This window comes from Spinacia oleracea, chromosome 1 (genome assembly GCF_020520425.1).
Source record: "Spinacia oleracea cultivar Varoflay chromosome 1, BTI_SOV_V1, whole genome shotgun sequence".
Lineage (NCBI taxonomy): Eukaryota > Viridiplantae > Streptophyta > Magnoliopsida > Caryophyllales > Amaranthaceae > Spinacia > Spinacia oleracea.
The window spans coordinates 106,527,338-106,588,285 of NC_079487.1; the positions used below are offsets into that span (position 1 = coordinate 106,527,338).

Below are 60,948 nucleotides of genomic sequence, written 5' to 3' on the forward strand. Positions count from 1 at the left end.
TTCATTAGTCATTGGTCGTCCACCTTTCAATGACCTGGATTAGGGATCCTTTGTGACTTCAATATTCAAGTTCACTTATGGGTGTTTCTTTGTCGAAGAATCCATCTTGACATCCCATTTGAATGATTAGAATCACATGGACTTATCATTTAATTCTAAACCACAATTAGATGAATATGAAATAAATAAATTTCATAAATATGATATGGTTAAACCAATTGTTTTAAGCATAGATCTAACAGATGTTCTAAAACAATACTTAGAAAATCAAAGCCATCCTCCAACATGCTTGATTCCCATGGTTGCTACATGTGCGTTGTGTTTCACTTGTGGCAACGGTTTAGTCAATGGATCCGCGACGTTGTCGTCAGTTCCAACCTTGCAAATCTCGATTTCCTTTCTTTCAACGATCTCTCGAAGTATGTGAAATCGCCGCAGTACGTGCTTGGACTTCTGGTGGCTCCTAGGCTCCTTTGCCTGGGCAATGGCTCCGCTATTGTCGCAATACAAAGCCAGTGGTCCTTTAATGGAGGGGACAACACCAAGTTCTTCGATGAACTTCCGAATCCAAACAGCTTCCTTTGATGCTTCTGAGGCAGCAATGTACTCGGCTTCAGTTGTAGAATCCGCAATAGTGCTTTGCTTAGCACTTTTCCAGCTTACTGCTCCGCCGTTGAGGCAGAACACAAACCCAGACTGTGATCTGAAATCATCTCTATCGGTTTGAAAGCTTGCGTCCGTATAGCCCTTAACAATCAACTCATCTGTACCACCATAAACCAGAAACTGATCCTTAGTCCTTTTCAGGTACTTTAGGATGTTCTTGGCAGCAGTCCAATGCGCCTCACCTGGTTCTGATTGGTACCTGCTCGTTGCACTGAGTGCGAACGAAACATCCGGCCTTGTACAAATCATAGCATACATGATGGATCCAATAGCCGAAGAGTATGGAATTCCACTCAGATTCTTGATGAAGCCAAACTTATTGACTGCTTCATCAAATCGTTTATTCCAACTCCTTGATGCCTGTTTTAGTCCGTAGATGGACTTCTTAAGCTTGCATACCTTTCCTTGGTTCTTTTGATCGACAAAACCCTCCGGCTGTGTCATGAACACAGTCTCTTCAAGAATACCGTTCAAGAAGGCAGTTTTGACATCCATTTGCCATATTTCATAGTCATGAAAAGCGGCAATCGCAAGGATTATCCGAATAGACTTAAGCATCACGAGTGGAGAAAAGGTTTCATCGTAGTCAACGCCGTGAACTTGCCTGTAACCTTTTGCTACCAATCTAGCCTTGTATATGTATACAATTCCATCTTTGTCTTTCTTCAACTTGAAGACCCATTTGCATCCGATAGGTGTGAACCCATCCGGCAAATCAACCAAATCCCAGACTTGATTTTCAGACATGGAGTCTATTTCAGATTGCATGGCCTCTAACCATTTAATGGAGCTTGGGCTCGTCATAGCTTGCTTGTAATTCAAAGGTTCATCACTATCCAATATGAGAACGTCTAAGTTTTCAGTCAAGAGGACGCCTGTCCATCTGTCCGGCTGAAAAATAGTTCTATTTGACCTACGAGGGGCAACAACGTTTTGAGGAACTACTCCCACTGGCTCTTCTAAAGACCTTGGAGGTTCATCAACTTGAACTTCTTCTAAAGAGTTCTGAGTTCGTTGTTCGTCTCGAATCTCTTCAAGGTCTATTATTCTCCCACTTGTCAATTTGGAAATATGATTTCTTTCCAAAAAGACACCGTCACGAGCAACGAATACCTTGTTGTCTGACTTGTTGTAGAAATAATACCCCATAGTTTCTTTTGGATACCCAACGAAGAAACATTTGTCAGATTTAGGTTGTAGCTTGTCCGAAATTAATCGCTTGACATATGCTTCGCAACCCCAAATCTTCAGAAAAGACAACTTTGGAACTTTCCCAGTCCATAATTCGTATGGAGTCTTTTCAACAGCTTTTGACGGAGCACGATTCAGTGTGAGTGCTGCAGTTTGCAACGCATGTCCCCAGAACTGTAAAGGAAGTTCGGCCTGACCCATCATTGACCTGACCATATCGAGTAAGGTCCTGTTTCTCCGTTCCAACACTCCATTCCATTGAGGTGTCCCCGGAGTAGTCAATTCAGAAAGAATACCGCATTCTTTTAGATGGTCATCAAACTCGTGGCTAAGATATTCACCTCCTCGATCCGATCTTAGAGCTTTGATTTTCTTGCCATGTTGATTCTCTACTTCATTTTGAAATTCTCTGAATTTCTCAAACGATTCATACTTGTGCTTCATTAAGTAAATATAGCCATATCTACTGAAGTCGTCCGTAAACGTTATGAAATAGCTGAACTCACCTCTAGCTTTCGTACTCATAGGCCCACATACGTCCGTATGTATTAGCCCTAGTAGTTCGCTTGCTCTTTCTCCCACCTTTGAGAAAGGTTGCTTTGTCATTTTTCCAAGTAAACAAGATTCGCATTGATCAATCTTCTCCAAGTCGAATGATTATAGAATTCCTTTCCGTTGAAGTAATTCCATGCGCTTTATGTTTATATGGCCTAATCGACAATGCCACAGAAATGTGAGATCCGAATCACCAGTTTTAGCCTTTTTGGTATTTATGTTATAAATGTGTTTGCTCGTATCTAGCACATAAAGACCGTTTTCTTGTTGTGCTGAACCATAAAACATTCCATTCAAAGAAAAAGAACAACTATTGTCTTTAAATTGAAAACTAAAACCTTTAGAATCCAAACTTGAAACGGAAATGATGTTTCTGGTGATACTAGGAACATAGTAACAGTTTTCTAGTTCCAAAACAAACCCACTAGGCAAAGAAATAAAATAAGATCCTACGGCTACTGCAGCAATCCGTGCTCCATTTCCCACGCGTAGATCCATCTCGCCTTTATCAAGCTTTCTACTTCTCCTTAGTCCCTGTGAATTGGAACATAAGTGTGAGCCACAACCAGTATCTAATACCCAAGAAGTAGAATTAGCAAGATTACAATGTATAACATACATACCTGAAGTAGAAGCAACATTTTCGTCCTTCTTCTCTTCCTTTCGTTTGGGGCAATCTCGCTTGTAATGACCAATTTGATTACAATTGAAGCATTGCGATGTAGAAAGAGAAGCATTCCTCTTCATCTTGCTCTTGGAAGGCGCCAGATGCCCTCCGGGAGTGGACGAAGATGCAACTTTGCTTTTCTTCCCCTTGCCTACTTTCTTGAATTTAGTGCACCTCACATTCGAAGGGTTTTGATTGAACTTAAGGATTTTCTCGCATTTCATGAGTAATTCCACAAGTTCACAGAATGTGCTCTCTTTCTGATGAAAGAGATAGTGCATCTTAAAACCTTCATAATCCTTATGAAGAGAATTCAGCACTAGTGCAATAGTTACGGACTCTTTGATGGAACCACCAAGTCTCTCAATTGTGAAAAATAATCCAGACATCATATCCACATGAGACCGAATTGATGTGTTTTTGTCCATCTTGACAGAGTAGATGCGCCTTTGTGCCTCCAGAAGTTCGATTTCTAGGCACGACTTGCGTGGGGTTATGAGCTTGAGATCGCTCATCGAATTAGTCAATTCGTCAACCCCATTGCCACCAGTTTGGCACAAGGGTCGAAAACCCGCACACTTATCCTCGAGGCTACTTAGGTGAGCTTGAGGTTCAAAAGTAATGAACCTCCCTCTCCAACTCTCAAGGATAGACTTAAGGATGAACTCTGTGACAAGGTACTTGTGAAGTGCCCAACTTCTGTACCTTTCAGGAGTCATGCCTCGCGCATCATAGGTAGGGAAAGGTTGTTCAATGACATAGTGTATGCCATTAACTTTCAAAACTTCGACAAGTTTCTCTTTCCATTCAAGAAAATTAGTCAAGTCTAACTCGACATCCAGAATTTCTGCTGATATGATTGTTGTTATGTTTGCGACCATTTTGATTACTACAATCGAAAAGAATTTGCAATAAATAACCATTCATACAATTCAATAACTTTGAAATAAAAGCAAAACATGCAATCATTAAAGCTATTAAAACATTTCATTCATGCAAAAAGCAAAAACATGGTCCAAAATGAATGAAACGATTCCAATACCCCCAAAGTCCTAAATCCTTAAGCAGCTTTAGCATGTCTTAAGTAGTTTAAGATTTTAGGTAAGCAAAATCTATTGCTAGTAATCTCCAAATTACTCTTGGTTAATAAATTAATGCCATAATTTATCCCATTGCCACAACTTAATGCCATTGTTTTTTGAGTTACGTTGTAACCACAATCAACGTGCTCCTTTAGGACGCCTTACCACCTATGTCAACTAAAATAGCACCTCGCTTTAGCGTAAACCTACTATCTTAGATCCCTAGATTTTTGTAAGTGTTGATTTGGAAGGCAATTTTTAAACTCAATATTACTTGGACCTAGTTGTTTCTATGTTGGTTCGATTACTAAGTGAACTTAAAACTAATCGATTCATAGGAAATAACCTGTTCATGCAAAGCATACATACATTCATACATTCACGCATAATATATATATATATATATATATATATATATATATATATATATATATATATATATATATATATATATATATATATATATATATATATATATATATATATATATATATATATTAAATTGCATAAATAAATGGTGATCTAGTATGACCCAAAACTTCTTGTCTTGAAGCATCCAATCTTCATCACCTCCTTGTTAGCTTGGCATCGTCTTGAATCTTCGTTCAAATGCTAACTTAAAGTTCTAAACTTAGAAATACTTGAAAATAATAAATTACATCAAAATTTCCATGGTACGTACGCAGACCATATATAAAACTTTACATTCAAAGATAGAACGGTACGCAGACCGTATTTAACTATCCTAAATTGGCCATACTAGTCACTTGGAGTACCTGCATTACATATATATATTCTATGCATTCACCCATTCGTATGCTAAAACGAATGACCCATATTAATATGCAAGTATTTACGTGAATTAATTAAAATTCACGTTCACATAAACGCGTCCTAAAAGACTAATCATTTTCCAAATTATTAATCCTTAGACTTTATTCTAATTAAAATTGAATTTAATTAAAATAATGCGACCTACGAAAATAATTAAAAATAATTATTTCATTTTAATTTCATTTAGTGGCTCCCACTCAAACCAATAATTATTCCGGATAATTAATTATGAAATATTAAATTAAAACTCGCGGCCCGGCCCAAGCAAATAAAATATTAAAATTAAATATCCCGTTAGCCCAAATTAATGCAAATATACGAAGCCCCAACGAATTAAACGATTTTTAACAAAAAATTCCAATTACTTAGTCGGGCTAGGCTTGCGCCCAGCCCTTGCCTTGCGTGAGGCCCAAGAGCGCACGAACAAGGCTCGCACACCCCCAGCCCCATCGCGCGCGTGCACCGCGTCCCCGCAGCTAGGCTGCCCCTGCGCTGCGTGTTGTGCATCGTGTGTGTGCTGCACGATGCAAGGCTTACGCCTCGCTACGTCCCAGCCCCGCCAGCTCACCCGCCTGCCCCTTCCTCGCCCAGCGCGCACGAGGCACGCAGCGTAGCTGCTGCTGCCCGTGTCGCATGCGGCTCGGTCCAAGCATAATGGCCTCGTATGACTCGACGAGCCATACGTCCACCATGCTCATGTTCGTGCCTTTGGTTCGTAATACGGACCAACTTAATTAAAATTAAATTTAATTCACGAACTTGCATTAATTTTATTTTTCAAAAAAAGTTACGATTTTTAGTTTCGAAAAACAACGATTTTTAACGATTTAATAAACTTTAACGACAATCCAATTTCGTAAAATTAATAAATCAAGGGCTAACAATATTCAAACTTTTAAGAACGATTGAATCAACATTAAAGTTTGAACTTTTAATTAATAAAATCCGAAGCTTTAAATTGTTCATAAACAATTAAATTTCAGATTTTTAATAATTTGGTTTAAGTGCGATTAAAATTAACGAAACCATTCAAAATTTTAATCCAATAATTTTTAAAATTATCCACTGACCCATGCAATTATATCCCCTTTACCAATTAACCGAATTATTAAACCAAAATTAATTAAAATTCAATTAGGGTTTCAAATTTTACGAATTGGGGAAAGGCAAAATTAGGGTTTATATTTATCGGAAAAATATGAAATTTTTACCATAGATCAAGAAGGTACCCAGAAACATTGTGTCAAAATTTCAAGCAATTCCGAGTACTTTAGGTTGACCTTTTAATTGAATTACTGTCCGACACTTTTAATTTTTAATGAAAAATTAACAAAAACGCCCAAAAAACGATACTTCGAGGCCTGTTTTCGCAATTCTATTCTCATGAGTTGATCTTAGAAAATCGTTTTCCATCAGATTAGGGTTTTAAAAATCGAAAAAGCGAAGATTTTTTATTTCGGACCTGATTATTACGCAATTCATCCAATAATTCGTAAAAATTCCGAAAAATCAACAAAAATTCCAAATTTTCGACAGATGCAAAAACAATAATTATCATGCTAATTCATGCTTTGAATACATAAGGCTCATGATACCACTTTAGGGGAATACAGTTAAACATAATAACATGTGCGGAACAATCCCCAAAGTCAGGAAACATGTATAAAGCACATATTAAGCAAACTTACATTCGAATCGTGTTTTCCACAATAATCTGTCAACGAACACGAACAAAGAACTCCACTTGTCGTTCCTCTACTTGGTTCACCGACACGATCAGATCCGTCTTGATTATTGTAGCTTAGACAATTGATCAAGATACTTTGCTTTTGGGAAGAACTCACTTTGGAGGCACAGAGAGAATTAGGGTTCTCTGTGTCTCTAGGGTTTGAGTAATATGAATTGTGCTAAGTTGGAAATTAGGTTGTAAGGTTATTTACATAACCTTACTAACCGACCAAGCCAAGAGGAAAGGCCGGCTAGCAAGCCTTGCACGCCAAGTCACACGGACCACACGCCCGCGCCCAGCGACACACTGCAGGCCGAAGCCCACAGCGCGCGCCGAGCAGCTGGGCCGTGGGCCTTGCTCGCTCGTCGCTGCTGTGCGCTGTTGCGTGCTGTTGCGTGCTCGCGCCCTATGGGCTAGCCTTGCTCGCCTTTGCTCGCGAGCTTGCTGGCTCGTTGGGCCTTGCACACTTACGTGCTTGGCTCGACGGGCCGACAACTCCGATGCCCTTCGTATTCGCGATTTAATATATTTCCGATATATTATTTATCGTTTCGTATACGACGAATCACCGTCGTACGATACGATTTATTCGTGTCGCCCAGCTTACGAATATTCGCGATACGATATACGATTCCGACAAAGGTCGTATCGTATAATACGTTTCCAACTAATTCCCGAAAAGCTATTAAATGAATTTCCGATTCATTTAATCTGGTGATCTGTTACGTGTCATTGGTGTGACCTTGTAGGTTCAGTCAAGAGTAAGTTGTGAGTTCAATATCCATTAGAACTCACTGATCGGAAGCATTGCTCCAGCTAGCTGTTCCGATCACTTGATCTCACTGAATTAATTGTTCGCAATTAATCTGAACCTTGGTATTAGACTTAATGCACCTTGGGTGAATGACATATTTCCTTCACATTAATGTATTCTCTTCCTCTCTTCCATGGATCTTCAGTCTCCCCTGCTTACTCATTCCCCATCCACTTAAGCTTGCGTCCTTCGACCTCCATCAAAAAATTGTTGATCTCATAAATTGACCTACATCAACAAATAACTTTTTTCATATAAACCAGATTTTGTATCCCAGATTTAGTAAAAGTATTGGGGTTCAAAGTACATTAGTGGGTTGGAGATGGTCGGATTTACGATTTTTTGGGAATTTGAAGTGGGTACTTTATTTTGTTGAAGAGGTATTAGGATATGATTGGATTAGTCATCTTCGTTGATTTCAACTTTTCAATTTAAAGGTTTGGACATTGAATTTGAATTGCATACTCACACACGGTTGATAATTTGAATTTGTTTTTGGAACAATGAACAAATTTTGGGTCTATGCTTCACTTTTCAGTAATATGTGGGTATTTACAATTTTTTCACTAGGAAACATCGATGTCAGTACGTGTCATCAGCTAGTATCAATTTTTTTTAAAACTTTATTTTTAGATATAAAAAATTAATTTTTATAGTTCCTTCAATTAATTGAGTGGGTTTGCAGTCAACGGTAATCCAGCAGCTCTATTTTATTAATGTGGACAAACAAAGCTAAAATTATTTCTTTTTCTCATAATTACTTCTAATTATTATAGGCCAAACATATCTATTTCTGAGAAGCGTTTTTGTAGAAACTGTTTCTGGAAAAGTAGTTCTAGGGAACAAAAGTTGTTTTCTAGAAGTTTGGCCAAACAGTGCCTTAGTCAATGTACAAGATTACATACAGTGTGTTCCGAGCTTGTTCCTCTACATCTTGTACGTTTCCAGCCACCTTCCTTTTTCTTTTCGCACATTATCATGCCGTGCACTGCTGAAGAGCAGTCAATTTCCATATATTCGCAACGGCCACTACGTATATATGTCCATGTGATCATGGTACCATGGTGGTGATAATGGACATATTGGAGGGGGAAGGGGGTGTATGAAGGAGGTGTCAAGCTGCCAACAACTTCAATTATTTTGATGGATGTGGAAGGACCAGTGATCGATGGTCCATGAAATGAATTGAATGGGGTGAGGTGGGGTGTGGAGCTTAAGGTAGATCTAGGTGGTAGTAAGGTGGAAAAAGGAAGGGTTAACAGTTAACTTCTATGTAGTGTAGATTATTGTTGATTTTATTTTGTCAACACCCATTTTCTTGTTAGGCTAATGAGGATCAATATTATTCGTCCTTGACTCCTTGGTGATAAACAATTTTTCTCATTTTGTGTGCAGGATTTTGAGAAACAGAATTTCAAGGTCGTTAGTATTTCCTGCAACTAATGCTTACATTCAACTAGAGGAACCTTTTAGCTTGTTATTGAGCCATTGAATTATCAATATCACATGTATTGTAAACGTATTTGTGGTTTCGTATTTTTTATATTACACTCAAATTGATCTTTAGCATAATTTTTCTAGCAATTACCATGTTTCTTGCATTTACCCCACATTTGTAAATGTCTGTCTTTTCCATAATAATTTTACAAAATAAGGTTTTATATCTAGCGCACGGTCCAACAACTAGAAGTGTAACTTAGGTGAGAAGTAACAAGGACCATTGGATTTTATAATCGACGGCGAAGATAAATCCTAAACTAATACGGTACTTTTCCTTATTTCCATTCCTCTGATTTGGCATCTTCCTCCAATGATCGTCCCTAATTGATGAAATTAGTTCCTCCCCCCAGACCTGAAACTCCGGCCAGAATCTGACAATGGCGACGAATATCAGATTACACCAATGTTAAAAGAAATTATTTGATTTATCTTCCATCACCTCCTCTAACCAAACCCAAACAATGGTGATTTTAATTAGTAATTAAGATTATCTGTTGGAGAGATAAGAAAAGACATAGCTTAAATTAATGCCCATATCACATAAATATATTTACTGGATGTACATCTACTAGTTACTAGTTTCTTGATATACCTTCAATTGTAACTTGATGTACATGTGAAAATTACTTGATGTACTTATTCTCAACGTATCTTATATGTATTTTCAATGTACCTCGTATTGCTTTTCAAAGTATTTATACTGTATTGTTGATGTATATTGGACTAAGGTTTCTTTATCGGTTGTATTTTCAATGAATTTGCATATTTGATGATTGAGATGATAAGGATGAAGATGGAGGAAAGGGAAAGATGAGGATTGGGGAAGCTTGAGGTAGGAGATAGAAAAAGTTGGAGTGATCATGTGACTATGTGAGATTGTGCGTGGGAAGCTGCCAACTGTAGCTAATTAGGGGGGGTTTTGGGTTTGGTCGGTTACAAAGAGAGAGGAGAGAGATGATTGGTGTTGTGGGAACTTTTACGGTGCTGACGTGGCACGCGCTCCTCGGAGGTATCAAGTATGACCTGGCACGAACTTCTGGCAACCTCCAAAACAAGAATATTCCCGTAGGAATATTTCCTCCGATGCTTAAGTAAGTATAAGCTAGAGAGATAAGTAATTTGTAGAGAGAAGGCAGAGCAAAGATAGGCTTTCTGTTGCTGAGCCAGAATTGATTGCCCTTTTACTTAGGGATCTGCACTATTTATAGTGCTAGGGTTACTCGGGGACTGGTCCCGCATGATTGAGAGTTTACGCAAGATTGAGACATGTGTCCTGCATTGGTTCTGTAGGCTTGTTTAGGCCCAATGTGGACCTCTTTATCGTTTGGGCCTGGGCTCTGTGCAGTTTTGGAAAATGCCCGTAGGCAAGCTTTTGGGCTCTTTTTTCTGGGTTTTGATAGGGCAGTTAGGTGGCATTCTTTTAGGCCACATCATTTGCCCCTCAAGGAGGATGCCCCTTGTCACTGTGGGGTAGGCTGCTTGATAGGGAGGAACGCCACGTGTGAGGGCTTCTCCGAGCTTAGATTTTCCTTTAAAAGCTTCAATTCCTCTTTCATTTTTCTTTTGTTACTTCAGAGCGATTTTTTCTTTTAGAGAGAGAAAGTAAATTCCGTTCTGTCAAAGATCTGCTGGTGCGTGCGCTTGAGTGTTCTTGGATTTGCTGTCCAGTGTTCTTGAGGGTTTAGAGGATTTGCCAAGACTTCTCATCAGTTTGATCATTTTCTGGTAAGTTTTCTATCAACACCTTGTTGTTTGCATGCTTGTGGGACCTCTCTCATTTATTGTTTATAGTATTCTGTGGAGGCTTCTTGGGGGTTATGACACCTATCCCTTTCATTCATTGCTAAAGTTAGACGTCCTGTCCCTTATGCAGGACGGTATGGCTCGAATTAGACAGACAGCTAACGTGCGTGCATGGGCTGCACCGCGAGAGGGGGACGATAGGGTTCCTTTTTCGAACCCGTCCCAAGGAAGTAGGAGTGGAGTCTATTCTTCCCATGATACAGGAGACGGGGCCACTAGAACAGCACTTTCTCCTAGGAGAAGAAAGAATGTGGCTTCCCGTCCCCGCGTTCCACGCGAGGATTTTGAAGATGACTCCTCTAGCTCCTCAGACGAGGAGTTTGCAAAAAATCTTCCTCCTATGGTCCGGGGGAAGGAAGACGTCAATCTGTTCCCGTCGGATATCTTTCCCAGCATGAAATGGCCGCGGTACCTGAGGGAGCAGGGTCGCGACTTTGAGCGTTTTCTGCTCTTGCCTCCAGGTTTTAGCCTTAGGAGCCCCCGACCTCATGACTCCGTGGACCAACTCTCCCAATGGGAGGTAGCCGTTTATACTGCTGCCTTTAGGTTGGGCCTTAGATTTCCATTGCACCCTTTTGTGATGGACGTTTTAGAGGGGTATGACATTGGCCTTGCTCAATTGACGCCCAACTCCTGGGCAAATGTCTTTGGTTTTGTTGCCAAGTGTGCTTTGAGCGGCGTCTCCCCTTCCTTTCCTGCTTTCCTTCGTCTCGTAGTTATTGCCCCTTCTTCTCGTTCTCCCCAGGGATGGTTCACCCTTTACAGCCGTCGGGGATATAAGACGGTGGTGGGTAAGACCTCTAGTTGGGTTTGGTGGAGGAAGAAGTGGTATGTTGTCCGAATGGAAGACCCCTCTCTTTCCAGACGTCTTTCTCGTTGGAACCGCCGGCCCCGTTATTTGTCTAGAGCTGACGCCTACCCTCGCCTCTCGTCCAGGGAGTGGGGACTAGTGAAGCCCTTGTTCCAGGCTGAGATGTATCGGCTGTCGTCAAAAAGCCATGCCTGGGTGCCTAATGCTTGGCTTCCCCATGTCGGCCAGTTTACTAATATAGTCTTTCTTTCGGCCGTCGGTCTTTGTTCTTTTTTGAGTAGAGGTAGTTCCCCAGTAGATTTTCAGACATTTTTCTTCCATCTTTTTTTTTTTTTTTAAACTAACCCTTGGCTTTGTAGGTTCTGCCATGGATCGCTTATCTCCCGAAGACAAGGGTGTAGTGGAAGTACCCGCTTGGCTGTCCGAAGTATATACCGAGGACATTCTCAAGGCTGTGGAGGCCAAGAAGAAGGATTCCTCCAAGAAGTCTAGTGAGGGTGCCTCTGGCGACGTCGCCAAGGTAATATATATATATATATATATATATATATATATATATATATACTTTATATTATTATTTTTTTGTCATGATTTGGTCGCTGATTTCTTTTTCTTTTAGGAACCCATCTTGCCGGCTACTAAGAAGCGTCCGGCATCTTCGACGGAGGCTCCTAAGCCCAAACGATCCTTCTTTAAGAAGATGGGTCCGGCCGACGCTGTTACCAAGCCGTCGATACCAAAACCGTCCGCTCCCCCAGCTGAGGGGGAGGTTCCTCCTATCCAGACGCCCATTCCTCCTCCTGAGCAAAAGGAGATTCCATCCCATGTGGACACCGAAATGGATGGTTCTGCCGGAGCAGCAACTGACGAGGCAGCAGTCGATCAGACTGCGGCGGCTGACGCCCCCGCCTTGTCCAGAGAGGACAAGGGTAAAGGCAAGGAGACTGAGGCTCCTTCTACTGATAATGCCTCTACTCCTCTTGCAGCTTCGCCAATTGGTTAGCGTCTCTGTACTTTAAATTTGTGATAATCAGGTTGGGATTTGCACGATATTTATTAATCTTGGTGTTTGGTTCAGTTGAGATGTTCAAGCGGATGTGTCGGGCCGAGGTGGCGAGCATCCCTCCTTCTGTCGGTTTTAGCTCAGAGGCGAAGGATAAAATCCTTGCCGATGTGTATGCGGCCTTCCCTGAGGAATACGTGAGGTCACTCCCCGGGATTGACTTGGGATTCTTTGGGTCCATTCAGTCTCTCGTCCTTGATGTGAGACACTTACCCCTAGATTTCTGTGGTTATGATTATATGTGTACGCTATTTTTAATTCTATATTGTCTTTGGCAGCTCTTCATTCGCTGTGCCGAGAGTAGGAACTACCGCTTTGATATGCACAAAGAGATGCTCAAGCACAAGGACCAGATCGAGAATCATGAGCAATATGCTGAGAAGACGGCCAGGTTGATCAACTTGGACGCGGATAAGAAGATTGCCCTGAAGACGGAAGAGCTGAAGAAGGCCGAGGAGGACGCTGAGAAATATGAAGAGAAGCTGCGGGAACATGAGGGGCGGCTTGTCGAGCTGAGAAAGGAGTACTCTTCCGTCTTAGAACGGGTGACTGACTTCTCTTCCAAGGTGAATGTTCTGGAAGGTCAGCTCGAGGCCATGCAGGGGAAGATCGAGGCCGTGCGCAAGGAGGCTACAAGCTCTTTTAAGTTGGGCGAGGAGTCCATCTTGGAGAGTTCCCAAAAGGCGTGGGATCAGTCTATGGACGGGAAGGATTTTTCCTGGTTCAAACGCCGTATCTCCCACCAGATAGCTGTTTCGACGGCTAGGCGCTTGGGCTTAGATCCTCCCGAGTTTGTTAGTGACTGGGAGGAAGACGTCGAAGAAGACGAGGTGAACTGCCCTGAAGGCCAGGACGTCCAGGACGGGAGTTCCATTGCCCCTCTTCCTTGAGCAGGTTTTCTTGCAATTGGTTTAGATGACGCCGTGGGCGTTTGTAAAACTTTGGTGCCTTCGGGCATTTATTTGATTTGGTTTGTTTGCGCTTTGGGCGCTATGTATAAACAGTTTGTGCCGTTGTGCACTGTATTTTAATTCTATCAGTTCGGTACTGATTTCTTAAAATTGTTTCTTTGGGTCCAAATGTTGGACAGAAACCTCAGTGTTTTAGGTGATCAGCCTAATTTGAGGCGCTAATCTAGGCCACTTCTCAGGCCGTCAAACGATTAGTCTTTTTAGACGGCATCCCAGGAGGAGGTCTTATGTCTGAATGTTTCGCGAGCCTATTTTGAGGTGCTAATCTAGGTCACTTCTCAGGCCGTCAAACGATTAGTCTTTTTAGACGCCATCCAAGGAGGAGGTCTTAGGTCTGATTGTTTTGCTCTTTGTTTGAGTCTTTTTGGGCGCTTTTCAAAGAAAAGGCGTCATGCTGGGTGTCAAAACCCTTCGTGTTTATTAGCACTGGGTATTGTTTATTTAGCGGATAGGGACGCCAGTTTAGGAACTGTTTTCTGGTGAGTTTCTTTCAACAGAGACTTGTATTCGTCAGATAAGTGTTAATTTACTAAATTGCTTGCTACATTCACCGCGTCTTAGACGGGTATTTACGGGCCGTTTTGTGGGCTCTGAGTACAATAGCTAGGCCGTTTTGTAGGCTCTAAGTACAATGGTTACCCTAATGATGTTCTACTCTTAGCCACCTTCTTCAATTTTGACCGCTTCTACTTGGACGGGTCCAATTTCTTTGGCGACCTGGGATTCATTTTCATGCTTTCGTTTTCCTCTGACTTCAGCAGAATCTTGCTTCCATGCTGACGGGTTGAGGGTCGTCAGGTAACAATCCCTAGCCTGTTGTTGATCTCCATGTATGGTGCCTATGACTCCATCATCGCACACGAACTTCAGAAGCATCAGATGGGTGACGACTACAGCCTTGATCTTGTTTAAGGTGGGTCGTCCCAGGATGACATTGTATGTCGTCAGGTCTTTGACGATTAAGAAGTCTACTTCCATTTTCCGCCCATTCTGCCTATCTCCAATTCGAACTGGTAGAGTGATAACGGCAACAGGATGAATGATACTCCCTCCAAAACCAATGATGGGATAGTGAATTCTTTCGATGGCTTTGGGATCGTGTGCTAGGCGATTGAGGCATTCTAGACTCATTATGTCGGACGAGCTTCCCGTGTCTATTAGTATGCGCTTAACTCTCATGTTAGCTATCTTGAATTCAACCACGAGTGGATCATCGTGCGGCGTGGCTATCCGTCCACCGTCTGACTCACATATTTCAATCTTTGGGAATGGGTCCATGGGCGCTTTGGCTGACAGCAGCACCTGCCCTAAACGGCGAGCATAATCCTTCTGTCCTCTCATGGTAGGTCCTCCAGCGGCTGGTCCTCCAGATATAACGGCTACAAATCCTCCGTCGCTATGTTGTCCCTTAGTCGGCGAGGCAGGGGACTTGTTCCTTTTGTATTTGGTTTTTTCCAAAGCCTTGAGCATTTTTCCGTAAGTAGTTCTTGAGATGTACTTTGGAGGCTAGACCATCTAAAGCCCTCTTCAAGCTTCTACAATTCTTGGTTTCATGTCCTATATCTTCATGGAACTGGCAATATAACTTGGGATCTCGAGTCTCAGCAGGGGACTTCATGGGGAAGGGTCGATCGAGGTCGTACTTTGCCCCTACGTCTTTTAGTATGGTGAGAAGGTCTGTGTTGTATTCGAAATATTCCCGCTCTTGCGGCCGTTCTCTCTTGTGCCCCGGAAAGTTGGTATCATGCTCTTTAGAGAGAGCCCATGTGCCATTTACCCGTGGAGGTTTTCGGTCCACCTTATCCTTCTTCCCGGAGGAGTCTGTTGTTTCTCCAATCCTCCCTTCCTTTGACGCGCTGCATATTTCCGTTGCATGGATAAATGCTTCAGCCTCGTCTAGGCCCTCTGCCATAGTCCTTACACTCTTCTTAACTAGGTCAAACTTGAAGGAGCCCTTCTTCAATCCCCTGATAAAGTTATCAAAAGAGACACCATCGGGCAAGTCTGGGATCTGTCCCGCCTCCAGATTGAAACGCTTCACGTAGCTTCTTAGGGACTCGTCCTTCCCTTGCTGGATCCGTCCTAAATGCATGCTAGTTTTCCTTTTTTCCTTGTGTGCCATGAACCTTGTAGAGAACAAAGTCTGTAATTCGCTAAAAGAGGCAATTGATCCTGGAGGCAGCCGTTCAAACCATTTAGACGCTACTCCCTTAAGCGTGGCTGGGAAGTATTTGCACCAGGTGGCTTCATTGGTTCCCTGTACGTACATGTGGTGGCGGTATGCGACAAGATGCATGTCGGGATCAGTGGTCCCGTCATAAGCTTCAATGGTAGGGGTTTTTACATTGGGTTCCTTCGGGGTGTTCATAATCTCGTCAGAAAAAGGGGTACTCATGTGCCTTAACGTCAGGTTGTTGAATCCTTGCTGAATATGATAGGTTGGCTCACGGCGGCTTGATAGTAGGCGGGGGCGCATGCTTACCCTATGGGGCGTCATCTGGGTTGGTCCACGTGTAGTGGGATAAAATGGCGGGTCTTCCATCACAGGGGTGGACACGGTGTCTGACAGTTCAGATTCAGCCTCATAGTGCTCTTGACGCCTTGCAGCTGGTCGCAAGACGGCTGGGGGACTTCCCCTAGATGATGGTCGTAGGACCGGGTCCCTTCGAGGTAAGAAGGTGGGCGGGTCACGGCCATATTCTGAGTGCTCAGGCACAGGGCTAACTCCCCTGCTTGCTTGTGGACGAGAACCTTCTCCATCTCTCCAGACGTTGGACCTGAGCGGCATTCTGCTTATCCGATTGACGCCTAGATTGAGGGGCCTCTGCGGAGCCGTCCTCTCAGCGCAGTAGATCAACATGTTCTTCCGAATTTCATCTTGCAGTGTAGTGCTCATCTGGGAAGGTCTGATTCATTTGCTGTTGGAATCCTGTTAAAATCTCGCGTAGGGAGCCCACTGATACTGGCAAATCTAGATTTTCGTCCAACACGACGTCTCGGACGCTAGGGCTTAGATGGCCGCCTGGCGGAGACGCCTCGGTTATTGGTTCTTCTTCCACCACCACCTCAGCTTGCATTCGTCCTGGTGTGTTCCCTGCATTTGCAGTTCGATTCGTTTCTTCAATGTGCCGTCTCTCTTCTTCACTAGCATGATCTCTGTCAGGGTGTAGTTCGGCCATGACACTGTACCTCCCCACAGACGGCGCCAAATGTTGTGGGAACTTTTACGGTGCTGACGTGGCACGCGCTCCTCGGAGGTATCAAGTATGACCTGGCACGAACTTCTGGCAACCTGCAAAACAAGAATATTCCCGTAGGAATATTCCCTCCGATGCTTAAGTAAGTATAAGCTAGAGAGATAAGTAATTTGTAGAGAGAAAGCAGAGCAAAGATAGATTTTCTGTTGCTGAGCAAGAATTGATTGCCCTTTTACCTAGGGATCTGCACTATTTATAGTGCTAGGGTTACTCGGGGACTGGTCCCGCATGATTGAGGGTTTACGCAAGATTGGGACATGTGTCCTGCATTTGTTCTGTAGGCTTGTTTAGGCCCAATGTTGACCTCTTTATCGTTTGGGCCTGGGCTCTGTGCAGTTTTGGAAAATGCCCGTAGGCAAGCTTTTGGGCTCTTTCTTCTGGGTTTTGATAGGGCAGTTAGGTGGCATTCTTTTAGGCCACATCAATTGGGTTGTGATTTTTCAATGTACTTCCATTTCACTGAGTAGTTTTTAATCGCACGCGGAAGGAGGATCGTTAGATTAATTAGTTTGTACGGTTAAGATTGCTTCTCACACTTCTCACAATAAGAGTACTTCTCATCGGATCCCAATATATATATAGAGAGAGAGAGAGAGAGAGAGAGAGAGAGAACTAATCTTAGCCCTTGATCAATTCAATCCAACGACCTTTATCCCGCCCGACCAAATCAAAAAATAAGGGTAATACGGTAATCTCGTATCTCGGAATGACCTCCTCTCTTAACCCGATTTTCATATTTTTTTTCTCTGTCTTCCTTCCGTTTTCTCTCTCCTTTTGCAAATCCTCTCTATTGCGTCCCGATCTCCTCGAGTCCTTGGAACGCTATTGAAATTTTTCTCTCCCCTCAATCCTCACATATCTTCAATCGAAGCTTCAGGATATAATTCAATTCATCAATGTCGTTTGAAGATAATATGTAAGTTATCTCCCTCCTTCTACATTTTCTCTTCACAAATCTCAAATTAGGGTTTCAAAATCATTAATTTTTTCCCCTAAATCAACAATGATGTTTTATGTTGAAGAATAAATACGATTTACTGTATAAATTGAATTGTATGATATGTTCCTATTTTTTACTTTTCAATTATTTAATTAGATCTTCGTATCTGTATTAGGTTTCCTCTTCCAGTTTGTTGCAGACAAGGTTGAGTAATGCACTAACCCAAAGCCTGGTACTGATTGCTTGCGTAGGTGAGACTTTAGAGCGGTGTGAAGGAGGGACTACAATGGAGGTAGTTCTTTTTTTTTTTTTTTTGACAAAGGCTAACTAAACAGAATTACGGAAAATTAGAAAAGCAAATTAAATCTCGTGAAGCTCCAGTTGCGAGATCATGTGCTCGATTCACCTGTTCCCACTCCACCTTCAGTACACTACACCAAGAAAAGGTCTTTCCTAGTGTCCTGATTTCTTCAAGGGTCCAACTAATCTGCATTTCCTGGAACTCCTCCTCCACAAGCATTTGCACCAGCTGCTGGGAATCAGTAAGAACTGTAACATTCTCCATACTTGCATGACGAGCCCACTTCATACCGTAGAGACATGCCAAAGCTTCCGCTTGTAAAGGAGTTCCAGTGGATCCTGAGAAAGCCCCACCCATGATTAACCCATTCGTCCTTAGGCTATTCTCCCAAACCCAACCCATACCTGCATTGTGAGTAGTCTTATGCCAAGAACCATCCACCTGTATCTTTGCTGTTGAACCCTCAATGCCACTAGTATTTAAGATTGCTTTGAAAAACCCTGGTGGAAAGTGTGGGTCAATTCCTGGAGGATTAAGAAACTGCAAAGAATTACCGTGATTACTAATAAAAACCTCATGCTTATCCAAACCATCCATGATATAGGCAAACACGGACGCCACTGAGGTAACTTCATTCCTGAAAACTCTATTGTTCCTAGACAACCAAAGTGCCCATAAAGTACTAATGAAATAGATACTTCTGGCACTGTTTTTCCCGTCCTGGCGTTGAAATAGTCGGATATAGAACAGAAACCAATCCGTAAAGGACATAGTTTCATTGATTTCTGAATGGATTGCAAGTAGTCCATCCCTCCAAACATGTTGCGCTATCGAACAAAAACGAAAAATGTGATGAATGTTCTCCTCTCCATTTGCACAGAAATCACAGTCAACCTCCATCTGTATTCCTCTAGAAAGTAGGTTGCATTTTGACGCAATTCCATTATGGAGAAGTTTCCAGAGAAATAACTTCCATTTTGGAGGAATCTTAAGAGACCAGAGATTCTTATAGAAATCTGAGGGAGCTCTATTATAGGCAACGTTTAAATCTTCCTTTGCTAGCATCCCATAAGCGGACTTAACAGTAAACTTACTAGACTTCTGGTAGCTCCAGTACATGAAATCATCATGATCCAGAGAAGGAGGCTCCATACCCACAATTCGACGGGCATCCTCAAATTCAAAATTGGCTTTAACCCTGGCATGATTCCAACCTGAACCTGAAGGTAAAATAAAATGGCTAACCTTCCAGTTCCTGGCATTCCGAAGACAAACTTCTGATTTGTACACTGGAACCTTCCCTAGCATCCATTTATCCTTTCCTGCCACAACCCTACAACCATTACCAATTTTCCATTCACACCCTTTAAGAAGTAAATTACTGGCCCTGCATAGTCCTCGCATACCCCAAGAGAAACTCTTCCCTTCCACCTTGGCAGGTACCCCTGTTCGTAAAGGAATTGGGAATTTCCTCCCACAAATCCCTGCTAATATACATTGAGGATTGTTAAACACACGCCAAGCTTGTTTCATTAGAAGAACCTTGTTCAACGAAGCCATTCCCCGTATTCCTAAACCTCCCAGACCTTTAGGAAGTTGAATTGTATCTTTGTTTACCCAATGCATCCCTGAATTCCCCTTATTGGCCTAGAAGAATTTTGCTAACATAGAATCTACTTTATTCATAATCGAACCAGGAACCTCCATACAGGAAAGAACATGAGAAGCCATAGCAATGAGCACTGAATTTATTAAGATTAGCTTCTGCGATTGAGAAAGAGGAACAAAATTCCAGGAATTTATCTTAGTGGCAATCTTGTCAATAATGAAATGAAAATTTGAATGCTTGGGACCTACCAAATCAATTGGAACTCCCAAATGAGTTGACAAAGCAGGTACTAAATCCATCTGAAACGTGGCTTTGAAATTTTGCCTCATCTCTAGAGGTTTATTCGGACTGACTTTGAAGTGAGATTTCTGCAAATTTAGTTGTTGGCCTGAAATTGCGCAAAATCTCCCAATGATATTTTTAACCTGAATACAACTTTCCTCTGTTGCTTTGAAAAACAAAAGAGCATCGTCAGCAAAGAACAGGTGGGACATCTGCGGGCAACCCCTTGTGATTTTAATCCCTTGGAAAAGCCTAAGATCATTTCCCATTTGTAGCATACGAGACAGAATATCCATGCAGAAAAGAAACAGAAATGGAGACAAAGGATCTCCCTGCCGTATACCACAATTTGGTTTAAAATGTTCCGACGTATCTCCATTTATCAGCACTTTGTAAGAAACTGTTGAAATGCATTGATGTATCAAGTGGATCCAACGGCAAGGAAACCCATAAGCCCTTAAAACTTTCGTGAGAAATAACCAATGAACCCTATCATATGCTTTGCTCATATCTATCTTAACTGTCGCAAGGTACCCAGAACCTTTTCGTCGACGATTAATCTTATCAATAATCTCATGACTTACCAGAATATTATCTGTCATAAATCTCCCCGAAATGAAAGCATTTTGCGCCGGTGAAATTATTGAAGGAAGGATGGACTTCATTCTTAAAACCATACATTTTGAGGCACATTTATAAATTGTATTGCAAAGGCTAATCGGTCTCAAATGCCCCACTTCTTCTGGAATATCTTTTTTTGGAATCATAACCAAAATGGAATGGTTCCATTCTTTTAATAGATACCCAGAAGCAAAGAAACTCTTAACTGCGTCACAAACAGATCTCCCTACCTTATCCCAATGGAGTTTGAAAAAGGCCGCTGTAAAACCATCAGGACCTGGAGATTTGGAGTTATCAATAGCAAACATTGCAGCCCTTATATCTCCATCCGTAAAAGGTTTGTCAAGCAAAGTAGACTTCTCCTGAGAAATTTGTGGAATACTTAGCTCTCGAATAACCATGTCAAGGTCGTCGTTGTAACCAATTTCATCATTCGAATGAAAAATACCCTTTAAAGAGTCAACTAGAAGACCCTTAACCTGATCTTGGCCCTCAACCCAATTACCTGCTTCATCTCTTAGAGTGAGGATCTCATTCTTTTTTTGTCTCAATTTGACCTTCGAGTACATCAACTTTGTCGGAATATCCCCATCCTTTATCCAACGCTCTTTCAAACGTTGTTTCCAGAATTTAACCTTTAAAGAAGCCTGCGAAAATGCTTGATCAACCTTTTCAATATAAACCCTAGCCTAATTTAAATTTCCCACCAAAGAGCCCTCATTCGAAAGATTTTCATTCAATTCCCTCCAATTAACTCCCCATAATTTCTTATTAAGCAGACGCCGCCGCTTATTTTTTAATCGAATTGACACTAACCCTCCTAGATAAAACATACATAGGGGAACCTTGGAAGGGTGTTCTCCACATGTTATTAATCAAGTCACACACCTCCACAAATTGAAGACACCAATTTTCTAATTGGTAAGGTCTATTTTTCCTGAATTCAGTCGATTCATTTGAAAAAACAATTGCTGCATGATCAGAAGCCACAAAAGGTAGGTTTAAAATATTACTACCGGGAAAAGACATGAACCACTCATTTGACATATACCCTCTATCAAGTCTTTCCAACACTAAAGCCAAACCATCTCTCTTATTAGACCATGTAAATCTTGGTCCTGAGAAAGGAACATCAAGAAGCTGACTATTAAACCTCCAACTAACAAAATCGTCCCATCCACGAATGAAATTCGTTCCTCCCAACTTATCACTAAGAGTCTCAATTTGATTAAAGTCCCCTAGCAAAATACATTTTGGATACAAACGAAGTAAATCTAACAACTTACCCCAAATTAAAGGTCTATCTACAACTAGAGGAGGACCATAAAAGAACAACACATAGTAGATATTATCACTAGGTTCTTCAACTTTACAAAGTACAAAATTAGAAGAACTAACTACACAAGTAATGGCAAAAGGACTCCAACCAAAAACAGCCAAGCCACCACTTGTTCCTACTGGATCTACTCCACAACTAAAGGAAGGTTTACACAAATTTGACTTATCCACTACATTAAGTACATTCATTTTTTATTATGACAGAAAAAGAAAAGTTGGATTATAAGAACGCAAAAGCCAAAATATATAGGGAATTTTAGGGGTGTCTGGCTCATTCAAACCCCTGTAGTTCCAAGAGATGGCTTTCATTTAAAACTTGGGAGCTGTGAAGGGCCAGCTGCCATACCATTTTTTGTTCTTGGACAAGAAGCTTTGTAAGAAGTAGATTGGTTTGCAACTGAACTAGTAACACAGATTGGTGAATGATTGTCCTTTGAAAAAGATCCTGCTGAACCTGAGTCTGACTTCGATCTTTTGCAACCTAAAGATAGAGGAAAATCATTTCTACGCTTCTTGCCACGCTCAGCCTGTTTTTTCAGTAAACTAGCAAGATCACCTTGCAAACTAGCTGTGAGCTCACTCACTGAAACTGCTTCAGAAGAAGATATTTCTCTGATATCATCAAAACTTTTATGCTTTTCTGTGACCAACTTGAACCCAAATACCCCATATGAGAATTGAGATCATAAGACCTTGAGCGCATAAAGGTTTTTGGATTTTTACGTTTCTTAGACATTATTACTGAAGTTGTTGGTGCTGTAAATCGCATGGATTCTGAAATCATAGGCTGATCTGAAAACTTATTCCCAAGAGAAGGAGTTGTCGGGTCTGAAGATAAACCACTCACTACATCAATAGGCACGGACCGCCGAGGTATTTGTAAATATTGAGGTGGTTAAAAGTGACTTGAACGTTTACTAAAGGTCTCAAAGAACCCCCGTGATGGAATGTATGCTTGTGCTCGATCAGTTGTACCAAAAGATCCTCCTGAATACATATCCATATCTTCTAATACAGCAGGTACCTGATTATCCTCAGGTAGATTTCTTCCTTCAACTGGCCTTGAACTATTACCCATAATACCAGGTTGAGCAACTGGGATAGATGAGAATACATTGTCACGAAACACTTGAGGTCTTCCCTCAACAAAACTCGAACCAAGATGCATAAAAGAAACCTCAGATACTCCACCGAAATCATTTATTTGTTGGATTGTAGTTGGGTTACTGGCAACCTGTGAGGGGGTCGAAAAAGCACGAGGCTAATGTGTGACCTCGTCCCTCGTGGGCGTGACGTTTCTTTTTGTCAAATAAAGTGTATTTGGATTTCCTGTGAGTTTACACCCAATTGACTAGTAATATAGGAGTCACCATTCAGTTTTTAACGACAATGAGAAAAACTGACAAAACCCGGTTATCGTGACATAAAGGGAGTGCAATTATGTTTGACCACGACGACCATAGGTTCCCTTGTGATCCCTGGTGTGGGGATCTCTCAACGTACACCCGCAGGGTAGAGATTGAGGGTTCAGGGAACTGTAACTACCGAGAGGAGTACTCGCTCTTCGATAACTCCAGAGGCAGGATATCCTTACTAGCTCAGCATAAATAATTGAAGGGACATGTGTTAACTATTAAACTAATCTGAATCGATTTTAACAATATGCAACACATAATACTAGATCGATCGCGATTATCTGATTTAGATTGTTTTAAGGGACCTAGCATGATAGTTCAATTTCCCAAAATATTATCTTTATTAGGCGTGATAGAACAATCAGATTTAATAGTTTAACAGTTTTATAAAAGGGCGAGGAAAGCAATTAAATCATGCGAAGGGACACATTACGACGCACCCTTGAGAGGTGCGTCACGGTTCTCAGAAAACTAACCACTTTGGCTTTGCTATTTCTCCTTTTATTTAACGAATCTCAAGTTTCTAGGCTTAATTCTTCAGCTACAAGGGACATGATACGTTCTGTTCGATTTTTGGATCGATTGCGACAGAACGCGTGATCAATTTCGCAGCGTGAGGCTTAGGCTTTAGGGGTTAGAGTCAATACTCAGAATATGAATTGTGTCCTTTCACGTCGAGTTTGAGGCTGTATTTATAGGGAAGAGTTCGTGGAAAGATAGAATTGCAGAGCTCTAATCCAAGAAGAATTAGGAGAGAACACGTCCCAGGTATTTTCAGCGCCCAGGGCTGGGCGTTAAAGATTTCGGCGCCCAGCTCTGGGCGTTGAAAATGGGATCCAGGCAATTTCAGCGCCCAGGGCTGGGCGTTGAAAATGATGTTTGGGCCGAGTTTTTTGTCAGATTTGGACTCTTAGAATCCGGAGTGTTTGAGACTTATCCGAGTCTTTTAGTGCGTATTAACTTTGTGACGGAATGCGTCTGGGCCCGTTACGAACTCTAGGTTCGTTTGGATTTTAATTAATACGTAACTCTTATTTTTGAATTATACTAGGAATATGATTCCTCTTGCAAATTCTATCTCTTTTAGGATTTATGTTGGAGTGCAACACCTAATTCTGACAGGTTTCTATCTTTTATGACTTGCCACTTTTAACAACTACCCGTTACGGCAGTTACTATTTTTAGAAGGTTTCTATAAATAGCAGGTTCGGGTGAAATGAAATGGGTGATCGAGATTCGTTATTTTATAGGAGATGCGTTGCCAAGTGGAGATTTATGTTCTCATCATCGAACCTTCCCTTTCTGGAATGGGGACAAAAGTAGGTGTCTACACAACCTGTTGTCTACCCTCAACAAAAGAGTCTGCAATAGTATGATGATTTTCTTCTCCTACACGAGACGGTTCTCCAACCTCGAAGGTGCTATGCATTCCCTCCATATCAACATTCAGACCAACTCCCACAACACCTTCTAAACTGCTACTATCACTACTGTCACTGTGCATAGATGGGGCTCTCATATGAAAAGTCGGCGTACATTGTTGCTGAGTAGATGGATAATATGGTTCATAGGGATCAATGAAAGGTATTGTGTGACGAAACTGAGCATGTCTCTGAGCATCAAAACGAACCGGATGATGATAATTCTCTGGTGTTAAAGGGTCATAATCCTCATCAAATTCTTATGTATTCTGCATCCCTAATTCTACATCAGAAGAACTCTCTGCACTCTCATAAGCTTGAGAACTAGAACTACTACCTACCCCAATACCTCCATCACCAAGTTGATCACTCACAAATCCATTCTCAACTGGGCCATTTTGTTGCTGCCCTATATTCACCCCTTCACTGGAATTTTGAAATGGAAAATTTATATCACCATTCTGCACTACATTATTGTTCACATTACCCCCACCCTCATTACCATCATCCTCACCCCCACTATCATTATCTCCCCCATTATCATCCGAAAAATTACCATCCCCAACATCTGGTTCCCCTTCATCATCATTATCTCCCTCTTGTAACTCAACATCCAACCCAAGTAAAAGCAAGTTAACACTAACATTACGATACCTATACCTATCAGGCAAACCTTCTACCATATTAGAGTATAAAGGAGTCTCCATAGGGCCATGAATAATAGTAATCCCATTAGCTTCAAAACCATCCATTCTACTAGTAATTTCACGAAAGGCATGATAAGCAGTGAAATCACAGTTGCACGTATAATGACCAACTAAACCACATTTCTTACAGAACTTGTAAACACCCTCATAACGAAAATAAACCCAAACTAGTTGATCCCCAGGAATAGGAACAAAACAACCCGGAATTAAAGGTTTCGATAAATCTAACCATACCTTAGCTCTGAATTCAGGATTTGCTGGAAGAACATCACCATTCTGTTCCAGCAATTCGACGAAGCCAATAAGACTAAGACACTGGTGAGCCCATTCTGGGTCAAGAAGGCCAAGGGGAAGCCCTACCACTCGAATCCATAGCCAAGCATTCGAGAAATCAATATTGTCAAGTATTATACCAGCACCTCCTCTGCGAAACGTTATAATTCTGCCATCGATAATGGTAGAATGAAGCTCAATTAGGGCTTCCACATCAGCTTGATGAGAACACACAAAAATATAGAAAAGCCCTGTGCGGTAAGCCGAAATTGTCTCTCTTTTTGTCCATCGAGAGTCCACCAAGTGTTGCACCATAGACTGACTTGGAGGATTAGTATCAAAGAAGTGACCCACAACCGTCTTGCTCCAATCAATATCAGCCATGTGAGGATCTTGAGGAGGGTCAACCAGAGGACCCATCCTGTAAGTACTCCAAGGATGTAAATGATTCATCAAGAGAAAAGGACAATCTATACTTATGAGAGGATAAAGAAAGGAAGTTGAATAAAGAAAGGTAGATTAAAAGAACAAGGGTATTAGGAAAACAACAGAGAATCCTAAGAAAGGAAACATATAAAATGAAAGAGAGATTAAAAAATGAAAGAGAGATTAATAGTTGAATTAAAAGAGTAGAAGGAAGAGAAGGAGTTAAGTGGTAAAAATTAACCTCTTATGAAAATGAAAAGGCAGCAATTAATAGGTTGAAAGGAAATTAACGGACAGATGTTTGTAAATTAAGAAGAAGATTAACAAGTAAAAACTCACACAATTTGACAGATGTCAAATAAATTGACCGAACATGCAAAACAGGTGTTTGAAGAGAAGATAAAGATAAAAAAAAAACTTACCCCACCAACCGAATATCATAGTAGAATAAGGAAAAGGAAAGAATTTAAGGAAAGATTAAGAATTATCTGAAGAACTGAAGAACTTTCTTGAGCAAACCCTAATCGCTTAGGGACCGATGTTTTCTCCCTTTTTTTTGAGAGGTTTTTTGAGCTGTGAGTTTTTTTTAATAGTTGATGATACAATGGAGGTAGTTGCAACTCAAACAAAATCTATTGCTGGTAAAGATGTGCTATTTGTTTTGAACTTATCATTTCTCATTTCTCAAAACCTCCAATAGGCAACTTATCCTTTCTTAAATCCTCCAATATCCATTCTCCAATTTAGTGACCCTTTACTTTTCAATCAATTTTGTTTACTTTTACAATTTATTTGTTTACTTCTAAATCGAACAATAGACAAAACGTACTATTACATTCTAATTCTTCCTACTATATTGATTATATGGAAAGATAGAAGACTACAACTGGTTCTATTTGTTTTGTGTTGGTTGTTTCTTTTTCTTTTTAATTCTCATTTTGGCTTTTGTGGGATTCGACAGTTGTTGGGCTTCAGACTAGATGATGTTAATTGATGGATGAAGTCATGTACTTAGTTGTTCAGGGGTTTTGGCCTTGCAGGGATAATGTAGCATATCTCATAGGTTAAGTGTGCGCATTGTGGTGACGAGACTCTTTATTGGAGTTTAGTTGTTTGTTCAATTAGTTTCTACTAATATTTACTTTTTGTATTGTTTTATTTACTTTTAATAGGAAAACATTTACTTTTAATATCTTAAGAATTATAATGAAACATTCTTCATACGTTCATGGTGTACATGGAGCATAGCCCCATCTCAGTAGAGACCCCATCCTTGCAGCTTCGTCTGCCATTGTTTCCCTCCAGCGAATTATTTCCCAAGAAACAGATAATATGGAGTCAAAGGTCCATCTTTTCCCTGGTTTATCACTTAGTTATTCTACTTTATTATATATCATTTCTTATGAGCTTTAGTAACAATGAGCTCCTCAATTAGACTTCCAATAGGCATAACTCAGGTTGTCATGGTTTTCTTAGAACATATGGGTGGAATCTCCATATCTACAAGGACGCTAATTTTTTAACATCGAAATGGTCTGTTCTGCAGGGGAGCTATTAATAGTTTAAATCTTAACTTCAGAAAATATACAGTCTAATATCCATAACCGTATGATAAACTACGACCTGTATAGTTACATTCTCGGTCACAAAAGGCCACATTTCTATTTTAGATTGTCCCAAATAATACTCCCTCCGTCCCGGAATACTCGACCCGGTTTGACCGGCACAGAGTTTAAAGGACTTGAATTGACTTATTTAATTTAATAGGTAGTAGTTGATAGTGGGGTATTATTTTAATGTAGTTAGTGGGAGGTGGGTTAAGAGGTGGGGTTGGGGGAGAGTAGAGGTTAAATTTTTAATTATTTTTTGTATGGAGTAGGGGGTAGGTGGGTTAATAGGGGTGGAGTGAGAAATAATATAATATTGTTAGAATATTTCCATTTTTAGAAACAGGTCAAGTATTAAGGGACGGCCCGATAAGGAAAAAATGTCAAGTATTCCGGGACGGAGGGAGTATATCATTATGTAATAGACCAGATTTTTGAGGATGTAAGTTAAGAGAAAGAGAGAGAAATTCTCATTAATAAACTAGAAAATGATTGTTTATTCTCTTGATGCAATTAAATCTCAACACCGTGGTCTCACTGATCTCTTTTGTTTGTAGAGTCTTCTGTTTGTAGAGTCTTATGTTTGTAGAGGAACTGATTCTTTTTTTTTCTCAATATCTCCTCTGACCTACTCACTAAGCTAATCCTAACAAACTGATTATGCATTACCGATGTCACCCCTTCCCTATACCCAAAGTATTACACACTGTTTAATTAATAAGTAAAAATATGTGGGTTCGAATCCCACGTAGGTCCATCTTTACTTTTTGTATTGTTTTATTTACTTTTAATGTGAAAACCTTTACTTTGAATTATTTCGATTTACTTTTTGTGGTTTTTAATTACTTTTATTTAACAAGCCTACTAGCTAAATTGGTAGAGCATCAAAATATGTGGGTTCGAATCCCAAGTAGGTTCATGTTTATTTTTTATTAATTTATTTACTTCTAATTGAAAAACCTTTACTTTAACCTATACTCCAATAATAGGAGTTTTCTAGTTTTCTATTTTTATTTACTTTTAATTGAAAAACCTTTACTTTAACCTATACTCCAATAATAGGAGTTTTCTATTTTTATTTACTTTTTGTATTGTTTTATTTACTTTTAAGTTGAAAACCTTTACTTTGACATATGACCATATATTTCTTTCTTATAGTTTGTTTCATATCGTAGAGAGATAAAAGTCTTGCTCAATCATTTGCCACTTTGAACTATTTGACCATGTCTCACCTCTTCTTTCAATGTGAGTTTACTTCTGAAATTTGGAGCAAAATTTTGTTTTTGTTGGATGCTAGCAGACAGATTCAGGCCTTTGAGGAGGAAGTTAAGATTGTTGCTCAAGCTTGTAGGCAGAAAAAAATAAAACAGAAGATTTATGTTGTTTGTTTTGCTGAAACCATTTATGGCTTATTGACTTTGCGAAACAGGAGAATTTTTCAGGCTAGCAAGGAGAACCAACAAACTGTTGTCAAGAGAATTTTGTTTAATGTGGTGTGCAGATGCTCTGAAGAAATGAGAAGGTTGTTTATCGTTTGAACACTGATGTTATTTTCCCCGTAAGTTCTTGTGTTTTGTTTTATTGTTTTGGTGAAGCAATGTTTCAGTTGGGGTTTTACTTCTAAGATTTTTAGATATTTTCGAGTTATTATGATTTACTTTTGAGATACTTTGATTTACTTTTGAGTTTATTTTGTTTAGTTTTGAGTTTTTTAAAATGTACTTTCAGACAACCTATGTAGGAATCGAACCTACATCCATATGCATTTGCATAGTGCTCTACCAGTTGAGGCTAATAGGTTTTCAGAAAACGTTTAAGAGAAAAATATAAGTGATGTAACTGCATCATTTTACAAATGAAAAGTGAACAAACACACATCAACACCAACTAAACACCAACTGAACAACAGCCGAGAATTGTACACTCCGGAGCAGTGGAAACAACCCCAACATCCAGCTCTGCACCCCAGATTTAGAACAGACACAAAAAAGACCAGCAGAAACAAATGAAAGCAGCAGAGAACAACATAGAACACCATCATCTTCACGAATTTACTTCTGAACCTATTTGATTTACTTCTACCAAGTTTCTATCTACTTTTTAAAATAAGAGAAAATACTACTTTATGAGAGACTATTTCAGGCAACTTACCTATGTAAACTTGTACTTGACGCATGGTAGTAATATGATAAACAAAAATACCTCCAGAAATGAATTTCATCACCGTAAAGAACAAGCTCCCCACAATTTCTTGACCTACTAGTCAATTTTACTCCCCTTAACTTATAGAAAACATAATTGATGCATCCATCCAATTAGCATAACCATCTCTTGTAACTCAAAGATCTATCATTTAGAATATTTACTTTTAAGCTTAATTAATCTACTTTTACTCATTATTTAATTACTTTTAAGCACCAATTTATCCCATTCCATCAGATTTTGATTTGTGGAAGCCCCCGGCAGTACAACAAGAAAAGGAAAATATTTAAGCTCGCATGAGTAACATATACATAGTTACATACCAGCAAAAGATATGCATTTTTCAACTTGAAAATTTTCAATACAGAATGTAAGATGCAGTTTAGTAAAGCACAGGTTTTGAGAAAAACAAACGAGTTATACCTGCTCAAGAATGTACTGGATTAATGCCTCGATCTTAAGACCTCTGCGCATCATCCCTTGGATAGTTGGTAAACTAGGATCATCCCATCCATCAACTCTACCATTTTGCACAAGCCACAGATGTTTACGCTTGCTCATAAGCATATAGACCATACGCAGTCTGCTAAACTCATAAATATACAACTTTTAAAATCTCATATCCTCCTGGATCAAGTGATACTGATCATCCCGGTCAATGTATTCATTTGACCGAAGTACATGTGTTATGCCCTCCGAATTATCAACAAACGGACCTGGAAAGTCATAAGTTGGGTACAGTTTATACTTGGGCCATCACCTACCTTAGCACGCAGGCACACAACCTCCCAAAAACCACCAATACACCACAACTTTACTGCATCCACACATTATCAGGTCTGACACAATGACTGCAACAACTAGACGCTTCCAACAGCTCTGAAGCAAGTCCCAAGATTGTTTCTAAGCCACCAACAATTAACAATTTTAGTTACTTTATCAATTTTTGTAACCACATCGTCTTAATTATCAACTATTATCCCAACAGAATCTGATAAATTTCAATCAACCACAAAAGTGAATAGTACAAACCATTTATAGCAAGCACTATCAAAAGGCTTAATAATCTACAGATTTTGGGTTACTAAAGTATAATTGGTTTACATTAACTAAATTTCTTTCTAAATATCTGAAGGAAATGAAAACAGTAATTGTTGAAGCAACTTTACTAGCAATTTGGTAGTAATATAGAATGAGATAGTTAACTTAAGAACAAAAAAAACTCATAAGACAAAACAGAAGAATGCAATGTAGAGACCTGGAAATTTAATGAGTGCTAGCAGCCTTGGAGACACCTCCAGCAAATTCACTTGCAAAAATTAGAGACCTAACCTTCAATTAAGCCCAAAATTGTTGAAGAAACCAGCATAATTGGCTTGCAGCAGCTAAGTTTGGGATGCAGTTGGCTTGCAGGGGCAGATACTTGAAGTTTGTCTTGGAATGTGATGCAGCAAACGTAGTAAGGTCAATCAACAATGGCATAGATGGATTTTCTCCTTTGGTATTGTTTTATGAGGATATTGGTAGATTAAAGAGTAGCTTTGAATCCTTTTCATGTACTCACGTTCATAGAGCGGGTAACACATTGGCCCATTTTGTTTCTAGGTGGAGTCCCAACGCACCGGAGTTTGTATGGACACTCCATACCCTGTGATGGGCTGCAAAATATTCAGCATCTTAGTTAAGATTTCAACATTCATGTATATAGCTCTATGTCACTACTTTCATGAATTTTCTCTCTGAACTTGTGGAGGACTACGAGATGATTCACAAGTAACATGCCTAACACTATATCAAATTATCAATTACTAGGTTGAGTTCAATATTTGGCCAAGGAGACCTTTGGCAGGACAAGAATTCAAGTTGTGGCACAGCTTATTGTATAAACTGCTTCAAATTTTCTCGTTGAATTAACCACAAATCAATTGCAGACCAACAACAGACCGTGCACCATCCCCTAGTCAACTAAGGTCAACAACCAGCAAGCACCTTGACTGAAATCGAAACCAATAGCAAAAAGTCAACCTGATCAACTTGCTTCAAGTCACCTACGGTAACCACCAACCAGAACCTAGCCATATTTTGTTTACTTTTGGAATCATTTCTATTTACGTTTATCAGTTTTTGCTTTACTTTTGAGTAAGATAACATGTGAGATCACTAAGTGCAACAACACCTCCTAATTATTTCTTTTTCCGTCCTAATAAGCCAGTAACCACCTTCCTTAAACTCCTCTTCTTCTTAATCCCTTCTATCCTCTGTATTTCTATACCAGAATAGGTAAATCCATCACAGACAGGTTCCAATATTCTGATTTACATTAGAGTCTAACTGGTTTACTTTTATTAAATTTACAGCTACTGTAAACAATGGCTAACTGCAGACAACAGCTATGGTTTAACATAAGCAAAATTTCTCAGCAAGCAATTTCTGATTACCTTTGCTTTGGACTAAATTCATAATGTCTACCTTTATGTATGGGAATTTCGCAATAAAGTGTTGTCTAGCTCACAAATTTAAGATAAAGATTGATAGTTCAGTAGGAACACTTGACAAGAGGGGGGGTGAATTGTTTCTTGGGAACTTGGGTAAGTTTCTTGCGGAATTTAAACAGTAAAGAGACTGAGAATAATGAGCGAAGAAAGATATAAAATGGAGGAACTTTCTTGACCCTAATCAAGAAGAACCTCACTACTCTTTTGTATTAATGTAATAACTCTATTACAAATACACTCTCTAACTCGAGTTCCTCTCGAACACGAGTTCCCCACAGCAATCCCCTTTGATTACTGTGCTCCTCTTTCTCTCTCTGACTTAACTCTAAGTCGCTCCTTTTCTCTTTGACTTAACTCTAAGTCGCTCTGTTTCTCTTTGACTTAACTCTAAGTCAATTAAGGATCACTCAACCCTTAAACCCAAAATACAATTTGATATAAAACTCTAGTACGTAATAAAGCTCAAAGCAATAAGGAACTCAAGAGACACTCTTTTGAAAACTGATTCTCTTTTAAAACGTTTAAGCTCTTAAAATATATTTTGCAAAGATCAGTTGTGTGTTGTGAAAAGCTAAAACTCTTCTCCTTTTATAGGAGAGTTTTACTTAGGGTTTGGTACCCATGTTTCCCTCAACCACCCACTAACAGTTACTGCTCAGTAACATGGGCATAGTTGGAGAGAAACAAGGGAGACCAAATCAAAACACTAAATGTACGTTGAACAGAAATACGTGGGGAGAGTTTCAAGGAACGTGGAAAAACTTTTACTTGAGAAACAAGGAGAGTAAATCAGAATCCTATGTTTCATTTATTAATTAAATACATTTTATTTATTAAAAAGATTTTCCAAGTTAAAACTCTTTTATAATTACAGTTAACATATTTCATTTAAAACGTACCAAAATACTATGTCTCTTTCATACCAAATTACTTATAAACTTTATTAAATACTTACATAAATCCTAAAACATAAACTCATATGTTGTAGTCTTCATGTTGCACCTTTAGAAGCTTCACTCGAAGACTTCCCAATTTGTTCCTTCTCTGGAACGCCGAGGATCCACATAATATATGAGGATCTCGCCTTAGGAACTCGCCTAAGGATCTCGCCTTGCTTAATGATTATTTCTTCAATGTAGTGTCTGACATGGATCAATTACTTGCTTATATTCCACGTTGCTTAGTTTATCCAACTCAGGATCTCCTTAACTTAGCATTATCCCTCTAAGGATCTCGGAACCTATTATGCAACATAACTTAACCAATTGTCAGGAGTTTGCTTTGTCATCATCAAAACTTTAGGGTCAACAATATTCCCCCTTTTTGGTGATGACAACAAAAGCAAACTTTCACTAAATGCAGCAGTAATCAATTAGCATAAATATAAAGCAATAAATTATTTTTATAAAAATTAATCTAAACTTCCTAAATGAATTTAAGGAAAATTGAAATTAATTTTAATAAACGAAAATAAAATTAAAAACGAGAAATAAAATTTTATAAACTTACATCGAGAAGAGAGTAGTGAGACGGATTCAAGTGATCAATTTAAGTTAAGTTTGCATTCATTTCCCCCTGTTGGCATTAACAAAAAGTAGAAATACACAATACTAATATATACCGATTAGAGCTCCCTCCGATCAACGGTTGGCAAACTAAGTTAGCCTCAAAGTTAAGTTCCAACGTACTAAATTCGAATATAAAACATAATAATTAACAAGTCAAGTTTTTAGAGATACGATCTTTTAGGAGTTCCACATAAATAAAAGAATAAAAATCGTATGTTTCCCAGCAGAGGGTGACATACCAAAAAAAATAAAAAAATAAAATAAAAAATAAAATAAAATAAAAAGTTCCAAAAAAAATCAAAAGCATAATGTAACACAAAAGCTAGGATCAGGGAATATGGTTTGGGTATGTAGCAATCCACTTTATTTATTTATTTTATTTTTTTTTTATTATTTTTTTTTTTTTTCGAACTGAATATAAACACAGGGAGGTTTGGGAGGTAGATCTGGGCGGGTGGGCATTTGCGTCGCAGTCGGGTCTGGGAGGGAGATTTGTGGGTGGGCTCGTATCTGTTGCAGGCGGGTTTGGTGGTGGGTGGGCGTTCACGACCGGATCGGATGGAGGAGGGAGGCTTTTCTCGAACGGTTTTGGTTGAAGAGGGAGGTTTGCGAACGGGGCTGGGAGTGGATGGGTGTTCGCGAGCGAGTGTTGGTGGGGGGGTGGTCGGTTCGTCGGAAGCAGGTGGAGGGTGCCGCCGTCTGTGGAGGCGGACGGCTGGTCGTCGGCGGTGGTTGTGTGGGATTGGAGAAGAGGAGGTTCGTGGGTGGTATGTAGGGCGAGGGAGGCACGATTCGGTGCGGCTGCTGGGATTCGGTGGGCGGTCGGTCGCCGAGCCGCTGCCTCCGGTGGCTGGCCGCCGATCATGGTGGCTAGGGTTTTAGATTGGGGATTTTTAATTTCTAGGGTTTTGTGGTGTGTGGATTTTGGGGGTTTTTATTTTGGGTTCCTTGTGTTTTGAAGTGGTGAAATTTTAATTTGTGGTGGCCATGAGTATGAGAGATCCATAGGTGTGATCCATTAGCTTTTAATTTTAGAAAAATAAAATTTAAGGGAATAAATGAAAATTATGGATATATAAAAGAAAATGAAAAATAAAAATAATTTGTGGAAAAATAGAAGATAGGAAAAAAATTGTAACATAAAAAAATATATCCATGATCCTTATATTTTAGTGGAACTGTTTGAATTACGTATCTCATATTACTGACTAATTAAATACACATTTTAATTCGAAATTTTTAGTTGTTCCTCAACGATGGTAAACTTCAGTTATGCTTTACGCACATGTATTTATAATGGTATACAGTAGTAATGCATAAATCTAAAAGAGTCATACCTCATGAGGATCTGTCAGCTTCCTTATCTTATTTTGATCATCCCGAGTTCCATTCTCATTTTCTCATGCTTCTCTCTGCTTAAAGGTTTAGTCATAATATCTGCAATTTGATTCTCAGTTTGACAAAAGTCCAACTTGATTAAACCTTTTTCAACATTATCCTTAAGAAAGTGATGCCTAATATGAATATGCTTAACCCGGGAATGATGTACCGGATCCTTAGAAATGCAGATTGCACTAGTGTTATCACAATAAATAGGAACACAATCATATATTATCCCAAAATCCCTTAACTGTTGCTTTATCCACAGTATTTGAGAGCAACATGCAGCAGCTGCTACATATTCAGCTTCTGCTGTGGATAAGGCAACAGTATTCTGTTTCTTGGAACCCCAAGAAACCATGCAAGATCCTAGGAATTGAACCATACCTGATGTGCTCTTTCGGTTTACTAAATCACCTGCATAATCTGCATCTGCATATCCTTTTAAATCGAAGGTTCCACTTCTTGGATAAAACAGACATAGATCGTCTGTTCCTTTGAGGTATCTGAATATCCTCTTCACTGCAGTCATGTGGGACTCCTTTGGGTTTGATTGAAATCTTGCACACAACCCAACACTGAATGATATGTCTGGTCTGCTTGCGGTTAGGTATAGCAGAGATCCAATCATTCCTCTGTACGTCGTTTGATTCACACTTTTTCCTGTGGGATCCTCATCTAGTCTTGTGGCTGTTCCCATGGGAGTGTGATTTGTTTTCACTGAATCTAGCTCGTACTTTTTGAGGAGTTCCTTCACATATTTTTGTTGGTGGATCATAATCCCTTCCTTAGTTTGTTTGATTTGCAAACCAAGAAAGAAATTGAGTTCCCCCATCATACTCATTTCAAACTCACTGCACATTAAGTTAGCAAAATCCTTGCACAAATTTTCGTTAGTAGCACCAAATAATATATCATCGACATAAATTTGTACAACTAATAAGTCAGATCCTTTTGATTTTAAAAATAGAGTTTTATCGATTCTTCCACGTTTAAAATCATTTTGTAAAAGAAACTTTGATAATCTCTCGTACCACGATCTAGGAGCTTGCTTTAACCCATAAAGAGCTTTATCAAGCTTATAGATGTGGTTCGGAAATTTGGGATTCTCAAAACCAGGGGGTTGTTCCACATAGACGTCTTCCTCAAGAAAACCATTTAAGAAAGCACATTTGACGTCCATCTGATACAACTTGAATCCCATAAAGGCTGCAAAAGCAATTAGAATACGAATAGCTTCTAATCTAGCAACAGGAGCAAAGGTTTCTTCGAAATCAATACCTTCCTGTTGATTGTAGCCCTTGACTACTAACCTTGCCTTGTTCCTGATGATTGTAGTATGTTCATCGAGCTTGTTCCTGAACACCCACTTTAGTCCTATGACTTTCTGATTCTTTGGTTTGGGTTCCAGATGCCATACCTTGTTCCTTTGGAACTCATTTAACTCATCTTGCATGGCAGTGATCCAATCAGCATCTTCCAAAGCTTCGGTGTGGTTCCTTGGTTCGATTGTGGAGAGGAACGCATGAAAAGCACAGAAGTTCCTTAGTTGAGACCTTGTTTGAGTTCCTTTCCTAATATCACTGATGATCAGATCCATTGGGTGAGAACTTTGATGTTTCCAGGGCTTAGGTTGAAATTGTGCCACTGGAACATCTAAGGTCTCCTCAGTTCCTTCTGTTTCCTGAGATCCTTGTTCCTCTGCCTCAGAGGTCTCTTGATCTTCTTCTGGTTCCTCAGAATCATCATCTTCTGGTTCCTCAGGATTTGCATTTTCTGGTTCCTCATGATCAACATTTTCTGGTTCCTCAGGATCAGGGGTTCTTCTTCCAGGAACTCCTTGGTTAGTAGCAGTTTCTTGTGTTTGTGGATCTGCTATTCCATTTTGCTTTCTTCCAGGAGAGATTTCCTCATCATAATCTGTAAAACGAGTTAATCCAATTTCGAAATCTTCCTGTTCCTGAATCTCATCAACATTGTTAGCTTCATCAAATATTATATGTACACTCTCTTCAATACACATTGACCTTTTATTATAAACTCTATATGCTTTACTGTTTAAGGCGTATCCTAGGAACACGGCCTCATCACTTCTTTCATCGAATTTCCCTAAGTTCCTTTTGCCATTGTTGTGAACAAAGCATTTACACCCAAAGGCTCTAAAGTAAGAGATATTGGGTTTGTTTCCTTTTAATAACTCATAGGGAGTCTTGTTTAAAATGGCCCTGATCATTACTCTATTAACAATATAGCAAGCTGTGTTTACTGCTTCAGCCCAGAAGTTCCTTGGTAAGGAACTGGCAATTAACATGGTTCTAGCCATGTCTTCCAAGGTTCTATTTTTTCTTTCAACGACTCCATTTTGTTGTGGAGTCCTAGGTGCAGAAAAGTTGTGATCCATACCTTGTTCCTTGCAGTATTCATCAAACTTGTGATTCTCGAATTCAGTTCCATGATCTGACCTTATATGTATTAGCTGACGTCCTGTGGATCTTTGTATTCTCTTAGCAAAAGCGACAAATTCATTAAACGTTTCATCTTTACTTGCTAAGAAAATAACCCAGGTATATCGAGAAAAATCGTCAACAATAACCAAGACATAGCGTTTTCCACTTCTACTTTGAATTCTCATAGGTCCACACAAATCCATATGGATGAGTTCCAATGGTTTGGTTGTGCTAACCATTTTCTTAGGCTTGAAAGAGCTCCTGACATGTTTTCCTTTGGCACATGTTTCACAAACTTTGTCTTTAAGGAACTTGATGGAAGGTAAACCTCTCACTAGTTCCTTTGATCTCAGTTTGTCAAGCAATGAAAAGCTAGCATGTCCGAATCTCTTGTGCCATAGAAGTGGATCCTCCTCAATAACACTAAGACAAGTTAAGTTGTTCCTTGGAACTTTGTTGAGATCCACAGTGTATGTGTTCCCTTTGCGAGTTCCTTCCAAAATAACTTCCTTACTGTTATTGTTAATAATTCGACAACTTTCTGAAGTAAAGCTTACCGAGTTTCCTTTGTCACAGAATTGTGAAATACTAAGCAGACTGTGCATTAAACCTTCTACCAGGAACACATTATCAATTGAATGGGAACTTGACCTTCCTACTTTTCCAATGGCGATGATTTCACCTTTCTTGTTGTCTCCAAAGGTCACAGTTCCTCCGTTGTAGGCCTCTAGTGAGAGAAATTTGGTTTTATCTCCTGTCATGTGCTTGGAACACCCGCTATCAAGATACCACGAGTTGTTCCCCCTCACTAGGACCTGCAATATTATCAATTGTTAGATACAGGAACTCGGGTTTCCTCGAGTTCCTTTTCTACTAAGGGATCATCTTTTTTAATCCATATCTTCTTGACAATGTTCTGGTTTTTATTGAACAGTTCCTTCTTTTTGGAACACTCAGTCACAACATGATCACCAGTACCACAAAAGGAACAAACCTTGACATTAGGCAGTTCCACATAATTTTTCTTTTTACCATTGTTCCTTTTATAGTAAAAACCTAGGCCTTCAGTTCTCTTAGATTGAGCCTTCTCAATCCACTTAGGCGTGATTCTAGGAGATTGTTTATGTGCATTTACTAAGGCTAGTTCCTTGGTTAATTTCTCCTTTTGTTCCTTTACTGTGACCAACTCACTGTTTAAGTTTTCCAAATCAACGTTAAAGACCCCCATGCTAATCTCAGAGGACTTGCTAGGATCCAGGCTTAAATTAAACAGTTTATATTGACTGAGTTCCACTTTGAGAAGAATGTTTTCATTTTTGACTCTCTCAAAGGAGTTTTGAAGAGCAGTGTTTCTATCAAGCAAGTCAAAGAACCTACCCTGTACATCAGATCTAACATTATTAAGGTAGGTCATGTGTCCCTTGGTGAGTTCCAAGGCTTTGTCACTTTGAGCCTTTATTACATTGAGCTTTTTAAAGTTATCTAGAGTTTCTATCAATAATTCCACTAACTTATTTTTAGACAGAGATTGAAGAGTTGAGGAACTTACTTCTTTTGATGGATCTTGGGTTGTTCCATCAATCTTTGCCATAAGACAAAGGTTTGATGTTTCTTCATTTGGTTGATCCTCATCTTCTTCCGAGTCAGTAGCATCTCCCCAAGCTGCGATCATAGCCTTCTTGAAGTTGGGTTTGGCAAAGGTTGATTTGTTGAATCTTTCCTTGGACAGATCCTTTCCCTTGCCTTTCCCTTTTTCATTTTCCCACTGAGGGCAGTCTTTGATTAGATGGTCTGATTCTCCGCACTTGAAACATCCTTGGTCAGGCTTGGAACCGCTTGGTTTTCTCATTGAGTTCCTTCCTCTTAGATTTCCAGGTTTAGAGTTCCTGTAAAATCTTTTCATTCTTCTGACCAACATGGCAGCTTCTTCTTCATCAGGATCCGAGTCCTCCTGTTCCTCAGCCTTAAGAGCAAGGCCTCGATTCTTGGGATTCTCAGGAACAGCTGCTCCTAGATGTAATTCATGCGTCATCAAGGATCCCGCCAATTGTTCAATGTTGAATTTGGTGAAATCCTTTGTTTCGAACAATGCCGTGACCTTGGTTCTCCATCTATCATCCTGTGGCATGCTCCTTAGGATCTTCCTAACCTGTTCATCAGAGGGAATATTTCTTCCAAGAGAAACTAGTTCATTAGTGATATTAGTGAAACGAGTAAACATTTCCTGTATTGTTTCTCTTGGTTGCATTTCAAAACGTTCATACTTAGACATTAATAAATCAATTTTTGAACGTTTGACCTCATTAGTTCCTTCATGAGTTATTTGAAGGAGATCCCAGATTTGCTTTGCGCTCTTGCACCCCATAACTCTGTTATGTTCATGAGGTCCAAGGCCGCAATGCAAGATTTTCACAGCCATTGCGTTGATTTCGAATTTCTCAAAATCTTCCTTAGTAAAATCAGACATGGGTTTAGGAACTACCTCATTTTGAGCATTGGTCATTGTTACCTCGAAATCGCCGACTTCTATGACTCGCCAGACTTGATAATTCTCTGCCTTGATGTAGATCTCCATCCTGTTCTTCCAGTAGGTGTAGAATTTTCCGTTGAACATTGGAGGTCTTTGAGTGGAATAACCTTCCTCGAGTTTCTCGTAAGCGTTCATACTTTCCAGGAACTTTTTCTCAACGGGGTTTCCTGTATTTTTGTGAGATCCTGCTCTGATACCAACTGATAGTTCAGTAGGAACACTTGACAAGAGGGGGGGTGAATTGTTTCTTGGGAACTTGGGTAAGTTTCTTGCGGAATTTAAACAGTAAAGAGACTGAGAATAATGAGCGAAGAAAGATATAAAATGGAGGAACTTTCTTGACCCTAATCAAGAAGAACCTCACTACTCTTTTGTATTAATGTAATAACTCTATTACAAATACACTCTCTAACTCGAGTTCCTCTCGAACACGAGTTCCCCACAGCAATCCCCTTTGATTACTGTGCTCCTCTTTCTCTCTCTGACTTAACTCTAAGTCGCTCCTTTTCTCTTTGACTTAACTCTAAGTCGCTCTGTTTCTCTTTGACTTAACTCTAAGTCAATTAAGGATCACTCAACCCTTAAACCCAAAATACAATTTGATATAAAACTCTAGTACGTAATAAAGCTCAAAGCAATAAGGAACTCAAGAGACACTCTTTTGAAAACTGATTCTCTTTTAAAACGTTTAAGCTCTTAAAATATATTTTGCAAAGATCAGTTGTGTGTTGTGAAAAGCTAAAACTCTTCTCCTTTTATAGGAGAGTTTTACTTAGGGTTTGGTACCCATGTTTCCCTCAACCACCCACTAACAGTTACTGCTCAGTAACATGGGCATAGTTGGAGAGAAACAAGGGAGACCAAATCAAAACACTAAATGTACGTTGAACAGAAATACGTGGGGAGAGTTTCAAGGAACGTGGAAAAACTTTTACTTGAGAAACAAGGAGAGTAAATCAGAATCCTATGTTTCATTTATTAATTAAATACATTTTATTTATTAAAAAGATTTTCCAAGTTAAAACTCTTTTATAATTACAGTTAACATATTTCATTTAAAACGTACCAAAATACTATGTCTCTTTCATACCAAATTACTTATAAACTTTATTAAATACTTACATAAATCCTAAAACATAAACTCATATGTTGTAGTCTTCATGTTGCACCTTTAGAAGCTTCACTCGAAGACTTCCCAATTTGTTCCTTCTCTGGAACGCCGAGGATCCACATAATATATGAGGATCTCGCCTTAGGAACTCGCCTAAGGATCTCGCCTTGCTTAATGATTATTTCTTCAATGTAGTGTCTGACATGGATCAATTACTTGCTTATATTCCACGTTGCTTAGTTTATCCAACTCAGGATCTCCTTAACTTAGCATTATCCCTCTAAGGATCTCGGAACCTATTATGCAACATAACTTAACCAATTGTCAGGAGTTTGCTTTGTCATCATCAAAACTTTAGGGTCAACAAAGATTGATAGAAAATATAATCTGATCGTCGCAAAAGAAAATAATTATTGAATTCCAACAACTTTCTAGGCTTCGAACTCAAAGTAAATTCGCAATAATGAGTAAAAAAAAATTAAAAACCTAAAATCTAATTGATCTAAATTCACAACTTTGCCTCTATTTTTGAGAAATTTCTCATAAATTCGAGCTCTAATTCTGCATAAAAATGAGACAAAATTCGTTTGCAGCGATTTGCTGTAATTAAACCTAATTTGAGTTAAAAACACTACAAAATTTAAGAAATCACGAATAATACCTGATTTACTAATTGATTTGCAGATTGGTGTGAAGAATTTGAGCATAGCACAAGCAACTTCGAATTTAATTCCAATGTTTGACGAACTCCAGAATTGAATCAACTTTTTGAATAATTCGGGTGAAATTGCAGATTAAGAAGACAAACTACACCTAATTTAGGGACAATTTCCTGAAATTGGAAGAAATTTGAAGAGTATAGTGTTGTGAACAGAGAGAAATTAACATGTTGTTTTGTGAAGTAGAGAGAGAAAGTGATGCCCGCGTTATGATGGAGCAAACTTCAATTATCTAATACTCCCTCCCTATTTATTTAAGAGATACACTTGGCCGGGCACGGGTATTAAGAAAAAGAATTGAATGAAATAAAGTAATAAAAGAAGTGGGGTTGAATAGATATTTTAATAAGAAAAATAAGTGAGGACCATGTCATTTTAGGGAGTGGAGGGTAGGGATAAGGTGTAGATATATTATTTAATTAGATGGTGGGGTTGATAAGTTACTAAAAATGGCAAGTGTATCTCTTAAATAAATACGGCTAGAAAAGGCAAATGTATCCCTTAAATAAACATAGAGGGAGTAGCTTCTTATCTCAACCGTCCATTTTATTTTAATCTAACGGGTATTAGAGGTTCTCATTATATGGAGGTTCTCATCTTAAGGTAGGTTCTCACCAAAACCTGGTCCTATATATATATATATATATATATATATATATATATATATATATATATATATATATATATATATATATATATATATATATATATATATATATATATATATATATATATATGCGGATCAAACGAATGATAATAGCTTTTCATATAAGTTTTCGCGATTAAATGAGTAATTTTGGAGAACAATAAAAGAACTTGTGATTAAGGTTGTATTTCAATAGATTTAGTAAAACACTTGCCCTCAAAAAACAAAAAGGGGAAAAAGAAGCACTTAAAAATGTTCATCATAACAACCAATATCATATGTAGTACTATTGTTTGTACCATTTTTTTTTTTGGGCTAGATAAGAAGAAAAAACTTTACTGGACCAATATCTATCTCGGGTTAATTAGCCTAGTCATATAGGTTTTTTCTTGAGTCACTTTCAAACAATTCGCAGTTGATGTGGCTCGACCTTGTGACATCCAACTCACAAGTTGTCTTCCCCATCAACTCCACCAACTTGTGTTGGTACTATCATCCATACATGGTAACATGGAATAAACCTCAATCCAGTATACGTTCCGTACCAGTGTCCTTAAGTGAGCCCAACCATGCAGGCGGAACCATCCCAGTTTGTTCTTGAACCGTCTTGAACAACGGTGGCAAAGTCCGATAAATATTGGCAACCTCCGCCATTGCACTTCCACCGGCGGTGGAACCCTCACCACCACCACCACTTCCACCATTTGTCCACACACTAATTTTAGGCTGCAACCCCTTGATAGCCCCCGCGTTAATTTCAGCAATTTCTTTAAACACGCCATTGTTAATCATCATGTAGTCCCTTAATGCCAAATAATTGCCCCCGAGTGCCTCTAATAAGGTACTTAAGTACGTGCCTTGTGCTTGTGCAAGTGCTACTATTCCTTCTGCTTCCCTTTTCTTTGCATAAAGGTCTGCATCAGCTGCTTGCTGACGAGAGTAAAGTGCTGCTTCTGCAAGTGTTTTTTCGGCTTCTGCTGCCTTTTCTTGTATGTATAGAGTTGCTTCTGCTCCTTTTTGTTGTTGGTATAGCTCCCAATTTGCTTCTTGTACCTTTTATTTATTTACAATCATAATTTTTGAAGCTTCATTAAAATTGCAACCGTTTAAATATATGTTTAATACAATTTCGTCATTGGATTGCATTAGAAATATTGTCCTATCAAGCATATTGGGTTTTTTGGGCATAGTCGTATTAGCTTAGGAGGTTATATACTTATATAGCCATGTAGGCAATAATTGTGGATATTGATGATCTTGTACTCTTAAATAAACTAATTTATCATCTTAAGATATATAAAAAGAGTAAATAAACCTTATGATCATGTCATTTGGCAATAATTGTGGATATTGATGATCTTGTACTCTTAAATAAACTAATTTATCATCTTAAGATATATAAAAAGAGTAAATAAACCTTATGATCATGTCATTTGGCAATAATTGTGGATATTGATGATCTTGTACTCTTAAATAAACTAATTTATCATCTTAAGATATATAAAAAGAGTAAATAAACCTTATGATCATGTCATTTGGCAATAATTGTGGATATTGATGATCTTGTACTCTTAAATAAACTAATTTATCATCTTAAGATATATAAAAAGAGTAAATAAACCTTATGATCATGTAATTTACCAATGAAATTTTGACCTACTAGTTAAAACTTACAATAGGTCTCATGTTCGAATCCCCCTTCCTCATTTATATTGCACTCATGGCTAAGACTCCGTTTTATTGGACTTATTTTGACTGAACTTATATTATTTGAACATAACTGAACTTATTTTATCTGAAAATAACTTATTTTGTCTGAAATAAACTTTTTTTTTGTGTGAAAAAATCTGGAATTTATTTTTGCTGAACTTATCTGAAATTAACTGAACTGGTCTGAACCTAACTGAACTTATCTGAATTTATTTTGTCTGAAATAAGTCAAAACAAGTCGAACAGAACATAGCCCTAATTCGCAGAAGAAAAAAAATCATGCCATTTAGAGCAGAAAAAGCGAAATCTTGTAATTTACGAAACTAACCTTAGTTTCATATTCAACACTAGCTTTACTCAAGAATTCAGCCTTCAATTTTTCAGTCTGAGTGAGAGCATTCATCCTCTCAACCTCTCTTTGCAACTCTGCTTCCCTCAATTTGACTGCTTTCTCTGCTTCCACCTCAGCAACTTGGGTATCTTTGGCCCAACCAGCTTTCTTTGTTGCCAACTCAGCATTTGCTTCTGCCACCTCAGCCAACCTTTCATTCTCATATATTTGTACCTCTGCCTCCACTTTTATCTCCTCCTTCTTGGCATGTCCTATTCTTTGTACTGATATTATCTTCGTTTCTGCATCAATTTTCGACGCATTCTGTATTGTCTCTCCGTTCCTCAACTTCGATCCTATCTCCCCCTTCTTCCTTGCTTCCGCAACATCAATCTTGGCCTAGTGTTACAACATGTTACAAATATTTTTAGCACAACTATATATTAAAGGGTCTTTTTGTATGATCGTGATCATAAAACAATTAATTCCGTACACAAGGAGTACGGATATAATATCATTATCAACTTAACATCCTGTAAAATATAATTTTATATTTACCACCTTAATTTTATAAAACGTTTTATATTTACCACCCTTTGGCGAATTTCATCCAAATTTCCGTTAATATAGGCCCTATTTACATAACTTTTTTAATTGAAAACCTATTGAAAGCGGGGAAAAAAAATAAGTGAGGCCCACATTAATACTACATAGAAAATTAGATAGAATCCGTTAAAAACAACTGAATACAAATGTTTCATAAAATTAAGATGAAAAATATAAAATTGTATTTTATAAAGTGGTAAATATAAAAACCCGAAACTAAAAGAGGTTAAATATTTGGAAAAGGGTGATGATAAAGGTTGCAAGTTGAATCTTACGTGTTGGAGTTAATTGGTATATATAGGCGCAACGTAGGCTATGCATCATCATAATATTTTTACTATTAATGTAATATTTTACTATCAAAATATTACAATAAGGTAGTTGATATAAAGAAGGAAACAAATTAGAATATTTTAACATTTTTCTAACTTTTTTTTGAAACATGTATAAATGTATAATAGGTTATATAAGTTAAATATTTTAGTTTCCAATTTAAATCATAACACATAAGAATGCTATGTCGTCATTATGACACGTTGGTTCGAAAAAAATCCATTACAAACCTGATTGGCAGCTTCCATTTGAGTCTTCTGGCCCAAATAAGAAAAATATTCATGGCCAGGAATATCAACCAATTGTTTGATATTAGCATTATAAATCAAAAGGCCAAACTGATTAAGCTCAAGCTGAACCTTTCCAAAGACTTCCTGCTTAAACTTCTTAGCCCCACTAAAAACCTCCTCCATAGTCATAGAGGCGGCAAGGACACGTGTCTCACCCTCGATGACCCCTTGGACAAGCTCCTCCACTTGGTGAGAATGCTTCTCATGTGGAGCAATAAGTTTGGCATACTTAATTAGACAATCATCATCATCGGACCTTGGTCCAATGGTGAAGACTGCAGGTAAGATAAATGGTAGCTTCTCTGAACTCATGGCTTGAACCTCGAAGGTGTAGTTGACCGGAGTTATGTCGAATTTGGTGGATGACTGACCTGGTAGAATCCATGCTTTTTTGGCTAGCTTTATATCTGCTATACCAGCACCGGTAATTACCAAATATTCTGATGCGCTCGCTATTCTATACCACATTTTGTTAATTCGAATAAGAAGAACTAAACGTACCTTAGTACTGCAGGGTGATTTATATCATTATATGGTCATCGATCTCATTGCATCATTAATATTTTGATAAGATAGAAAGACCAAGGGATTGAATATGTAAACTTCCTTGCTTTTTCGTTTCCAAAAAGAATTAAGCAAGTGGGAAATTGTTAAACAATTTATTCTAGACTTTGGATAATATATTGCTTAATTGTGTGGACCTTGACAGAACTCATAACAAACTCATTATTTGAATGATTAGTCCATATTTATTTCGATTGAAAATGAAAGGCAGCTTCTTTTTAAGCCTTTTCACGTCAATTTCAGGCTACTAGATCCTAGATCCTAAATCCTAAATGCAGCGCGTTTTCAAGCGAAGAAGAACGTACGTAGGACTGTAGGAGGTTATGTTTAACTTTCGTAGGCTGAAACGTTTACACATACTACAAGAATTGTTAATTACAACTAGCGAAATGTAACATTTTCTATTTTGTTTCCTAGATGAGCTAAGAACTAACAAGTCTTCGCTAACGAATGGGGTGTGCGCAAGAAAGTGGAATACTAAATCAAAATATACACGTAATCAGAATGGTCGTCGGAGTAGTGGCAGCCGGCCTAATGAGTAATTACAAACTAATCACGTATTAGTTGGTCAACCAACAACAGCTAAAACTATCTGTGTCATGCCTTATCAATAATTAACTTTTTGTTGTTTGACACCGAAACTTGCAAACTCTTGTAATTGTTACATTGTCAATATAACCAACTTTGTTGTAAATTTGCAATAATAGACCGTCCTTTAATTTCAGCCCAATTAATTATTGGGTTTTTTGGAAGTTTAAGCCCATTTGTTTGGGCTGGGATTTTAAATCTTGTTCTTAATTCTTAAATGTAAAAGGATCAGAGAGTAGTCAACAAAAACACAAAATCATGATTTTATTTTTTGAATCTTGAGCCTCCTCAAAAGCTTGTCCTACTCCCTATTTATTTTCAACATTTGGACCCCACAATTAATCCTGCGGCCCTGTTTTCCACTTTTCACCAAAAAATTGCAACTTTTCGTTACCGTAGCTTCCCAAATTACCCCTTCTTTATAGCTTAATGGATTGTAAAATGATGCATTATCAAGATCATAAAACAATGGTAATGAAAATTTCATAGCTTTTGACATTTTTTAATTAGAAAGACACAAAAGATTACTTCTCCTTCCCTAAAAGATTCACTCAATGTAATTTTTTGGGTTAAACTTTAAAAGCTTTTCGTTAGTGTATAAGAAATAATATAAACTTGTAAGGTTTTGTTAGAGTCGTCTCAATATATATTTTCGGAAATTCAAGTATTTTTTTTTTATAATTTTTACGCATGCAGAACTTGATATATTTACGTTTTAAGTCATGTCTTGAAGAGCGTAAATTGGACAGTATTTTACGGACGGAAGGAGTATTATATTATATTTTTGTATAAGTTGTTTGACTAATGTTTTAAGTTGTATCTTTGAGACCATAAAAGATCGAAAGAATATCAAACATCAATAAATATTTTGACGTGAATATATAAAATGGGTTTGAACAACTCAATGAATGGAATAGCTCAATCCACTTACAAGTCCAATAAAAATTTTACACTAAAATCAACTAACAATAAATTAGTATTTCCTCTTATCTTTCTCCATTATAGAACAATTCAGCTTCAAATTTTCAATCCTTGTACTACCATTGTGAAAGTTTGAAACCCAAATAGAATAGGGAAGGGCATTTGAGTAAAACCAAAAAATTTGTATTGGTGGTGGGACACATGTTCCCTCTCCCTCTAGGCTCCATCGATTATCGTCTCTTTTGACACTATCTGGTCACTATCACTTCACACTTCTCTACACTAGTCTCCCATCCGGCCCTCCCCCCAATCCCCATCTTCTTCTCCTCTCTGCATTTTCTCTGCTCAAAAACCCACACTTACAAAAGCTAAAACCATAATGCTGCTAAGTTTCTGCAAAACAAGAAGAAGATGTAGTAAACCCACATTACTATTCTTCTACTTCCTTACTTTAACACTACTACTAGTTGTTACTACTTCCACCATACTCCCTCCTTCAGGTACCATTTCTCGCAAATTCTTGTATCCTGTTAAATGTTTGTTTGCTAATTACTTTTACTGTTCTACCCCTATACTAGTATATGCTAACTTTTTGTTGGTTTGTGTGAATTTTCAGGGTTGGTAAATGAAGGAAATTACTCTCACAGTGGGGGTGAAAGGGGAGGTGTTCCGGCTGAGGGGCCGGGTTTTAGTAGTGGTGGAGGAGATGGAAATGGAGAAGGGTATGGAGGTTATGGTGGTTATGGTGGTTACGGAGGAGGGAGTTCGATGATGGTATTGGCACCAAGAAGAACACATAGAAAGGATCCTTTAGATGAGTTTAGGTATTACAAAGGTGGTTGGAATATTACTGATCATCATTATTGGGCTGTAAGTTCTTCAATCCTTATCTACTTATTAACTTCTTGTTGTTTTGGCATTTCATGTTCACATTTTTGGCTTTCTTTTATTGGGTTCAAGAAACAAAATTGGCATAATGGCATGTAAGAGTTGAGATAAGTAGGAAAGTAATAAGGGCATTTTTGTGATTTGATTATTGGTATCGAACAATTAGCTAAAAACATAACGTATTTATGAATTTTTTTGAGGTAGAGCGAGTCACAAAAAACAAGTCGACAAGTGATATATACATGATTCATCTAAACTAGTTAATATCCGCACTAATATAGTGTTATTCATCGTGTTGTGAGGATGAAACGACAAGGTGCAGTGATTGAACTTAAAAAGAATGTCTCTGTACATGACTAGTTAAGTTAGGCATTTAACATTTGGCATAACTACTAATATGCCCTTAATGAATTAAACTAATCTTAGTGTGTGGTTAAGGAAAGAGATAGAGAAGGTAAAACCGAATAAACTTTGCTCTTTGTCCCTTATTCGTTGTCTAACCGTAAAATACGAAGTAGCAAGAATGCTTGCACTAGTGCACAAGACCATGGTCTCAAACTCTCAACTCCCAAAGTGCGCACGTTATTACGGAGTATTTTTTATTTTATTTTTGGTGTTGGCACCCGGTTCACCCTTGGGGTAATCCGGATTCGGGGCGAGTTCTGAGTGGATAGGTTCCGGTTTCCTTCCAATTGTTTTTGCGGGGGATCGAATATGGGTTCTCGCTACCAAATTCAAGCGAATCAACCCCAATCACCACTGAACCAACAAACAATTGGTACTACGGAGTATTCTTCGTGGGCAGATTATGATTGTAAATTGTAATAATACACTTGTTAATTTGAAGCCTCTTTTATTGAAACGGGTCTCCGTTTTTATAGATTTGGGCCCATTAGTTACAAAATGCAAACTAGGTATTGAGTTTAACTCCTAATTCCTAAACCCCTTTAATTTCCAGCTGTAGTTAATTTAATCATCATTTTGATTTTATTTGAAGAAGATAAATGGAGAAGAAAGGGGGGAGAAATGGTGAATGGTGGGACCAAAAATTTGACTGAACGTACTGATTGAAGACAACCTGTCACAAATTTGTGGCATACTTCAGGGAAATTGGACACTTTATGACATTTATGTTCTTGCAGCTAGGACTAGGAAAGTAATGGAGTAATTTAGTTGGATCCGAACTAGTAATGTGAAACTAAATGTGATAACATAATATTCCATCCGTATTTTAATATGTGATGCATTTTGATCGACATAAAATTTTAGGAGACTGGGTTGATTTTATTAAGATAAAATCCAAGTAGGGTGATGAAGAATAAACAATTGTAAACAAAAGATAGCAGGGTTTGTTTAAAGTATTCAAAGAAAAAGCGAGTGAGAATCAAAAATGATAAAATATTAGTCTATTAGGCCGTATAAGATAAGGAAGAAAATCAGAAATAATAAAAATATGAGAAAAGCATACCAAAAATAGCAAGTGCAACCCATACTAAAATATGACCGCTTTTAGAAAGTGCAACACATCTTAAAATGCAGGAGTAAATACATTTTTAGAACTTTGTCCCCAAATTTATGTCATGTTTAATTGTTAAAGTACCCCCATTTATAAATTTGTAAAACTAATAAAGTACTCTTCCATAATTTGTGATGTTGATAGGGATATTCGAATTAGTACTGTGACGACTGACGACTAACTTTGGTCTTTGGATGGAGGGAATTTAGGGAAAACATAATTTGGTATAGTAATAAAGTTACTCTTTGTAGTCTTGCCACAAACTATGTTTTTCACATGTTGCTAAGAAAAATGCTTACGATGAGTGCTAAAGAGTAAGCTAGATGATGCTATCTTTTAAGAAAAATCAATATAAGTATTTAGTAACACTTAGTTTGCCTTGTACATTTTTGTGTGGTTATGCACATAAGCAAGCTAATGAGATAGTAAATGGAGGTTGGGATGAGTATGCTGTTTTCAAGAGTGCCAATTTAGTTGATTTTTGAGCTGTCATATATGGCTCATGAGAAACTATCAGCAGCATGCATGGCTTTCAGAGACTTAGCTTAGAATTGCAGCTTAGTTTATCCACAAGTCAAGTTCATTCATTCGTTCAATATGCTTTTCATTGCAAGTCTACTGAACAGTTATGACTCCTGACTATATATACTTGATCTTTGTTCTGATTATAACTCTTTTTTCTTCTGATTTTGTAATGCAGTCTGTCGGTTTCTCTGCTGCTCCGCTGTTCATCATCTCCTTAGTCTGGTTCCTTGTGTTCGGGCTATGTTTGCTAACAATCTCTCTGTGTCACTTCTGCTGTCGAAGGGAGCAGCGCATTGGCTATTCACCTACAGCTTACATTCTCTCACTCATACTTCTTATACTCTTCACACTTGCTGCAATGTATGTTCTCTCTATAACTCTCTGACAGTAGCATCTGAACAGTAAAGTTTAATCCATGCATGTTCTTAATCCATCAATGTTATTTGTTTTCAGTATTGGATGTCTTGTTTTATACTCTGGACAAGCAAAGTTCCATCGTAGCACTGTATCGACATTGGAATATGTTGTGAGTCAAGCTGATGCAACTGTTTGGAAGCTCAACAATGTGTCCAATTATCTTTCCTCAGCAAAACTGATAGGAATTCAAAATGTTTTCTTGCCTTCTAATGTGCAAACTGACATTGATGATATAGACATGAAAATCAGTGCTTCTTCTAGCTTCCTGGATCACCAGTCCACTGACACTGCTGATGACATAAGAGATGTACTGGATTCTGTGTAAGTTATGAAAATGTATGTCAACCAAATAACCACCTCAGTTTAGTTTACAGCTAGAATTGATCATGTGTGTGTTTCTGTAGGAGGCTCGCTCTCATCATAGTCGCTGCCATCATGCTTTTCCTAACATTTCTAGGATTCTGTAAACCACTTTCCCCGATACCTATCTATGATCTCAAATTTACTTCTTTGTATTTGCAAACCCAACATGCTGATTGTTTTGTGGCCTTCTCTTGTTTCAGTGTTTTCAATGTTCGGCATGCAAGTTCTTGTCTACACGTGAGTCACAAAATCGTGATATTACTGCATTACTTCAATGACTAACAATTCATTAAGCTTCCACAATTTATCATCTATACATACATATGACAGTTTAAAGGAAATCCTGCAGGCTTGTGGTTTTTGGATGGATTCTAGTGACTGGAACTTTTATCTTGTGTGGCGTATTCCTCCTGTTCCACAAGTAAGTATTGTATTAAACTACAGAGGATAATGTTAATGAACGATAATATATCTTAACAACTTAATCATAACTTGGTTACATCAATGGTTTATATAGGAAATCATACATAACTCTGCTAGGTTTAGGACTTTATTAAATTCCTAAACTAACACAACCGTGGTTTCTTAAACATACTAGAACCCTAGATATAACATAACTCTAACATATTGGGTTGTTATTTTCTTTAATTTGTCTTGCTTGCCAAAATTTACTCATTTGTTTGAATTGTTTGACCAGTGTGACTGCAGATACTTGTTTGGCTATGCACCAATGGTCTGAGAATCCCACAGCTCATACAGCATTAGATGAAATACTTCCTTGTGTTGATCCAGCTACTTCACAGGAAACCTTGAAACGAAGCAAGGAGGTTACTACTCAGCTTGTGGACATGGTTAACTCTGTCATATCCAATGTCTCTAACATCAATTTTGGTGTACAATTCAAACCTTTTTACTATAATCAATCTGGACCTCTTCTGCCATTTCTTTGCAACCCGTTCTCACATGACTTATCAGACCGCCAATGCAGTGGTGGAGAAGTTCAATTGAACAATGCTACTCAGGTAACAGACTAACAATCCCTTTTTCTTGAGCTATTTGTCCTGCCTAACAACACTGACTACTCTTCATGCTACAGGTTTTGGGCAATAATGTGTGTGAGGTTGATCCGAATGGGATATGCATTACTACTGGCCGTTTAACACCGGCCATGTATAACCAAATATCTGCAGCTGTGAATGTGAGCTATGGATTGCAGAACTACGGTCCTGACCTAGTTGCATTACAGGACTGCTCTTTTGTCAGGGAAACCTTCACAAGTATATACAGTGATCATTGTCCTGATCTACGACGATACAGCAGATGGGTGTATGCAGGGCTGGTGCTGGTCTCTTTTGCAGTGATGTTATCCCTCGTTTTCTGGGTAGTTTTTGGCAGGGAACGCAAGCACCGGTTATATACCAAAAGGCGCTTAAGGGAAGGTGGTTATAAGAAATCTTGACTGGTAGATTGACTACTAATTCTTTCTTGTAATTTTCTGATACTATTGCTAGAATCTGCATTACATTTTGATGCCTAGAGTCATAATCTGTGTTATTTGTTGAATCTTTAAGATCTCCCTTGACTTTGTCTGTTGGGGTTGGAAGTATGTAAATGGTTAGTTGCAGCTATCACTTCACATTTGAAGGGGAGGAAGCTAACAAGACATTAGACATGCCTATAAGTTGCATTGTGAATTTCTAGTGTAGATAAGAAGAGCTGGTGAAGTGACATTGTGGGTGGGGGAATGAAAGGCTGCCTATTTCTAAGCTTTTCAATTAGCTAGGGGCACAAAAGTTAGAAATGTTTAAAATAAGTGTGGGTGTTTCTCAAAATAGAAGCATACTTCCTTTGTCCCTAAAAAATTACCCCATTGTCATTTTTTAGGTTAACTTTTGAAAAATTGACCATAAATTCTTATTATTCTATAAGAAATAATATAGTTACGTAGGGTCTTGTTAAATTCGTTTCAATATATATTTTCAAAATATTAACTTTTTATAATTCTTACAATGATAAAGGTCGCAACATGCGACCTTTAAGCCGTGTTACAATAATGACATGGCATGCTTATGTGTCATTATTTAAATTGGATACTAAAATATTTAACTTATATAATCTATTATATATGTTTCAAAAAAGGTAGGAAAATCTTAATATTCTAATTTGTTTCCTTCTTAATATCGACTATCTTATTTATATATTTTCATAGTAAAAATATTGAATTAATAGTAAAAATATTCTAACGACACATAGCCTACGTGGCGCCAATATGTGTTAGGTTATGATACATATGACATTTACATAGATCATGCGGAAACAACCATTAACCCAGGAAACATATTATTTACACATAATCATATAGCATAATTAGATGCATACTCTTTGTTGCGTGCCTTCCCTAGCTGCGCCCGAACCGAACAAGAACAAGTCTTTTAGGACTCCAAGTGTCGTCCCTCCGTAGAAAGTCCACAGCACGTCCGGATCCGCCTTAAGATTGACCAACTAGAATCGCCCTTAAGGTACTCAGAAAATTCGGCACTTTTGGGGCAAGATGGGTGTTTGAATTTTCTCTCAAAACCTCACTTTTGAATACTTTGAAAACTTATGTATAAATTATGACCCCTAGGCCTTTATTTATAGAGTTATGGAAAAGGAATCGTAATCCTAGTAGGATGCGAATTAATTGGAATTAGAATTCTACATGAATTCTACTTAATCAATTTATCCAATAGGAATAGACATTTAATCATACACTGACTCTTGCAGATTCAGGAATCTCGCATGAGCTCAAACTCACACACACACGGCAGCCACAAGGGCTGCCCACGCATGCGAGCAGCAGCCCACGCAGCGCGGCCCACGCATGCGCGGCCTTGTGCGCGCTGGGCTGTGGCGTGCGTGCTTGCTGGGCGATGGCCTGGCTTCGTGCTGGGCCTTCGTCCGGCAGGCCTCGTCCGATGCTAATTCGTACGATACGCTTCCGATTAAAATTCCATTTTCGGAATCTATTTCCGATACGAACAATATTCAATATTTCCGATTCCGGAATTAATTTCCGTTTCGAACAAATATTTAATATTTCCGTTTCCGGAATTATTTTCCGATTCCGGTAATATTTCCGATTCTGACAATATTTCCGTTTCCGGCAATATTTCCGATTCTGGTAATATTTCCATTTCCAACAATATTTTCCGATACGTACCATGTTTCCGTTTCCGGCAACATCTACGACTTGGATAATATTCATATTTCCGATACGATCCATATTTCCGTTTCCGGCAATATCATCGTTTCCGGAGTATTCATTTCTTGCCTGTGACGATCTTAGCTCCCACTGAAACCAAGATCCGTCGGTTCCGAATATTCATAGATGGAGTATTTAATGCCATTAAATACTTGATCCGTTTACGTACTATTTGTGTGACCCTACGGGTTCAGTCAAGAGTAAGCTGTGGATTAATATCATTAATTCCACTTGAACTGAAGCGGCCTCTAGCTAGGCATTCAGCTCACTTGATCTCACTGAATTATTAACTTGTTAATTAATACTGAACCGCATTTATTAGACTTAACATAGAATGCATACTTGGACCAAGGGCATTATTTCCTTCAGTCTCCCACTTGTCCTTAGGGACAAGTGTGCATTTCCTAATTCCTTTGTCGCTCGATGCTTGCTCTTGAACATAAGGTAAGAGTTGTCATCCTTATTATGTCCAGAGGTGTTCCTCGGTTTCAGAGTTCAACTGATCAAATAAACAGATAATCATAGCCTATGATTCATCCGAGCACGGCCATGCATTTCACAGTTTCTAGCTCTCCGAGTGGCCTTGTACAACTTTTAAGCATCTCATCCCGATTTATGGGAGGACAATCCCAATCTTGCGATCTTGAGATTAGACTTCGTTTGATAGGTGATTACCTGAGCGTTGCCTTTATAGCCTCCTTTTACGGTGCGACGGTTGGTCAACGTCAAAGCAACCAGTTCTCAAACAAGTAATCTCAAATCACTCAGGTATTGAGGATTTAGTGTCTAATAATTTAATGAAATTTACTTATGACAGACTTTCATCTCTTACAGTAAAGTTTCATAGGTCTTGTCCGATACTAGTCTTCCCAAAGTAAGTATCTATGCAAATGATTATGACATTGCCATGTCCACATAGTTCAAGAAACAGAACTACTAGTCATCTTGCATTCTAATCGTCTAACGTTTTCTATGCGTCCAATTTTATAGAAAACTCCGACTAGGGACCATTTTCAACCTTTGACATTCAAGTTCACTTGATAGACATTTCTTAGTCACAGGACTGGTCCTGACAGTCTATCTTGAATATATCGTCAAGTTGAAGGGACTCATCATTTAATAAACCACAAATTAAATGGAAAAATGAATTCCTTTCATTTATTGTGAATGATTAACCAATAATGTTTTACAAAGATTTAAACTCTAAAACTTTAAAACATTAAACAGAGACATCAAAGCCATTCTCCAATATGCTTGATTCCCATAGCTGCAGTGTGCGAGTTGTGCTTCGCTTGCGGCAGAGGTTTAGTTAATGGATCTGATATGTTGTCATCAGTTCCAATTTTGCTTATCTCGACTTCTTTTCTTTCAACGAACTCTCGTAGAAGGTGAAATCTACGAAGTACATGCTTGACTCTCTGGTGGTGTCTAGGCTCTTTTGCCTGTGCAATAGCTCCGTTATTATCACAATACAGGGCTATTGGTCCTTTAATGGAGGGGACTACACCAAGTTCTCCTATGAACTTCCTTAGCCATATAGCTTCCTTTGCTGCTTCATGTGCAGCAATGTACTCCGCTTCAGTTGTAGAATCCGCAATGGTGCTTTGCTTAGCACTTTTCCAGCTTACTGCTCCTCCGTTGAGGCAGAAGACAAACCCAGACTGTGATCTGAAATCATCTTTGTCGGTTTGGAAACTTGCGTCCGTATAGCCTTTAACAATTAATTCATCATCTCCACCATAGACCAGGAAGTCATCTTTGTGCCTTTTCAGGTACTTCAGAATGTTCTTGGCAGCAGTCCAATGCGCCTCTCCTGGGTCTGACTGGTATCTGCTCGTAGCACTGAGTGCGTACGCAACATCCGGGCGTGTACATATCATAGCATACATTATTGAACCAATCAATGATGCATATGGAATCCCATTCATTCGTCTACGCTCATCAAGTGTTTTTGGGCACTGAGTCTTGCTTAGAGTCATTCCATGGGACATGGGTAGGTAGCCTCGCTTGGAGTCCGCCATCTTGAACCTATCAAGCACCTTATTGATATAAGTGCTTTGACTAAGTCCAATCATCTTTTTAGATCTATCTCTGTAAATCTTGATGCCCAATATGTACTGTGCTTCCCCTAGATCCTTCATCGAAAAACATTTCCCAAGCCAAATCTTGACAGAGTTCAACATAGGAATGTCATTTCCGATAAGCAATATGTCGTCGACATATAATACTAGGAAAGCAATTTTGCTCCCACTGACCTTCTTGTATACACAAGATTCGTCCGCGTTCTTGATGAAACCAAAGTCACTGACTGCTTCATCAAAACGTATATTCCAGCTCCTGGATGCCTGCTTCAATCCGTAGATTGACTTCTTTAGCTTGCATACCTTTTTAGCATTCTTTGGATCCTCAAAACCTTCAGGCTGTGTCATAAACACAGTTTCTGTTAAAACGCCGTTTAAGAAAGCAGTTTTGACATCCATCTGCCATATTTCGTAATCGTAATATGCAGCGATTGCTAACATTATTCGAATAGACTTTAGCATTGCAACTGGTGAAAAGGTTTCATCGTAATCCACACCGTGGACTTGCCTGTAACCTTTCGCAACCAATCTAGCTTTGAAAACTTCAAGTTTCCCATCCTTGTCCTTTTTCAGTTTGAAAACCCATTTGCTTCCAATGGCTTGGTAGCCATCTGGCAAATCGACCAAATCCCATACTTGGTTTTCAGACATGGAGTCTAATTCAGATTGCATGGCTTCTTGCCATTGCTTGGAGCTAGGGCTTGTCATAGCTTGCTTGTAAGTCGCAGGTTCATCACTTTCAAGTAATAGAACGTCATAGCTCTCGTTCGTCAAAATACCTAAGTACCTTTCCGGTTGAGATCTATATCTTTGCGATCTACGCGGGGTAACATTTCTAGATTGACCATGATTCTCACCAGATTCTTCTAAAGGTCTCTGAGTTTCATCCTGAATGTCATCTTGAGCATTCTCTAGAGTTTGTTGTTCGACTCGAATTTCTTCGAGGTCTACTTTTCTCCCACTTGTCATTTTGGAAATGTGATCTTTCTCCAAAAAGACACCATCTCGAGCAACAAACACTTTGTTCTCAGATGTATTGTAGAAGTAATACCCCTTTGTTTCCTTTGGATAGCCCACAAGGATACATTTGTCAGATTTTGGATGAAGTTTGTCTGAAATTAATCGTTTGACGTATACTTCACATCCCCAAATCTTAAGAAAAGACACATTTGGAGGCTTTCCAAACCATAATTCGTATGGAGTCTTTTCGACAGCTTTAGACGGAGCTCTATTTATAGTGAGTGCAGCTGTATTTAGTGCATGTCCCCAAAATTCTAATGGAAGTTCGGCCTGACCCATCATTGACCTGACCATGTCTAGCAAGGTTCTGTTCCTCCGTTCTGACACACCGTTCCATTGTGGTGTTCCAGGAGGAGTCAATTCTGATAGAATTCCACATTCTTTCAGATGGTCATCAAATTCATGGCTCAGATATTCACCCCCTCTATCAGACCGCAGTGCCTTGATCTTCTTGCCTAATTGATTCTCTACTTCACTCTGAAATTCCTTGAATTTGTCAAAGGATTCAGACTTATGCTTCATTAGGTAGACATAACCATACCTACTGAAGTCATCAGTGAAAGTGATAAAGTAGCTGAAACCACCTCTAGCATTTGTACTCATTGGTCCACATACATCTGTATGGATTAAACCCAATAGTTCATTTTCTCTTTCTCCAACTTTAGAGAAAGGTTGCTTTGTCATTTTGCCAAGTAAACATGATTCGCATTTACCATAATCCTCTAAGTCAAATGGTTCTAGAATTCCTTCCCTTTGAAGTCTTTCTAAGCGTTTCAAGTTTATATGGCCTAATCGACAATGCCACAGATAGGTGAGATCTGAATCATCCTTTTTGGCCTTTTTGGTATTTATGTTATATACTTGTTTGTCGTGATCTAATAAATAGAGTCCATTGACTAATCTAGCAGATCCATAAAACATCTCTTTAAAATAAAACGAACAACTATTGTCTTTTATTATAAAGGAAAATCCCTTAGCATCTAAGCAAGAAACTGAAATGATGTTTTTAGTAAGACTTGGAACATGGAAACATTCTTCCAGTTCCAAAACTAGCCCGGAGGGCAACGACAAATAGTATGTTCCTACAGCTAATGCAGCAATCCGTGCTCCATTTCCCACTCGTAGGTCGACTTCACCCTTGCTTAACTTTCTACTTCTTCTTAGTCCCTGTGGATTGGAACATAAGTGTGAGCCACAACCTGTATCTAATACCCAAGAAGTTGAATTAGCAAGTATACAGTCTATAACGAAAATACCTGAAGATGGAACGACTGTTCCGTTCTTCTGATCTTCCTTTAGCTTCAAGCAATCTCTCTTCCAATGCCCCTTCTTCTTGCAGTAGAAGCATTCGGATTCAGAAGTGGGTTGACTGACCTTCCTCTTTGCAGATTTGGCGCCAGTTTGCTTAGTTGGGCTGGCCTTGTTGCCACCTTTCTTAGCATTCCTCTTCTTTCCAGATTTCTTGAACTTGCCCCCACGCACCATAAGCACATCTTGCTTATCACTTTTGAGCGTCTTTTCAGCGGTCTTCAGCATACCGTGAAGCTCAGTGAGCGTTTTGTCCAGACTATTCATACTGTAGTTCAGTTTGAACTGATCATACCCGCTATGAAGAGAATGGAGGATGGTGTCTATAGCCATTTCCTGAGAAAATTGCTGATCCAGCCGACTCATATTCTCAATGAGTCCAATCATTTTGAGAACATGTGGACTTACGGGCTCGCCTTTCTTAAGCTTGGTCTCAAGAATTTGCCTATGAGTCTCGAATCTTTCGACTCGAGCCAGATCTTGGAACATGTTCTTCAACTCACTGATGATTGTGAAAGCATCTGAGTTGATGAACGTTTTCTGCAGATCCGCACTCATGGTGGCGAGCATTAGACATTTCACATCCTTGTTGGCATCAATCCAACGATTGAGGGCTGCCTGAGTGATCCCGTCGCCTGGAGCTTCGGGCATCGCCTCATCTAGGACATACTCCTTTTCTTCCTGCATAAGAACTATTTGCAAGTTCCTTTGCCAGTCAAGGAAGTTTTTCCCGTTCAACTTCTCCTTTTCGAGAATTGATCGAATGTTGAATGAATTGTTGTTTGCCATATTAAAAACTACAATTGAAAAGAATAAACAAATAAATAACCATTCACAGTTTCTCTTAATAAACTTAAATTCTAGCATTCATGCATAATTCAATGTTTATTAAGCATTTTATTCAAGTTATGTGTTCCGGCAGGTGTGAATAAAATGATTCCAAGATCCTAAAATCATTGAAGAACTAAGCACAGTTTGTCGACTTAATCCTAGAACATCTTAGGTAAGCAAAAGCCTTTTGCTAATAGTCTAGAAACTATTCTTGGTTGATAGGTACGTCTAAGAACTTATTAGGTAAACCTATCGAATTTGCCACGACATAAAAGGACTCCTTACTTATATCGTTGAGTTTCACCAAAACTAACATGTACTCACAATTATTTGTGTACCTTGCCCCTTTAGGACCAATAAGTAACACCTCGCTGAGCGAAAACTATTACTAGATTGATGTAAAGGATATCCAAGCAAGTGTATATTTTGGC

At 38.7% G+C, this 60,948-nt stretch overlaps 3 protein-coding genes and 1 long non-coding RNA gene across 5 annotated transcripts; 1 reads left to right on the forward strand and 3 right to left on the reverse strand.

Moving 5' to 3' along the window:
* Nucleotides 1-2,692: 2,692 nt before the first annotated feature.
* On the reverse strand, nt 2,693-4,238 carry LOC130466101 (uncharacterized). Its single transcript, XM_056834824.1, has 2 exons — nt 3,036-4,238; nt 2,693-2,946 (listed from the first exon to the last, which is right to left on the reverse strand). The coding sequence occupies exons 1-2, from the start codon at nt 4,000-4,002 to the stop codon at nt 2,930-2,932; spliced, it is 984 nt and encodes a 327-aa protein (XP_056690802.1). The 5' UTR covers nt 4,003-4,238; the 3' UTR covers nt 2,693-2,929.
* A 24,290-nt stretch (nt 4,239-28,528) lies between these two features.
* Nucleotides 28,529-42,940, reverse strand: LOC110801174 (uncharacterized). 2 transcript variants are annotated; one of them, XR_002536838.2, is made up of 3 exons: nt 42,278-42,940; nt 31,344-31,743; nt 28,529-30,988 (listed from the first exon to the last, which is right to left on the reverse strand). It is a non-coding gene; the product is annotated as an uncharacterized lncRNA (long non-coding RNA). The 2 variants fall into 2 exon arrangements; XR_002536839.2 differs by having other exon boundaries at nt 31,418-31,743; nt 42,278-42,938.
* Nucleotides 42,941-43,142: 202 nt separating this feature from the next.
* LOC110801176 (flotillin-like protein 3) lies at nt 43,143-46,881 on the reverse strand. The gene is made up of 3 exons (XM_022006501.2): nt 46,192-46,881; nt 45,020-45,421; nt 43,143-44,034 (listed from the first exon to the last, which is right to left on the reverse strand). Exons 1-3 carry the CDS (start codon nt 46,717-46,719, stop codon nt 43,504-43,506), a joined length of 1,461 nt encoding a protein of 486 aa, XP_021862193.1. The 5' UTR covers nt 46,720-46,881; the 3' UTR covers nt 43,143-43,503.
* A 1,636-nt stretch (nt 46,882-48,517) lies between these two features.
* On the forward strand, nt 48,518-53,657 carry LOC110801169 (uncharacterized). Its single transcript, XM_022006494.2, has 9 exons — nt 48,518-48,824; nt 48,941-49,194; nt 51,429-51,613; nt 51,707-51,991; nt 52,075-52,133; nt 52,234-52,270; nt 52,383-52,454; nt 52,731-53,055; nt 53,130-53,657. Exons 1-9 carry the CDS (start codon nt 48,704-48,706, stop codon nt 53,490-53,492), a joined length of 1,701 nt encoding a protein of 566 aa, XP_021862186.1. The 5' UTR covers nt 48,518-48,703; the 3' UTR covers nt 53,493-53,657.
* The last annotated feature ends 7,291 nt before the right edge of the window (nt 53,658-60,948 follow it).

Excerpts from the sequence above, each read along its gene's own strand:
- LOC130466101 (XM_056834824.1), bottom strand. The coding sequence starts at position 4,002 with ATGGTTATTTATTGCAAATTCTTTTCGATTGTAGTAATCAAAATGGTC.
- LOC110801176 (XM_022006501.2), bottom strand. The coding sequence starts at position 46,719 with ATGTGGTATAGAATAGCGAGCGCATCAGAATATTTGGTAATTACCGGT. Across the intron at positions 45,422-46,191 it reads AAATGGAAGCTGCCAATCAG|GCCAAGATTGATGTTGCGGA; the intron begins GTTTGTAATGGA and ends TTGTAACACTAG. Across the intron at positions 44,035-45,019 it reads GTGTTGAATATGAAACTAAG|GTACAAGAAGCAAATTGGGA; the intron begins GTTAGTTTCGTA and ends AATAAATAAAAG.
- LOC110801169 (XM_022006494.2), top strand. The coding sequence starts at position 48,704 with ATGCTGCTAAGTTTCTGCAAAACAAGAAGAAGATGTAGTAAACCCACA. Across the intron at positions 49,195-51,428 it reads CTGATCATCATTATTGGGCT|TCTGTCGGTTTCTCTGCTGC; the intron begins GTAAGTTCTTCA and ends TTTGTAATGCAG. Across the intron at positions 52,271-52,382 it reads ATGCAAGTTCTTGTCTACAC|GCTTGTGGTTTTTGGATGGA; the intron begins GTGAGTCACAAA and ends GAAATCCTGCAG.